We start from the raw sequence: 70,278 nt of genomic DNA, 5'->3' as shown, positions 1-70,278 counted from the left end.
GGAAAAATAAGGTTGTGAATAATGGGTAGGGCATGAAGAAACAGGTTATCGCCACCATTAACCTCTGGACCTCAATGAATATGACTGAACAAGAGTAGGCTATGTCCACCCGACCAAAACATGGACGCTCACAACCACATACTTACCAACAGTTCCAAGTTCGAAGTATTCAAGTCCAACAGGAGTGAAGTAAAAGTTGCAATGTACTTTTAACATCTCGATAAATGGATAGAAAAGTTGTCCACGATATAATTTGAGATTCAAAGGGGTCGTTGGAGCATTTCAAAATTTTACAACTTGAATTTACAGTACAAGAGGTGGAGGAGGGTAAAGTAGAAACTTTGTTGAGCTTTGTCATCGCTTGGGGCAGTACTTTGTATGCAGGTTATCAAGCTTCTCGGCATACTCAAACGGAGTTGCTTCATTGTCAAACACTTCATCCCATATCTTAACAAGATCTGTTTGCAAGGTTATTGGGTTAGTATAGGATATGAAACTAATGGAAAATATGAATCATAAACCCTATAAAAATGGGCAGGATGACAAACAAATCAGAAAATGTGGAACGATTCAATCAAGACACAGTACAAGCATTACCAGTCGCTGAGACTGATATACCACATTGATATAGGTATACTCTACTTAAAAAAACATTTGAAATCCAGGAATTCAACTGTAAGCTTTTGAAAATCTCAAGGAATTTAAAACAGAAGCATGCATACCAGCGTTGTCTGAGGATGAAAGAAACATGATGAGTGTGTCAAATCTTGGAACCCTGGTTAAGTTCTCCAAATAATTGACGGCCAAATCCATTTCTTCACTGCCAAAGAAATAAATCAAAGGTGGGGCCATAAGCATTTTATCAAGCTCAACAAGAAAACGTACATATCAGACATAAACATTACTTACACGAAAAAGGTTGCCGTACACTTGATAATGTCAAGAAGTATGGGAACAGTCAAAGCATTTTTGAATATCTGCGGCAATGCACTTGGAGATATATATAGCCTGTATAGAAATAACACAAAAAATAACATGAAACAAAGTAACAGCATAAATGGAAAGTCAGAATGAGTGATGATTTCCTAAACAAATACCAACTGGATTGTTCAAAAGGGACACAACAAATGGGGAACTTCTTGGATGGCCCCTAGCATGCAGAAGCCAGATAGGCAGACTGACAATGCAATTAAGGGTATACTTCTGGCAACCATCCAAAGAGGACAATAGACGAGACTAATAGAATCTTTGCAGTGGTCAACCGCACGGATGATCACCATGCAAAAAGAACACATTCATGGTCACCTACTTTGGGATGACAACGAACATATGAATCTTGCATTTTGGCAGACTATATTTTTTACAGTAAACCAAGAAACCTCAAATTGATATGCCGAATTTGGTGGTGTGATCTTTTCCGCAGCTACAGCCTTGACTCGGGAAGCAGCTCGAGAAGCAAGCTTTTGTACAGATGCCTTCACCTCTTGCTTCCTAGTTGTGTTATTTCTCTACAAAATTATCAGAATATAGACTAGTTCAAGAGACTAAAAGACACAGATGCAAAAGAAATAAATAAAAGTTTAAAGCAAATAAGAAGATAATGTTAAAATTCACAGACTATGATCTGTTGTCTTTAGGTTTTGGATTATTGATAGATAGAGCTCATGTAGGAAGAGAAAACACAGAGAGAAAACTTGGAGAAGAAGAAGATGAAAATTGAGTCTGTTATCTCACTTAGTCATGCACAAGCTGTGCAGTACAAATATAACCGTTAGGAATTGAATATTCCCTTTTACATCATCCAATCTAACCATTGATTAAACTATCCTATGAGATAGCTACACCTGGCACAATTCTACTACAACTAAGAATACATCTCAGCTGTCCATTGGACTGTGATCCAATGGTTCACAATTAAACAACAAACACACTCAGCTAAAACACTTATACTTTAACACTCCCTTCTAGGTGTTTTGCTGAAATGACTCCAAGCTTGCTCCTTAGATATTCAAACGATCCCTTGCCAATGCTTTAGTAAAGATATCTGCATTCTGCTCTCCAGTTCTGCAGTATAACAGATCAATCTCACCATTTTGCAAAGCATCACGAATGAAATGAACTCTTCTGCTTATATGTCTTGTCCTGTGATGATGCACAGGATTCTTTGTTATTGCAATTGCTGAAGTGTTGTCACATAGAATTGGAGTAGCCTCAACTTGTTCCTCGCCAAAATCAGATAGAACAAATCTTAACCAGACTGCTTGAGTTGTCGCTTCAGCTGCACTAACATATTCTGCCTCTGCAGTAGATAGTGCTACACTGCTCTGCTTAACTGATGCCCAAGAGAAAACACCTGATCCAAGATGGAAAGCATAGCCAGAAGTACTCCTCATATCATCTTCACAACCTGACCAATCACTGTCACAATATCCAACCAGCATTGCCTCTTTTCCTTTCTCATATGCTTTGCCATAGTCTAGAGTACCTTGAATGTATCTAAGTACTCTCTTGGTAGTTCCCATGTGCTTCTTTGTAGGTCCATGCATATATCTAGCCAAGAGACTTGCAGCAAACATGATATCTGGCCTTGTTGCTGTCAGATATAGCAAGCTTCCAACTATCTGTCTGTACACCTTTTCATCAGCCTGTTCACTTCCATCCTCCTTGGATAACTTCTCATTCATAGCTAGTGGAGTTGACACTGCTTTACAGTCTTTGAAACCAAACTTGTCCAACAATGTTCTTGCATATTTTTTCTGATGCAAGAAGATGTAGGACTCAGCTTGTATCACACCCAATCCCAGAAAATGGTGCAACAATCCCAGATCAGTCATTTCATATCTTTTCATCATTTCAGTTTTAAAGCTCATCACCAATTCTTCAGAACTTCCAGTGTAGATGATATCATCTACATATAGTGAAACAATTAGGATTCCACTTTCTGCAGCTTTCACATATAATGTAGCCTCACTAGACTCCTCTGAAATCCTGCAGCTGTAAAATATGAATTAATTTCTTCATACCAAGCTCTTGGAGCTTGTTTGAGACCATAAAGAGCCTTCTTGAGTCTATAAACTCTTTCTTCCTTGTCTTTAACCACAAATCCTGGAGGTTGATCCACATACACCTCCTCATGTAACACTCCATTTAAGAAAGCTGACTTTACATCAAGCTGAAACAACTTCCATCTTTTCTAAGCAGCCAAAGCTATTAGTGTTCTCACTGTATCAATCCGAGCAACTGGTGCAAATGTCTCATTGAAATCAATTCCTGGCTTTTGAGTGTAGCCTTTAGCTACTAGCCTTGCTTTGTTTTTCTGAACAGATCCATCTAGATTTAGCTTGACTTTAAAGATCCATTTGACTCCAACTATAGGTTTATCAGATGGCCTTTTTACCAATTCCCAAGTTTCATTCTTCTCAATCATCTCAAGTTCAGCTTCCATTGCCTTTTGCCATGCTGCATCCTTGATAGCTTCTTCAAAGGTTTCTGGTTCAATGATACAGATGTTGCATCTTTCATAGATCTCTGTAAGACTTTTGTATTTCAATGGGGTGTGGTCAATATCTTGAGTACCTGTGTCAACCACTGATCTTTCTTCATTGTCTTCTAATAACAACTCATTCTCAACTGAATGTTCTGCTTGCTTCACAACTGTGTCATTGCTCCCTTCCTCCTTTTCAGACACAATTTCAGTAAGTGGCACTGAAACACTGCATTATTGCTGTGCATTCCAATCCCAACTAGCTTCTTCATTAAATACCACATCCCTTGAGATAATCACCTTTTTAGTGGTAATGTTATACAGTCTATACCCCTTCTCACAGCTGCCATATCCTAGAAACACACACCTTTTGCTTGCTAAATTCAGTTTCTGCCTCTGTGGGTTTGGAACATGTGCATAGCACAAAGATCCAAACACTCTTAAGTGTTTAAGTCCTGGCTTTCTCCCACTATAGGCTTCAAATGGTGTTTTCTTGTCCAAAGCTTTAGTTGGACTTCGGTTTAGAACATACACTGCAGTATTAACAGTTTCTGCCCAAAACTCAAGTGGCATGCCCTTCTCAAACATCATACACTTGGCCATCTCCACTATGGTTCTGTTTTTCCTCTCAGCCACACCATTCTGCTGTGGTGAGTATGCCACTGTAAGCTGCCTCTCCATTCCCATTTCATCACAGAATTTATTGAACTCATTAGAGGTGTACTCTCCTCCCCTATCACTTCTTAGTTTCTTCACCTTATATCCACTTTGCAATTCAACAGTGGCTCTAAACCTCTTAAACACTGTGAATACCTCAGATTTGCATCTCAAGAAATAGATCCAGCACATTCTTGTACAGTCATCTATAAAAGTAAGGAAATACCTGTTTCCTGTTTTGTAACAGTTTGCATTGGACCACACACATCAGTGTGTACCAATTCCAGTGGAGTTGTAACTCTGCTGGTTGCTTCTTTTGGAAAAGCCTTCCTGCAATGTTTTCCAAAAGTACAGCCTTCACACACTGCATTCGCATTTTTAATTTCTGGCAGACCAAGCACCATATCTTCATTCTGCAGCAGTTTCAAACTCTGGAAGTTTAAGTGTCCCATTCTCCTATGCCAAAGCAATGTTGATTGACTTATGCTTGCTTTTAGTGCAACATGTAAGTCTGTTTGAAGTTTCAAAGGAAAACTTCTATTTCCTTTCATATGCACTCTAGCCACCAGATTTGAGAGAGAGCTATCATCATAAACCTCTGCCTTGTTATCTCCAAAAATTAGAAAATATCCATGCTCCATCATTTGTCCAACACTGAGTAGGTTCTCTTTGAGACCAGATACCAGCAGCACCTCCTTGATATATTTCCTTCCCATTTTAGTTTCAACCATCAAGCTTCCTTTTCCAATAACATCAACCAACTGTCCTGTCCCCATTGCAACTTTTGCTATCACATTCCTATCAATATCAATCAAGACATCTTCTCTGCCAGTCATGTGGTTACTACACCCACTGTCCAAGTACCATACCTCTTCCATGGACCTTTTCTCAGTTGCATTGTTGACATAGAACATGGTTGGTGTAGAGGTAACCTGAGTAGCATACTGAAGCTGCTGCTGCTGCACAGGTTTCTTACTATAGCAGTCTTTGGCAATGTGACCAAGCTTGTCACAGTTATAGCACTTCGGTTTGCCCTTGAATCTACATTCTCCATAATGCAATTTCCCACAATGTTTGCAAGGATTTTTAGTTCCATCAGCAGGTTTATTATCCCACTTCTTCCCCTTATCCTTCCAATTCTTCTGCTGCTTGTTATTCTGATTTCCAGTGGCCTTAGCTGATTTGGAATCCACACTCAGACTAGCAAAGGCCTTCTCAGTCTTGTTCTCATGATGTCTTTCCAATCTTTGAGCAAAGCTCTTCAATGAGGCTACCACCTCTTGAACCTCAATTACATCTAGATCCCTTGAATGTTCAATTACAAACAAATTGGATCATACACAGGCAGCAGGCTAATTAACATTTTCTGCACAATTCTTTCTCTAGATAACTCTTCTCCATAACCTCTCATTTGATTTATCAGATCAAACAACTTTGTAAGATAAGCAGATAATGATTCATCCTCTCTCATTCTAGTATATTCAAATTCTCTACGAAGACTCTGCAATTTTACACTCCTTACCTGCTTATCACCATGAAATTCCTGCTTCAGAATATTCCAAGCTCCATGAGATGATTCTTCATGAGAAATCCTAGGGAAGATCTCTTCAGATACAGCTCCTTGAATCAACCCCAAGGCCTTAGCATCTTTCATCAGGATCTCAGCTAGAGCCATCTTCCCAGCACCACTCGATTCCTCTTTTTCCTTCTGCTTTGCATCAGATTCATCAGCTCCCTTCGAATCTGAGCTTCCTATTCCTTTCTCAACCAATTCCCAAATCCCATGAGATTTGAAAATGGTTTTCATCCTTATGCTCCAGAACTCATAGTTCTCACCATTGAAGATCGGAGCTCGCAGCTCACCACCTCCAGATCCTGCCATGTTAGACACAGATCTCCAAGAAAGCAAGTTCGTCAGAAATCGCAGCTCACTTCCTTCACTGATTCAAACACCCAGCTAAACAATCAAACCTGGCTCTCTGATACCATGTTAGAATTCACAGACTATGATCTGTTTCAGGTTTTGGATTATTGATAGATGGAGCTCATGTAGGAAGAGAAAACACAGAGAGAAAACTTGGAGAAGAAGAAGATGAAAATTGAGTCTGTTATCTCACATAGTCATGCACAAGCTGTGCAGTACAATATAACCGTTAGGAATTGAATATTCCCTTTTACATCATCCAATCTAACCATTGATTAAACTATCCTATGAGATAGCTACACCTAGCACAATTCTACTACAATTAAGAATACATCTCAGGTGTCCATTGGACTGTGATCCAATGGTTCACAATTAAACAACAAACACACTCAGCTAAAAACACTTATACTTTAACAGAACTTACACATCCTGGCTTGAATCGAGCCACCTATACCAACATAAATCACCTGTATATTTGAGATATAGAATTAGGGTCTTTGAAATATTCAAGGGTGACGACTCCAAACCATGTATTATATATAGTTTAGGTTTTTAACTGTAGAGGTCCCTGAGCTTTACTTCGAGTTGCAATTGGGTCTCTGAACTTTTTTTTTTAGGCAATTAGGTCATCCAACTCTCTCATCTGTTTTAATTGAGTCATTCCGTCAATTTGGCTGTTAATTTAAAGGCTAAAACCGTCCATTTCAATTAAAATATTTTAAATTTTAAAAATTGAAATAATAAGTGAAATAAGTGAAATAAATAATTAAATAAATAAAGAAACTTAAAAATAAAAAATCCAAATCCAAACCACAATCACTTCATTCTACATCACAACTCAGTTCCTAAAGACACACGAGTACACCCACTTGCTTTTTGTTGTAGGCTTTCATATGCTTTCCACACTCAGAATTCCTTTTTGCAACCTTGGCTTCATATAGAGCTTTTTCCTTTCCAACAACGGTGAGAAATGCAGGTAAGCGATACAGGGTACAAACTTCACAAGAATCAAGTAGATATTAAAACTAGATTTTAACTGACATAAACCGTGTATGTCTTTTTAAAAAGAAAGCAAAAATACATAAGTTGTATCCACAAACTAATGAACTTGTTAAAAATAAAAAATCCAAATCCAAATTCTCTTCTCTCTCTCTCTCTCTCTCTCTCTCTCTCTCTCTCTCTCTCTCTCTCTCTCTCTCTCTCAGCTCTCCCTCTCTGTCTCTCCCTCTCTCCCGCAACCCATTCCCCACTTCTCCTTATCTCACCCCCTCAAAACCAAAATCCCAACCCAACCTGCAACCCACCCCACATCCCAACCTGCAGATCCCAGAACTTACCCTCAACTCCAGCTGTAGACCCATGAATTTTTTAGCGGAGGTGCAATTTTTAAAAGTTAAGAGCTCAATTTTTAGTCCAGGGTCTACAGGAAGATTAGCCAATATTTCAACCAACTCAGTGACCTCCGATCTTTTTGGACTACATGAATTATTCAAGGGAGGATGTGAAGTAGGTGGATTATTTGAAGGATGATTTGAACTAGCCGGATTATTTGAAGGAGGGTTGGAACTAGACGGATTATTTGAAGGAGGGTTGAAACTCTCTCTCTTAAAGTACTGTTCCATAACTGTACAATTAAAACAAAATAAGGGTTTTATATCTATTACTATGACTAATTGACTATAATTTATCAAATAAATAAATAAATATCAAATTATCAATTAAATAAACAAATAAAAATTAATTATACCTCGAATAACTTGTCACGTAGCCTCTTCCTCCTCGAGTTTCCTACTGATCTTACTTATACAAAGAGAGCTAAAGATGAAAAAAAAAAAATTTAAAGGATAAACAAAATTGGCGTTTGCACAAGAAAAAAAAAATGCATTCAACTTACTTTGGATTGGCGTACTCAAGAAGGAAAAAAAACCGCAGGATTCTTATGATGCACACACACTTTGATGAAATTGGGTGATGTTAAATTGGTCTTTTATAAAGAGAATTCTCAATCCTACTAAATTAAGGAATTCTCAAAACCCAATTGAATAAAGAGAACTCCCAATTAAGTAAGGAATTATAGAAGTCCTTTGAAAAGCCCACAAAAAGCCCACGAATTACAGCAGCAATTTCTCTTTTTTTTAAAAAAAATTTAAAAACCTTGGACCAAAACGAAGTCGTTTTCGCCAAGTTTAAAATTTTTAAAAAAAAGCAGCGCCTTTTAAAAAGCCTGGTCCAAAACGATGTCGTTTTGGCCAGGCTTCGTTTAAAAAATAAATAAATAAAAAGCGCGCGCGCACCTGCAGCAACGCAACACAGAGTGGTTTGCGCATTTCATCAAACATGTGGTGTGCGTTGCTGGTTTGAAGCAGAGGTGCAACTCCAACACCTCTAATGGAGTTTTCCGGCGACTGGAGGTGCAGGTGCACCTCTTTGCGACTGCACCCGCCACTGCTCAACCCCACCCCTCACCCCCTTCCTTCTTTCAAGATGCAAAGTGTTCGAATTTTTTTTTATTTTAAAATTTTTGAATTTTTAAAAAGAAAGAGAGAGAGAAGAGAGAGTTGTAAAAAGAAAGAGAGAGAGAGAGAGAGAGAGAGAGAGAGAGAGAGAGAGAGAGGGAGAGAGAGAGAGCAGCAGCAGCAGGGTAGAGGAAGATGAGTTGCTTTTGTGAGTCCCCCTAGCTCTATTTTAGTTTCATATGGGAGTGTTGGATGAAGGTGGAGTTGGGGTTGATGATGGATGAAGAACTTGAAAAGACGTTTTTACTCCCTTATTTTGACGAACAAATTGACAGAGTTGGACGATAAGACCTAATTAGAACTATTTGTAAAGTTAACAGATGTAATTGCCTCATTGGGTCTGACCAAAATAGACACATACAACTAAAATACTCTAAACAATAACCCACCTATTTTATTACATTTAAATAAAACCCAATCTTAAATTGGATGCCAAAATGTTCATATATTATGACATATTTACAAATCATGCCATCAACCCCTCTTTGTTGCTGAAACATTTTTCTCCTTAAAAAAATCCCTTAAATTTGGAATTTCAATAATGTTTTTAACTAGACATTCAACGCGGTTTCTTTTTTTTTTTTTTTTTAATCCATCAATTTCCTCCAGAAGTCACAATTTGAATCCTTGCATTAATTAGGATTGACTATTTCTCTTTTTTCTATTGGGGAGTTTCTTAGCATAAATGATATCTTGGTCTCTTTGATAGTGGTGACAGCATATGTGTAACAATTTTTGTATACTTAATATATCCAACATATCTAGGTACATTATAATTTTCCAATATGCGTAGATAGGTACATTTTTTAATATACAAAAATATAGGTATATTATTTATAAGAAAAAATAAGTTCATTATTGAATATGGTCCATTATAAGCAAATATACATAAATAGGTAAGGCTCGTCAATGGGTCGAGCCGGGCTTTAAGGAGGAGAGAGAAAATATCTGGCAGGATCGGACATGATTTTTTTAGAAAATTCAAAGTCCAAGTCCGACCCATGGGCCGGGCTTGGCTAGGCTAAGCCCAACAAGCCGGGCTTAAACGGGCCTACTTCATTAAAAAAAAATCATAAACTTAATCATAAGGGCATTTTAGTTCAAATTTGAGATTAAACTCACTTAATTCCAATATTTTCACATCAAACCAAATTCATAAAACACCCAATAAAGTCACACAACTTAATAAGATTTTCCACAAAAATAATAAAACCAAGTATTATTTTTGAGGTTATTACATAATTAGACCGTAATACGTTTTAAAAAATAATAAGTATCAAAAAAATATTTTTTTTAAAGGATGGTATGAATAAATATGCAAATATATGGTGATGTGTTCAAGAAAAAGCATGATTATATTTGGTGATGTGATATGTTGTTCATCTTATATATATATATATAATTATTGAATTAATAATTGACACAAATAAATGTGCTAATCATCCAATTATAAACTAGGAATTAGTAAAGAAAAGTAAATGAAATGAAACAAATTATATATGTGATTTAAGTGATATAATCCTAAACCTAAACTCTTATTTATACATAATTATATATGTATGAGGGCCTAACGGGCCGGACTTTTGTGGGCAGGCCGGGCCGGGCTTTCTTGGGCTTAATCGGCCTGGCCTATGGGCCGGCTTGGGCTTCAGACACCCAAGTCCAAGCCTAGCCCAGCCCAAAGCGGGCCGGGCCATCTCAAAGCCAATAACGAGCCAAGCCGAGCATTTTTTTGATGGGCCAGGCGGGCCCTCATTGAACCATGAGCCCACGGGCCAAATGATGAGGCCTATAAATAGGTACATTATTTAGTATATAATAGGTACATTATTTATAAGAAAAAATAGGTATACAAAATATTTGTAGGTAAATTAATGTTCCTAAAACAAATTAATTTCAAATCCATAACAATTATTAAATTTGAAATTTTGATATGAATAAAAGGAAATAACTAACCAATTAATATGAAATTGAAACAAAATATGATCAGGTTGTCGGATTTGGAAAAACAGACCAAATTTTAATTATATATTTCGTTTACAAAATATAACCAATCATAGTATAAAAAAAAAAATTTTAAAAAACATAATAGGTATATTAGAACCAATCAATTTCAAAAATATATGACACAATTACACACCAAGTTTGAATTATATATAAAATAAATAAATAAAACTGACCCACAAAACTTATGCACAATTGAAACACCATTATGACATTGAATATCAAACAATTTGTTGGAATAAAAACGTTAAAATGAAATTAGTGTATTTTAGGACTTTAAAAATATAACATTTAATATGTTAAGCTTGATTAGGTAATTTGCTTAAGTGGATCCTAGTCATCGGGTTTTACTTATAAAAATTGAGTTTAATTGACACAAATAAATGTGCTAATCATCCAATTATAAACTAGGAATTAGTAAAGAAAAGTAAATGAAATGAAACAAATTATATATGTGATTTAAGTGATATAATCCTAAACCTAAACTCTTATTTATACATAATTATATATGTATGAGGGCCTAACGGGCCGGACTTTTGTGGGCGGGCCGGGCCGGGCTTTCTTGGGCTTAATCGGCCTGGCCTATGGGCCGGGTCGGGCTTCAGACACCCAAGTCCAAGCCTAGCCCAGCCCAAAGCAGGCCGGGCCATCTCAAAGCCAATAACGGGCCGAGCCGAGCATTTTTTTGATGGGCCGGGCGGGCCCTCATTGAACCATGAGCCTGCGGGCCAAATGATGAGGCCTATAAATAGGTACATTATTTAGTATATAATAGGTACATTATTTATAAGAAAAAATAGGTATACAAAATATTTGTAGGTAAATTAATGTTCCTAAAACAAATTAATTTCAAATCCATAACAATTATTAAATTTGAAATTTTGATATGAATAAAAGGAAATAACTAACCAATTAATATGAAATTGAAACAAAATATGATCAGGTTGTCGGATTTGGAAAAACAGACCAAATTTTAATTATATATTTCGTTTACAAAATATAACCAATCATAGTATAAAAAAAAAAATTAAAAAAAAACATAATAGGTATATTAGAACCAATCAATTTCAAAAATATATGACACAATTACACACCAAGTTTGAATTATATATAAAATAAATAAATAAAACTGACCCACAAAACTTATGCACAATTGAAACACCATTATGACATTGAATATCAAACAATTTGTTGGAATAAAAACGTTTAAATGAAATTAGTGTATTTTAGGACTTTAAAAAATATAACATTTAATATGTTAAGCTTGATTAGGTAATTTGCTTAAGTGGATCCTAGTCATCGGGTTTTACTTATAAAAATTGAGTTTAATTTATAGAAAAATAAAAGGATGGACTGTAGGTAAGAAAAAATGAATTTAAAGGGAAAAACCCAAATTTACTAAAAAAAAAAATTCAAGGACTCAATTATAAATCAAGGAAAAATTTAGAGACGTCTACATTTAAAAACCCATATAGTTTTTGAGTTTTTTTATTGTGGAATTTGAGATTTTGAAGCTTGTGTTGTGCCTACTTTCCTCATGCCATTTACGTTTGATATGTTTGCGGGCAAAACACTGGAATATGTGTCCTCACACGCAAAGGGATGACGTGGGTTTTGTAGAGATTCTTTCAACAAAAGAAGAAGGTAGCTTATATAGATATATATAAACGTGTAGCTTGTTGCTTGCAAGTATCTCCTACTACTTTTGCTTATTTAACCACCTAAATTAGGTCTTATATAAGTGTTTGGAGGTTAGTTGAGTTTTTTTGTATCCCAAAGTGGGATTTTGTTGACTTATATATTGAGATAATGATTCAAGAATGGCGGCTTTTATTTTTTATTTTTTTGTCAACAGACTGGGCACTAGGTGGTGACCGACGGATCGGATAGGATGGAGAGGAAGGTTTAAACTTTATATTAAGCGTGGGCATTTCATCCAAAAAATTCGCGTACTGACCGAACCGACAGTTGATTTGATTTGACTAAATTTTTAATTTTTTTAATTCTTTTGATTCAATCTGTATTGAATTATTTGGTTAACAGACTGGGTAACGATATCCTTAACCCGATGAAAATGCCTACTAAACCAATATTTATAATTATTTTACTATTTAAAGTCAACTTATTAGTTGATGGATATGCAGGTGATATGATGTGTTTGCAATACATATATGGGTTTCCCCTTGTTTATATGTTTTGTCTATACTTTATTTAGAGAATTCATACTTACATGGTTTCTGTGATATGGAAATGATATTGAACATAATTACACCAAAATATTTTAATAGAGATTATTAATGGGACTATTACCAAAATCGACGTAATTGCCCTTTACCGTAAAATGTAATAAAACATCTGAAAAAAAACATACATCTAATGCTTAGGAAATAAACTTTACCCACAACCTATATAACAAAAACATTCTAAATGACGGATTCATTTTGTTTATACTAGTTGAGGTAAACCTTTTTCATTTTAAACCAAGTATATTAGCCCAGTCTCTTTGAACACAAATAGAAAAAGGAAAACGAGAATAGATCTTTACCCTTGATGACCGTTTTTTGATTTCTCAAGAATGAACACCTTTGTTGGAAAGGCCTTTGTTTTTCTTGATTTTGACTCCTTCACCTTAAGGCTCCACGATTGGAGTCCTCTACCTCACCACACCAAATGCTCCTAGAGATGAAAAGAAGGCAATCAAGAAGTATGGATCCTAGTCTACTTCTTGATTGGACCAATTTTTGGTTTATGGAAGATGAGATACAAAGATGATCACTCATCAACCAAAGTAGGAAACCAAAAATCATAGCTAGGTTTTCTCCAACACTTAGCTTATATAGGACAACACAAAAGGCAATTGGGTGGGTATTTGGGGCTCCATTTGGTCCATGGGTTATGTCATCTTATGCCACTTATCCCGTGGGCCCAATAGCCTTTTGTACTATTTTGTCCCTTTCCTTTTAAATCATATTTAAAAGTTCAATCCAATATTTCTATATGTCAATATTAATTCCATAATTAATCTTTTAATTATAATTATAGTCTTACTTAATTGACCCGGTCGAATTATTTGACTTTAGTCAATTGCTCCGGTCAACATGTTGACTTTTGACCGTTGACTTTGACATTTGATTATCAACCATTGACTTGTGTCTCCTCATTTCATTTCTCCTCATTTGTACCTCTAATCACATTCTTTGGGTGTGCAGATCCGTAGGTTCCCTTTAGCAAGGTAATGAGTTGACTCAACTCCTCAGAGATGATATACGAATTAAATTCCACAATTTAATTCTTCCTATTAATAAAGGTTAATTGAAACCTTTTAGGATATCCACAAACCATGGTTGTCGCCTAGTAGCAAGTCATGTTTATCCTAGCTAAATGAGACGTTGTGAAAGAACCTATTCAAATTGGAATGATCGTGCAATTGAATCCTTCTCTTATGTCAATACTCCTTATTCACATTATTAGATCATGAAATCCGACTGTCAATATCCTAATGTGAATCATTCCTTTTATATGATTATCCTGGTAAGATTTGAAGACTTATTCTTTCAAGTCTCATCCACTACTTTGCGCAGAGATTATCTTGGAGTATTCTCTCTCCTTTACTGAGAGTAGAGATTCCTTGTTGTACATTCATTTGCTTCCATGACTCTATTGAAAATCCTGATGAGCACTTTTAAGCTATGCCTAATTCAGCATGACCGTATAGTGCCCTCAAAGATTAACAACATAGCCACAAAACATCTATGATGACTCAGGTCTAAGGATTAGTTTGCACCATTGCAATTTATGAGCTCCAGCTTGACATGTGAGTAAAAACTTCCATGTTGTAACTCATGTGTTGGATCGCGTTCAATGTACTTGTTCTTCTACATGTACCTACACACATATCGATGTGTCTTCACACTTAATGACTTGAGACCTTGCCATTCCTTACATATAGAGACGATATTGTTTGTACTGGTCTTTGCGGAATATTGACGCCTAATCAATATTCCTATGACCAGGGACATATTCAGCATTTAGGGATGATGAGAAGCCTCCATATATGCAATCTCATTACATAGCTCTCATATCCACTTGTGTATTAACAACTTTTCTTGCCCATTAATAACATAATATGTCTTTTATCAAAGATGTTCTTAACTCTAAATATTACATAATTAGTTGGCTTTAAGGGCTTATTTCTAACAACATCCTTCAAATTACATCATATGCTTAGCTTTATGGCATATTTTCAACACCTTTAGCTCACACCACACCGGTGTGCTTCAAGGCTAACCATGATGCAGGAGAAGGAAGAGGAACAAAAAGGTTGCATGAGGAGAAACGAGAGGGGAAGAAGAAGTTGCATAAATGAGCAGCAGAGTGCCGGTGACCGGTCGTTTTTACAGAGAGCTTGGGTCGTGTCTTCAACTCTAGGCGACTAGTCACCTAATCCTGACGACCGGCCGCCACGTGATTTAAGTCCACACACTGTTTACAGTTTTGCTATGTTTGACTTGGTTTTCCTATTATTTTTGGGGTTTCCTAGCCTAATTTAATAGGGTTTTAGTTTCCTATTCCTAGTTAACTTGTAGGCAAAGTCCTATGCATTATAAATTGGACTTTTAGGATTAGGTTTTAAAAAGACAAAAGAAAAAAAAACAAAAAAAGAGGAGAATTTAAGAGTGAATTTTCCAGGGAAAAACAAAAGGGCGTCAAAGGGTTTGAGCAAGGGTGAGAGAAAAGAGAGGTAGGATTCTTGTGAGAGCTAAGGGGGTTCAAGATTGTAACCAAAGTTGTTCTTACATACTAGTGAATTTCTTGGGTGGATCACTAAGAGGACGTAGGCATGAGGCCGAACCTCTATAAATCTTTCTGTTATTGTGTATTTTCTTTCTCTCTTTGGTGTATGTGTGTTTTATTCTCAAAGGAGTTTATGTGTGTGTCATCGCATAGTCCATCAAAGACAAGGTCTTGAAGTGTTTGCACACAACAAGTGATATCAAAGCCTAGGTCGGCAGAGGATATTGGTTTATGCCCAAGTGCTCTTACAATTTTAAGAGCGACAGTGTGTTGACGATGGCACCACAAGTGGCGAGTGTGAAAATCAAGTTGAAGCCGTTCACCAATAAGGAAAATTTCATGCTTTGGCAAAGAATGATGAAGTACATCTTGAATCAAGAAGGCCTCAGCGTAGTTTTGGTAGGCAAGAAAAAGAAGTTGGTAACCATGATGGATGCAGAGTGGGAAGACTTAGACGAGCTTGCTAAAAGATCCATCAAATAGTATCTCACAGATGATGTGCTGTGTAATGTAATGGAAGACACCACGAAGCAGACATGGGAGAAGCTTGAAGAGTTGTTTGCATCAAGATCATTGTCCAACAAGCTCTTCTTGAAGAAGGAGCTCCACTTTCTAAAGATGGAGGAGGACGCAAACATGATGTAGCATGTCAATGCCTTTAATAGGTGTATTGCGTACTTGCAAAGAACGGATGAGGTTTATAAGTCGGAAGACAAGGCCGTGATGTTGTTGACATCCTTGCCTCTGTCTTATAAGCACTTGCGTATGACGCTTGTATTTGGCAAGTGAACTTGGAAGTATGAAGCGGTCATGCAAGACATCCTAACGCATGACAAGATGCTTCAACTTTCCAAAAATGGCTCTCAAAGTAAAGGTTCTCGTCGCAAGGATTGAAGGGCGGGGTCCTTCAAGCACGCACGCCCAAAGGAGGGGTGGGGAGGGAGGAAGTTTAGCAATGGAGGGAGAGGAACAATATGATGGATGCCGAAAGTTTAGGCGCAGAAAATGTGTCAACTAGTTGTGACACCAATAATGAACTTTAGACGGTAACGGATGAGGAGTGTAATGGGGAAGTGGTGGAAAATTCTTCGGGTAACAGTTCTACTACAGTTTGAATTCTAGATTCCGGTTGTTTGTTTCATGTGTGTTCAAATAGGAAGGAGTTGTAAAGTTTTGGGCGTGAACAGTGAAGATCAAGATACATGATGGTGATGTTAGGTCTTACACTCCAAACGATCGCCCAATCCCAAAAACCAGTAGCCAAGTGGTTTAAGTTTGCATGCTGTATACAATTTTAGCGTGTTTGACTTGGTTTTCCTAGCCTAATTTAAGAGGGTTTTAGTTTCGTAGTCCTAGTTAACTTATAGCAAAAGTCCTATGCTTTATAAATAGGACTTTTAAGGCTATGTTAATTTTTTTTTTTTTTAAAAATTTTTTAAGGAGAATTCAAAAGTGGATTTTCAAGGGAGAAACACAAGTAGAATTCAAGGGTGAATTCTTGAGTGTTTACAAGGGCATTAAAGGGTTTGAGCAATGGTGAGAGAAAAGAGAGCTAGGTTCTTGTGAGAGCTAAGGAGGTTCAAGATTGTAACCCAAGTTGTTCTTACATACTAGTGAATTTCTAGGGTCGATTACCAAGAGGACGTAGGCACGATGCCGAACTTCTATAAATCTTTGTGTTCTTCTGTGTTTGCTTTTTCTATTCAGTGTGAGTGTGTTTTATTCTCAAAGAAGTTTGTGTGTGTGTCGTTGCATAGTCCATCAAGGACAAGATCTTGGAGTGTTTGTGCACAACACAAATGACATTTTCCAAGGCCGACGAATCCATTCCCCACAACTTCTGTAAATGCATAGATTTGTAATTCGATCACACTACGATTCTATGAAGATAAAGACCTCATGTCATTTACACGAGGAAATGTACTGCAGGGAAAACATTAGAAATGTGTGCTAAAAATTAATTAATTAATTGATTAAGAATGTCCAAGCACGCTAATGAATGACGTCGGTTTTGCTTTATTTGGGCAACATTCAAGCTAAGGTACCTCACATAAATAAGTGCATGTTTAAACTGTGTTGCTTTGCTTTTGCAAGGCTTAGAAAGCCTTATTTGCTTCCTTAAAATGTTATTATGAATTAATATTTAACTATTAAACTATTAAGAGAAAAGGACACTTTTGCCCTTAGAATATTCTAGTAAAGGAAAAGTTGACTTTTTGACCGAGAAAGAATTTGACTATTCTACTTGCATCGTTGCGTAGAGCGCGACGAAACGAGTCCGTAGACACGGAGTGGACTCGAATCGGAGTTGTAACGAAGAAAATACGATTAAAATACTTAGAATGGCAAAATGCTAATTTTCAAAATCAGGATTTTTAAAAAAAAATATATGACTCTCTCTCTCTCTCTCTCTCTCTCTCTCTCTCTTCCCTCACTCTTCTTCCTCAGACCACAACACCCCCCCCTGTTTTTTTTTCTCTAACCCGTCACCTTCTCTCCTCCATAACCACCGCCACACTGCACTTTGACCGACGGGATCGGACCCAATCCAACCACAGCCGCTTCCTCTTCCTTTCCCGACTGGTCTCTGCCCTTGGAACCACTGTTTTTCTCCGAAAAAAGCTCAGAATTGCGCCGGAGTTGACAGAACTTCCAAGCTTTCGTTCTCCTTCATCTGGCCACCAAATCAGACGAGTGAGGTATGGTTTTCTAGCTGTTTTCCATGCTCTAGCTGCTGGTTGGGTAGGATTCCAGAAATTCCAAGCGTAGATTGTTCAATTTTTCAATCTAGGTTTCAGCCGGTTTTGAGAGTGTGATTCCGGCCACTTCGGGCCACTTTTTGAGGTAGGTCCAAGAACAAAAGTGGTTCCAAAATGGGTGTTTTACCTAAGTTAGGAGTTTTGGCCGGCGGTTTGGAGTTTTTCCGGCCGCCAGGAATTTCTCAAGCCACCCACGCGTTGCCGGCGAGTGTGGAGGCGCGTGGGCAGTTTGGTGGGGACCACACTCAGTTCTAAAATGATCCTCGCATTGTCATAAGCGCGTAGAAATTCGCGGATCTTAATTTGGTTAACGTATGAACCCTGAACGGATTTCGCATCTTCTGTGATTTCTGGGTTCAATGGGTTCGTACCTTTGTTCGTGCGTTTGTGACCAAACCAACCGTCTGTTTGAGACCAGACTCTTGGGACTTGTGTCCTAGGTTTAACGGAACGTTAATGTGGGCATAGGAGTAACTTTAATTGGATACACGCACTTCTAGGAGTCGGGGGTCAGGGTTTTATTTAAATATTTATATCGAGCAGTTTTATTAATATATATTATTATGATAATTGAATCAGGCACCCGGGCACCAGTTGACCCGTAGGAGGGACCTTCAAAAGGTCCAGCGAGCTCGGACCAACTGTGAGTGGACTTTTCTTTTATAAATAATTTTATGCAAATGAATTTCATTATTTGATCTTGAATAAGTTTTATTGATTATGGTTTTCCTAGCATGTTTTGTTGAAGTTAAGGGTAAATTACTCAAATGGTACTCAAACTTGTACGCGATTTACATTTTGGTTCCTCAATTAAATTATTAGTCTAAATGGTACATAAACTCTATATTATTTGTTCCATTAGTCCTACCGTTACATTATGTCAATATTTCTGTTAAATATGAGGGCAAATTGATCATTTCATCCACCAACTCTCTCTTTCTCTCTTCTTCTTCTGGGTTTCTTCTTCTTTTGCTTCTGGGTTTCTTCTTCTTTTGCTTCTGGGATTCTTCTTCTTCTTCTTCTTGGTTTCTTCTTCTTTTGCTTCTTTTTTTCCCCTCAATCCAGGTTCTTATCAAAGAAGACTCACCGATACATCTCTCTCTCTCTCTCTCTCTCTCTCTCTTCATCGACTCAAAGGAAAGGAAGAAGCTGCGTGAGAGATGGACTCGAACGAAGAACAAGAGTGGGTCCCATTGAAGAATAGACCGGAGTGGTCGAACGTCCTTCCGGTTGAGCAAGACGACGGCCTGAACCCGGTCGTCCCCATAGCCTACAAGGAAGAGTTCACAGAGACCATGAACTATTTTCGAGCCTTCTACAGAGCCGATGAGCGATCCCCTCGTGCCCTTCAGCTCACCACGGAAGCCATCAAATTGAACTCAAGAAACTACACTGTGAGCTTCGTCTTTGAATCCCAATCTCTGCATCTTTTTCCACTTTCCAGTTTTTTGAGATTTGTTTGGGTGGGGTAGGGAAGGGTTACTCTGTTTGGTTGCTCATAAAATCTAGGAAAGTGAGATTTTGTGTTTTCTGACATTAATAGTGTTAGTGTCTCGACTTGAAAGTCTATCTTGAAGCACCCAAAAACTTTTACTGAGGATTTTTCTTTTCTATTTTAAATCGTTGGAGGTTTTCTTTTTCTTTTTCTTTTTCCTTCTTTGGTTGGTTGCTGATAAAAGAGACAAAAATGAAAAAACCCATAAGAAGAAGAGAGAGAGAGTTGGTGGATGAAGTGACCAATTTGCCCTCGTATTTAACGGAAATATTGACAGAATGTAACGGTAGGACTAATGGAGCAAATAATATAGAGTTTATGTACTATTTGGACTAATAATTTAATTGAGGGACCAAAATGTAAATCGCATACAAGTTTGAGTACCATTTGAGTAATTTACCCTTGAAGTTAAATATCTTTATTTATATGCTGCCTAGTTAAAATGCTAAAAAGATATGGAAAGTAAAGATTGAGATTTATATCAGATAAAATGGCGGCAGAGTTCTGGATTTAATAAAAAAATTCAGTTATTCATCAGACCTTTCAGAAATTTTAGATTTTCTTAAGCCACTTCAGGTACCCAGTTATAGAAACAGGTTGCCTTCAGATATGATGATGTCCATGGACATCCAGTTTGCCTTTATTTTTGTCAGCGCGCTTGACATCTGCCTCACGAGTTTCGGGGACGCCACCGTGGGAGCCAGGAAGGCGGATCAGGCTGACTATGGTCCCCTGAATCCTGCCAGTTTGTGGCTCGGGTTGACTTTGTGTCACCGAGACCTGCCAGGGGAATTGACGGATTATCAGGAATTGACGGATTATGATAAAAAATTCAGTTATTCATCAGACCTTTCAGAAATTTTAGATTTTCTTAAGCCACCTCAGGTACCCAGTTATAGAAACAGGTTGCCTTCAGATATGATGATGTCCACAGACATCTAGTTTGCCTTCAGTTTTGTCAGTGTGCTTGACATCTGCCTCATGAGTTTCGGGGACACCGGGACCGTGGGAGCCAGGAATGCGGATCAGGCTGACTACGGTCCCCTGAATCCTGCCAGTTTGCGGCTTGGGTTGACTTTGTGTCACCAAGACCACTTTGTGTCACCGAGACCTGCCAAGGGAATTGACGGATTATCAGGAATTGACGGATATCAGGAATTGACAGAATTCAAGGGGTACACCTAGGTGGTAGTTTTAAACTGATTTCAGTGCTTTTAAGAGTTTAAAAATGATATGAGTATGCTTGACATATATATATATATATATATATAAATTGACTTCAGTATGTATATGATTAAAAGAATGAATTAGTTTTGTATAACTGTTTTTACAGTGGATTAGTATGTTCTTATGCTATTTTTCTTAAAACTTTGTTTTTGGGTCCACTCACCTTTTAAATGTTTTGAGCCCCCAGGCCATAGACATGCATCCGAAAGCTACCACAGGGCAGTTTCCGCTTCCTGCATCTCTTCAGCTTAGTGTAGGGTCCTTGACCCTCCAAATGTTCTTCTTGCAAATTAACCTGTATAGATGCTCTGATATTGCCCATGGGCTCGAACTTTACTGTTGATTGTATACATATACGCATCCTGGAAGTTGGGTTGTATATATATGCTTGTTTTGACAGGTGAAATTTTTGGGATTAAACAAATTACAGGGGAGACTCTGCCGAATTTTTGGTAGAAGTCAAGGCTAAAATGAAATTAAGTTTGTAACCAGAAGGGCAACCAGGTCGTTTGTGCTTGCCACTTACCAGGTGTCGATCACGAACAGGGTTCGGCTCGGATTCCAAAAGGGAATTTAGGTCGGGTCCTATCATAGTCATTTTGAGTAATGGAGTTCAATAAGTAATATACATTGGTCTGCTTGTCCACATGGATCATTGCACGTCAAGCGTTAAATTTAAAATATATTGTTCGTTCATTCCTTAATAGCTTAAGCGCTTAGTTTTTAGGGGGGTTTTTGTCGCAAGCAAAGATTGTTTATGTCATAATTCAAATGTACACAAGAAGTTCAAATTCCTAAAGATCTCTAGATGTTGTTCAGAATCAGTTCTTGTTTCTAAGGTGCATCATCCCCTTTTAGGTGATCATCACCTGCCAGTTTTACCTCCTCTTGAGCATTCATCTTCGGGTACTTCCTCATCTGCTTCTTTACCTATTAGTCCTATTAGTACTCATCCCATGCATACTAGACTTAGGGATGGCATAGTACAGAAGAAACAGTTTCCTGACTATGTGGAGTATATACATGTTTAAATGCTCATATTGAATTAGATGAACCTGCAAGCTATAAGGTAGCCTCGTTTTCTCCACAATGGAAACAGGCCATGCGAGAAGAGATTTGATGCCTTGCATATGCAAGGTACTTGGAGTTTGGTTCCTATTGTTGGAAATAAAAACATTGTTGGTAGTAAGTGGATTTACAAGATAAAAAGGAATTCTGATGGTTCTATAGCTAGGCATAAAGCTCGGTTGGTAGCTTAGTGATTCAGTCAAGAGCAAGGCTTGGATTTTAGTGAAACTTTCAGTCCTGTAGTGCGCCACACCACTATTAGGTTAATACTAAGTCTAGCTGCAATGAATAAATGGCATTTAAGACAACTTGATGTTAAGAACGCTTTTTTACATGGCGAATTGGAAGAAGAAGTGTTTATGAGACAGCCACAAGGGTTTGCAGATCCAGGTTATCCTGATTTTGTATGTGAGCATAAGAAAACATTGTATGGTTTGAAGCAAGCTCCAAGGGCTTGGAATGCAAATTCACCGGATACTTACCAGCTATAGGTTTTCAAGCTTCATAGTCAGATCCTAGTCATTTTGTCAGACATTCAGACTCAGAGGTTGTGATTCTCTTACTCTACAGTGATGATATTATTCTCATAGGTTCTAATGAGAAGATGGTTCATCTTGTGATTGATGAGTTAAGTTCTGTATTTGAAATGAAGGACTTGGGTAAGCTTAAATTTTTTCTCGGCTTGCAAGTATCCTATGTCTTCAATGGTGATATTTTTGTTAATCAGTCCAAATATGCTAAAGAGTTGCTCCACAAAGCTGGGATGACCTCTTGTCGATCCTGTTCAACTCCATGTAAACCACATACACATGTGTTAAAAGATTATGGTGAAGTGTTAACTGATCCAACATTGGTTTAGGAGCATTGTAGGGGCTCTCCAATATTTGACTTTTACAAGACCAGACCTTGCTTACTCTGTCAACTCTGTGTGCCAATAGATGAATCAACCTACTAATCTTCATTGGCATTTGGTGAAAAGGATTCTCAGATATGTGCAAGGTACTCTAGAATATGGCCTGAGTTTTACAGCTAGTGATATGCATCTCTCTACATATAGTGATGCCGACTGGGTAGGAGACATCAACACTCGCAGGTCTACAACAGGTTTTGTGATATTTTTGGGCAGCAATCCTATATCTTGGCAATCAAAGAAACAAGGCTCTGTTTCAAGAAGTTCTACAGAGGCAGAGTACATGACTCTAGCCAATACTACTGCTGATTTGGCTTGGATTTGACAGGTTTTAAAAGATTTGATGCAGCATCTACCAGATCCTCTAGTTGCATATTGTGATAATATGTTTGCTTTGGCTCTTAGCTCAAATCCAGTATACAATTCCAGAATTAAACACTTGGACATTGATTTCCATTTTGTAAGGGAGCGAGTGCAGAAGAAGGATTTGCTAGTTTAGTATGTTTCAACAGATGAACAACTCGCTGATGTTTTTACAAAGGGTTTACATGGTCCTATCTTCTCATAGCATTGTGCTCATATTAGGTTAAGACAGTTACCTAAGTAGGGACAATGTTAACTATGGTTAGTATGTTAACTATGATTAGCAAGTCAGTAAGTTTGTTACAAGTCTGGTACTTAGCACGTGTATTAGTTAGACAGCTAAGCTGTGTGGTTAGTCTGTTAAGCCCCTCTATGATCTATTTACATAAGAGTGGGCTATGCTTTGTAAGAGTTAGTTGATTGAAATCAAAACACAAAAATTCGCAAGTCTTCTCCATTTCTCTTTCTCTGATATCTCTGAAATTATCCTCCTATTTTCCTTCTGTTATGAAAGCTAAACTGCATTACACGAACATGTTTGAACTCTTCTGTTTTCAAGTAATTGACGTATAATTGAGATATGTACAAGCATTTGACATTTCCATTTTTGTTCCAACGTCTATTTCCACTTCTTTATTTTCTTTTGAGTAATGCTAGGAAGACCACCTTTATGTACATGTTAGATAGATAATATACAATGTAGTCACCCTAGCATTTCCCTTTCCTTTTCAACAAACGGAAACGATTTTATTCATCAACAAATGTTTATATCACTCGCTTCGCAATCTTCTCAAGAACGGGCTCCGCTAGCGTCTCCAAGTCTCCCAGGTCTTGCTTCAGTGTTTCCACCTATGTTTGAACGGATATAAATACATCAGCCAAGGGTTCAAAGTTTTTATAATTAAAAAAAAAAGTATATAAACTTAATATGGTCGTGGAAATGGCCATAAGAAGACCTTGTGAATTAAATCTTGTGTTAGTTGAGCATCTTGAGCAGCCACTTTTGATGCCCGTTCTACAAGCAAAACTGTTTCCTTTAGTTTGCTATTATCAGGGAGCTCATCTGCGACGTCCGCCGACACCTTCTCAGCCACATTTGCCACTTTTTCTACTACCTCTGCCACATCCTCAACCTCTTCCATTACAATTTCTGCCTTTCCTATAGAAAACATAAAGAATTTCCCAATTCTTTTATCAGGAATCCTGTATTCTAATAAATTTTATATGACCAATGAAATAAAGGAGATTTTGCCTACCTTCAATCCTCTTCAGTTTTCCCCAATTCTGAGCCCAAAAAGGCAGCATTAGTGATAATATGGATCCCAACATCCATTTTAACCTGCATGCAGGCCAAGCCATTTTTTTGCTCCAAAAACTTCCAACAAATTCCCAATATACTTTCTGTAAATAAAAAATACACTCAAAGGAAAGTCATGTGACTGAGTTCATACCAGTGGGCGAAATTGAGCCTAGTGGAAATAGCTTGGTGTGATTGTTGAACCTTGTCCTCTCCACCATTTAACCTAAAATATATGGAGCAAAATATTATCAAGTACCAGAACATATTTTCTCTTCTTTTTTCAGATCAGAAAGCATATTTTCTTTTCTTTCAATCCGAAGAGAAAACCAATTAATCCAGGAGATCATAGTATAACTGGAGACTATTCAAAACACAGTTGATTTTCTTACACTTTGGTATCAAGTTTTGTCCATGGTCTGCTGTTGATGCTGAAAAGTCGAAGACTTTGCGGTATCGAATAGCCATGGCCAACCTTAGATACTCCCATAGCTGGGAACTGTCCCTGCGATGCATTTGTAGAGCTAGATCGATTGCCAGAGAGTAGTTGAAGAAAGCTTCTCAATCTGAAAGAACCCCACAAATCTTTCTTAGGCATATTCATCAATTTCCACCCCCAATAATAATCACCTGTATATTTGAGATGTAGACTTAAGGTCTCTGAATATTCAGCGACGACGGCTCCAAATCATGTATATATAATAGTTTTGTGATTATATTTTTAATATGGAATTTGAGACATTGAAGCTATTTGTGTGCCTACTTTCCATGCCATTTACGTTTTTAATGATGTTTGCGGGCAAAACACTGGAATATGTCCTCACACGCCAAGGGATGACGTGGGTTTTGAAGAGATCCTTTCAACAAAATAAAAAGAAAAAGAAGAAGAAAGAAGGTAGCTTGTGTAGTTTATAAACGTGTAGCTTGTTGCTTGCAAGTACAAACCTCAATCTCGTTTAAGGCTTAACATCTTGTAAGTGTATTAGAGGTTAGTGTTAGAGTTTGAAAGCAAATGCCTTGGTTTCTTGTCCACATCAAAAACGTGAAATTTAATTTTCAAAAATCACCCTTATTTTTTAAATAATAACTTCAAACAATTTCTAATTTTTGTTTTCATTTTATTTTTGTGCTCCTTTTTCATTCACTAATTTTACATTCACACACAAGAAATGCACTCTAGTTAACAAAATTCAGTATTTGGGACCTCCCAACTTGGACCCGGCTGCTTGATTCTTGTGTTTGGCCACGGAATCAATCTAAGTCTCTAAACCTCCAAATCCAAAACTCACCACAAATTCCTAATTCCAAAAAAATTCATCAAAAAATACTATAAAGTCTTTGTAACCTGCACTTTCATTCTATGATCTCAAATTCACAATTTGAACTCAAAAAAATTCATTTTCAAATTCCACAAAAAACTGAAATTAGTGACCAAACAACTTTTCTTCAGTTTTCAGTTTTTTTTAAAACTAAAATTGGTTACAAGCAAGTTTTGTGTTTTCAATTTCTTAAAAATGAAAACAGAAATGAAAACGGGCCCTCAGTTTTTCAAAAGCCTTTGCAAACAAAGCTTTTTGATAGTTTGACTTTGGAGTGTTAGGCTTCTTGTGCTTGGCTACCGGCTTAGCTTTGGATTTGGGCATAAATAAATAAATAATAAATATTATTATTATTATTATTATTATTATTATCAAAGAACTGCACCTTGGACTCTGGGGAACTTTACTTAAGACACCCACCAATAAAATAATTAAATTAATTTTCATTTTTTGCATAGCTAAATTTTTTTTGGAGGACCTTTCCTATTGAAAGGGGCGATAATATAGCTGAATTTAAATTAAAAGGATCAGACATATCCTTTCTGTTTAAATTTGAATTAGTTTTGGTTTCTAACTGTTGTGGTTTGAGAGCGTGCAATCATTATTATATATACTGAAAAACCATAATAGCTAGAAAACTCACTTATTAACAACCAACGTACAAAAACAAAACTACATATTTAATTATAGGGAGATTCACTATTATACCCAATATGGGGGCCCAAATTATAAAAATACCCTATATAAAATAGACTTTAGAAACACACCCAAAGCCCATTTACAACATAACAAAAAAGCTTTTAACTTCTTATAAATTACAAAACTGCCATCAATTTCTTAAAACAAGCCCAACCCCAAAATTTCATAAAAATACCCAAAACACTCAATAGGGCATCAAAGTAATTTAATAATCAATATTAAATTCAATAAGGCTAGCTATCATTTTTTGGGTTTTTTTTGGGTTTGTTTATAGGAATTCAATTGTGTAGGGTTTATTTATAATATTAGTGCTAGAAATGGGTATATCACTAAATATCTCTTAATTATATACTGTTTGAAGGAGAAGCACATTCAAGTTCGCCAGAGATCAAAGATCCGGTGCTGAATCCTTGGATAGAGAGGAAGGTTTATACTTTATATAATGAGAATCTCATAGATACATGGGGATCTAGCTTATTGTTATTGTTATTGAGTCAACCAAATTAACAATTTGTGTGTCATTGCGTAATTTGTTTATATATGTGTGTTATTCAATCACATTGTTTCACACATGTTCTTCCTCGCGCCTTTAACAATCTTACAAAATTAAGTTAATCAAAGGATTACAAATCCTATATTGCAGTTCTTTACTTTCTTCAGGTCCTAGAAATTCAACAAAGCACCATATTTTCATCATTGTGGTTTCTTTCTTCAAGTCCTAGAAATTCAAATTTTCTATATTTAAATGGAACTGGTTTGTGTTTGTGCATATTCTTTCACTTCTTTTATAATTAATCTCTGGCCATCATTATTATTATTACTATTCTGGGTTAATCATTTTATTAGTCATTGAACTTAAACTCGATTTGCATTTAAGTACCTTAATTTCCAAAATAGTTTCCGTGGTCCTTCAACTTCAATTTCGTTAGGACAAATGGTCATGCCGTTAATTTTGTTAACTTTTCTATTAAATATAGGGGAAAAATGGTATTTTTGTATCAAAATATGAATAAAAAATTTAAAAACTAAAAAATTAAATTTAAACTCTCTCTCTCCCCCTCTATCCCGATTTCTACTCCACCCAAACTTTTTTTTTTTGTTGGTTTTTTATTTTATGTGATTTTATTGTTATTTTAATGATATAATTTTTTATTCATTTTTTTGGTTTTAATATAAAAATACTATTTTGCCACTGCATTTAACATAAAAAGTAAACAAAATTGACGGTAGAACCATTTGTTCTAACGAAAGTGAAGTTGAAGGACCACGGGAACCATTTTGGAAATTGAGGCACTCAAATGCAAATCGGGTCTAAATTCAAAGACTAATAAAATGATTAACCATACTATTTTCAAACTTGACAGGGAGCCCCCCCTAGTGGGCTGATGAATTCTGGATGGGTTTGTGTTTATTTTAAATTCTGATTTGTAAAATAACTTTTGAAGTTATTAATATTATTCCATATCCTTTGGGGTTGGTTTGGGGTTGGTTTATCTTTCAAATTTTGTATAATGATTTATTGACTTTTCCGTTGCCAATAAAACTCTAATCCAATTCTTTTAATTAAATAAAAGGGCTTAACATATTTTGGGAATTCTGAGAATATAACCTTCGAGATTTAGGTGTTATATTTTCAGCATCCTCAAGGTACACGCCACTGTCACGTGTCCTGATTTTGGGGCGTGACATAACTCACTTTGGGTCTTCTTGCAAATTTTGAAAATTAAGGGTTGTTTTTGCAATTGCTGAAACTTACAATTTTGTCCAAAACTTTCATTAATTGCGATTTTTTCCCAATTCACTAAATGACAAAATATTTTTGTCTTCTTGTGAATACTTGTTTGTTTGAACCAGGTGTTTTCAATAAACCCCAAATGCATACACACTATGAGATTGGCCGTTATTCATTAGATGAATGGAATGGATTGATTTATTGGTTTGTGAATAAAATAGGGGCTTGCATGTCTCTCTCCTTTCTCAATTTCGAACTGTAATTTCTACCCTTTAAGAATGTAACTCCCTTTAAGTTTATTGGGCTTTAAATTTTCTATTCTCAATTAGTTTTGTAAATAGGAAGATGGAAGCCCATTGAACAACAAGAGAAGGATATAATGAAGTCCATAATCATCCATAAACCTATAGATAACTATTTATCTAAACTTCAAGAATGCAAAAATCTTACCTATAGATAACTATTTATCTAAACTTCAAGAATGCAAAAACCTTCCCTTAGTAGTAGTGCATATTCCCAATTTCAAATAAAAAAAGTTTTATGAAATTCATTTGATTTTCAAGATTTGGGAAAGGATGGATTCATGATTCATGTAGTCTTCTCGTAATACTAATGAACATGGACTGTTCTGTCGAAGGTGAATGATATAAGGAGCCTTCTTTTGCAGTTTGTGGTCTATGATGCAGTTACTTAATTATAGAAATGGTCTCTAAATTATACTGTTTTGCATTTTCGTCCTTCATTTTTGAAAACATTTACAACTGTCATCCAATTAGATCCTGCGTTGCACCACATTTACAACTCTGTTTTTTTGTGAAATCATTTATCTGTTTTTTTTATTTTAAAAAACTTGAGTGAAGAAGTGTACCGTCAATTTTGTATTTCGCAGTAAAAGAACAGAAAAATAAAATCAGAATTGAAAGGATAATAAATTTAATAGTACTAACAACATTAATACAAGCAATAATATAATTCATAATTTATCCAAACCAACTAACAACACACAATTAAGTTTTAAGTTTTAACAACGCAACTGAAACCAGAACCAAAATAATTAAATAAAAATTAAAACGAAAGATCACGACTCACAAGAGACACGCTCAGAACAAAAGCGAAATATCCAATTCCCCCTTCTACTACATAACCAAAACGACGGCGCAGAGGCCAATCACCACGGACGAGGAGGCAGAAATTCTGTTCAAAACGGCGCCGTTCTCCGACGGCGCAGGCGCTTCAGATGGAGTAGCAGAGATCAAGGAAGGAGAACTCGCCGGAGACTGAGCGGTCGACGGAGTAGGGCTGGGGGGAGATTTCACCTTAGGCGTCGATGGAGCGGCGGACGACGGAGAAGGAGCTGAAGCCGGTGGCGATCTGGTCGGAGACAATGCCGGCGATTTAGCCGGAGACTGCGCCATGGTGTGGCCCACAAGCAGTGCAACAAGCATCAGAGCGACGAGGGTTGAGCTTGAGGAAGCCATTGTGGAGAGAGAGAGAGAGAGAGAGAGAGAGATGGAAGGTACTGGAAGGTCCTGTAAAGAGAGTAAAGAGAAAGAAAGAGTATATATAGTGGAGGAGTGTAAAGCAGTCAATGCGTCTTTATTTTGCATCCGTTGGATCCTCTTAAAGAAGATCCGACGGTGTTGGGTGTATTGACGAGAAAGACACGGTTCCTGGCTGGTTCAAAGTTTAAAACGTTCGTTTGTTTCTTTTTTGGCTTTGGTGGTCCTCCACTAAGGTACAGTTGTCTGTTAATCTGGATCGTACACGGGCGTTGAGGTTGCGAGAGGTGGGCCGTTGGATGTGACGTTGGGGTTGGTGTGGATTTGTAACAGTCGAGAAATGGAAGGTTGGTCTCCTGAGTAAGGAGAAAAGAAAGGGGATTGCGGGGATCCACTCTGGAGAGGATGGAAATCTGGGGGCGGGACCAATGACTTGGAAACATCATTAACATGCTAATGCTTTTTGCAACACAACCTAGTAATTTACTGACCGAAAAAAAAACCTAGTAATTTATTTCGGAAGTCAAAAGGAAGGAACATGAGGATAGGGCTTTTTTGCACAGGAAAAGAATGGTTTGAATTTATTTCCTAAAACACATGGATAGGGCCTCTTTTGGTTACAGAATGAATGCATTGCACACCCGTAACAGAATAAAAGGAGATTGTGCAAGCACACAAGCTAGAATGAATTCTACAAAAAAAGGTAAAAAGAAAATGATGGAGAGGAAAAAACTTACTTGTAACGAGGATAAAATTATTTTGCTATCATCCTCTAAAAACACAATGATATGTGTAAAAATTATCTTACGTGTCATTGGCTGAAGATAACAAAAAAAATTATATTCATGAACTACGGAGTGATCCAGGGCAGTATAATACATGGATAGGGCTTTAATGTTGTTTTTTCCTTTCTTTTCTTTTTTGTCAAAAGAAAGAACTTTTGTTCAACTAGGAACCAAACAACAAGGTAAAACGAGAAGTTCAACTAGGAACCAAACAACAAGGTAAAGGAACCAACTCCTTATAAGCCCTTGTTAAGTTTCTCAACTTTTCAATATGGGACCAAACAACCTTCACATTCTCACATGCCCCCGTACGTGTGGCGAATTTTCAAGCCTAACACGTGGACAACACATTTTAGGTGACGTGGAGCACGTGTGGCCGTTGGGCTTTCACACATGGGCAACCCGCTCTGATACCATGAAGGAAGTTGAGGTTCCACCCCAAAACCAATTGACAATGGGGGGAGTAACCCAACTCCTTATAAACTCTTGCTAGGTTTCTCAACTTTCCAATGTGGGACTCTTTACCTTCATATTTGTAATCACTTAATTGTAAGGCACAAACCACTTCGAACCTGGCATGATATTATACTTCTTTTTTTGGTGCCGCATGATCACTTAATTGTAAGGCACAAACAAGCTCTTCGAACTACAAATGTAATCCAGCTCTCCCCTATTAAGGCCACAAACAGGTCCGATCGGCACAATTCAATTACTTGTCCAACTATACCCACCACAAACTAGCTTGACTATAACTTCTTCAACAGGATCTTGACCTTCAATAGCACGCAACATCAAGCTCCTTTTCAAGTGCCAGATCTCATTTTCCATCTCTAGCGAGGCAAACTTGTGCAAGATTTCTCCCATATTAATGGTTGAATCTTATATTAAAATTCAATCCTCTATCCTTAAACATTTTCTACAATTTTACCAACTTGTAATGAGGATTTATTTAGTTGGTTTGAGGTATATCTGATATTATTCAGGTTCTTTTATTTTATGATTTTATAAACCGAAAGTCAGGCTTTATGTCTCCGATTGTAATTTTCAAGTTCATCAATAAAGTTTTCCTCATACAGGATGAACTTTCTCTGTTCGTTTAATACATTAAATCTAAAGTTTCAAGATTTTTCAGACGGATGAAGATTGATCTTCAATTCTTGAAAATTCATAACCATACCCAATGACAAGGAAATATATTTGCAAACACAAAATTATATAATTTTTAATGTAAACAGAAAACAATTAGATTGAGATTCTCGTGACAATAACCAATGAAACGATAAAAAATGTGTCTCTGTATATCCCCATAAATATATATATCAACAAATACAAAAGGAATGAATTAATCAAATGGTAAATGAAAACAAATGATTAAAAATTCATAAAACACCCGCTATTCTTCCCCTCTTTACATAAGCATGGCGACAGCGAAAACCCCAACGGCCACAGATCCGGCGAGGGAGAACCTGTTCAAAACGGCACTGTTGGGTGTAGGAGCTTGGACGGGCGATCCCGAAGAAGTGGGAGAGGTGGCCGGAGATTCAGGGGAAGACGATGGGGGAGAAGGTGGAGAGTCTGCGACGGGAGATTTAGAAGGAGCAGACGAGGGTGGAGTGCCCGAAGGAGAAGGTGAGGTACTCAAAGGAGAAGGTGAAGCAGCGGGTGGAGTGCTCAAAGGAGAAGGAGCGGCGGCGGGTGGAGTGCTCAATGGAGAAGGGGCAGAGGCAGGGGACTTCGCTGGGGAAGATGCAGTGGATTGTGCCCTTGTTGAGGCCAACAAGAGAGTAGCCATTAGCACAAAAACGACAGCGTTGGATCGAGCCATTGTAGAGAGAATTGACGAGAAAATGAAGACAAAGAGAAAGTGAGGGAGTTTAAAAAGCAGATTGAGAAGCGCGGGATGGGTTTAAGGGGAGAAGGGAGAGGGCGTTTTATAGGAAATGGCTGAGGAGAGTTTGGTGAATAGATCACCGTTGGATTTTGAGAAATTTTTTTGACGCGGATTTGAAGGGGCTTGGACGGTGCAGATTTCGTGCACGTAGTTGGACTTGGTTAGAAACCGTGTCACCGACTTTGCCAGAACGCGCTTGTTGTATTGGCTATTGGATGTACAGGTAAGTTTCAATCCAAGAAGTTTCCTTTTCGCACGTAAACTTTGAAGCCAAGTCAAAAAAACCAGTTTGAGTAAGGTTGACCAATTTTCCAGCCAGATTAATTTTACGTTTAATTATCAATGTGTCTGTTTGCTTCACCGAAAATCTCATTTTGCCCTTTACACTTCAAACTGAGTCAATATGCCCTCTGTTTTATTTCTGCATCCCCCATTACCCATTTCCATCAGTTTGGTCAATAAAACTGTTAACTTGCTTACATGGCATGAGTATTTTAGATATTTTAGCTATTAAAAATTTTCAAAAAAAAAACTGTTTAAAACATTTTAATAATTAGAAAGTTCTTTAAAAAAAACAAATTAAAGCCCCTAGCACCCGAATAGCCCCACCACCTGTTTGGGCCTAAAAACTGCGAGTCCAGCTTATTTATGTAGCCCACAAACATGAGCACAGCTTGGGCTTGATGTTTAAAAGAAGCTGAGGAGCAGCCCAAAATAGAGAAAGCCCAGATTAATTTCTCAAAATTCTGCGAGCCCAGCCCAGAATTTGTCAAGCCCATAATAAATGAACAGTCTTGGGTTTTTGAAGAAAAGGAAAGCAGCCCAAAACAACATTAGAGGCCCATGTCCTTTGCAAAAGTGGCAGAGGTTTAAAAACACAAAATTAATAAGTAAATAAACCAATAAAAGTGCCAGTTAAATGGTAATTCAATACCAAGCAGGTCGAAAACCTCTAAGAAATTGGATTAAGCTCCTTTTGAAGAATTCTCGCCACTTGATCTCAAAAGCAAGTCAGCATATCTTTTCTTACTAAAAAATGCTTTCCCAAAAGAGCCGCACGTGACTACCTAACTTTGAAAAGTCAAAAATTTCAACTACTACAGGGGAGTTGACAAAGAGTTAATGAATGCAGGTATAAAAGGAAAACTTCTCCAAATTTCTGCAGCCAAAAAGATCAAAATCTCTTTATATATATATACAGAAAAACTTTGCACCAAAACAGGTGGCCTTTCCAAGAGATAAGCATAGTACATTCTCAAGAGATAAATAGGGAGCAAAGGAGTTGTTCAACAGGAAAAGCAAAATGACCATTATGACAGATTGTGTTCTTTCTCTTTACAAGGAACAAACAGAGAACAAAGAGAGTTGGTCTTTCTTTCAGAAAAGCAAGGAAAAGACCACCACGGGAATTGACTGTTGATGGTTCTTTCCTGCCAGAATAGATAACCTCCCCTTTTTGTGGCATTTAAAAAGAAAGATTTTTTGAAAATATTTGCCGCCCATTATTCAAAGATTAAAAAACCCACTCCAACATTTCCTATAAAATAAGAGAGAGGGTGAATAGATGAAAGACAACCAAAAAATCAATCAAAACAAAAAGTCTCAAGGGCGCAATTGACAAACTCAAAATGATCACTTAATCTCAAAAGCCTTCAAACACTGAAACAACCAAAGCTCATTGAGTCACAAAGAACAAATCAGCTATGATTCAAAATCTTTTATTTCAGTTCAGTTACAAGAAACAGTTTTACAAAGCGAGATTTCTCTCTTTACAAATTTGGTTCAGCATAAAGCCAAGTCAAGCAGAGTCAGGGTTTTTTTTCTTCACAAATATGAAAACCTCAACAAATTTACAGAAAGCCTTGGTCAAGCAGAACAGGCACCATAGCGCAGTTCCAACTCAGTGACCATCAATTTAGCCACTTCTGTCCCCATTCAGATTGGAGAGGCCTCAGTTCTTCCCGTTCAGCAAGCTTTCCATAGCTCGAAATAAAATTGAAGCTCTGCCAAACTCAAACGTTGGTATCGACTTCCAATTGAAACTCATCAGTTGAAGGTGTTAACAATCCAATCCAGCACAAACACAGCCAATCCAGCCCAGTCCAAATGCAGCTACCCAGACAGAAATCGAAGTCCAACATCCTGTTGTCATCTCTGGAGTCGCCATTTTGCTTTTTGAGTCCTGTAATAGGCAGTTCTGCTTAAAGTAGTCTGTCTTCTTTTCATTTATTCTGCCAAGAACCACCAATTTTGTACTGTGAAAAATTGTGAAGTCTTCACTAGTTTGAGGCAAGAAAAGAACTTACTTGGGACATATTCCTCACCCAAATTCACAAGTAATCTATTTTTTAGAAGTCGGCTAGGGTTTTGAACTGCTAGCAGTGGCACGCTCATGCACAAAAGAAAGTTGACTTGTTGACCATCAATGGTTGTCAAGCCAATGAGGAACTTTGCCCTACCATCACAGGATTAAAATCAAAATGGATGAACACCACCACAACAACCCAACCCTTCCCCACCACCACCCGCCACCCGCCACCCGCCTCCACCCGCCCCCAACTTGTGGCCACCACTCCGCCATTATTCAAATATGATATCCCCACCCAACTGATGCATCCACCCCAAACTATTAATAACAATCAATCCTAACCCATCTAGCCACTTTCAACCCCCAGCCATACTCACCCCGAGCTGACACCCCAAATCCACACCCAACCTCACAAATCCAATTTGCCCCAAGCCGTAGCCATCCCAACAAATTACCTAAATGCCAAAACCCCAAGGCGCAAGTTCTCTTATCTTCTCTAGTTGGGTTTGATTTCATTTCATGCTTGTCATTTTCACATATTCTCTATGCAACCATGAGGATTATGCGATTGGAGTTTATAAACAGTAAACTCATATTGAAGAACTTTATTTTGTTATTGATTTTTTAACATGGCGGAGGAGAAATCAGGGAGGCAAGATGGGGAGGGAATGTTAAGCATGGGTTGGGGGTGGTTGTTGGTGATGGGGAAGGGTTGGGTTGTGGTGGTGGGGGATTTATTTTTTGCCTCTTTTCTAATTTATTTTATTATTAAAATGTTTTTAAATTATGAGAATTTTTAATTGTAACACACTGACCTCAATTTTACTTATTTGTTAAATTGTTAAATTAAATTAAATTATCGAATCACAATTTTGCCTTTGGGATAGGCCATTTTTTCCATTTTTAATCTGGTAGGATTTTTGATAATTGAATAGCACCATTGCGTAGAGCGCGTTGATAAGAGTTGGCAGACACGTAGTGGGCTCAAATCGGAGTTGTAACGAAGAAGTTACTATCAACTGAAGTGCAGTGGCACAACCATAAATAACTTGATGTTGAAATTTTATAAACAGATTTTTCTTCTCTCTCTCTCTCTCTCTCTCTCTCTCTCTCTCATCTCCTCTTGCGCGACATGTTCCAGCCGACCATTCTTTGGCCTGCAATTCTCTCATTTGGCCACCAAATTTGACGAGGCCAGTACCAAAATGACCGAGCTGCCTTCCTATTCCCGACCTACCGTACCTCCGACGAAGCTAGCCACTCTAGTCGTCGAAAACTGCTTAAAATTGCCAGATTTTACGTAAATTTTTCCCCGTTGATTCAGACGATTCGGGCTACCAAATTTGTCATCCTTTCAACGTGCTCTAGCTGATGGTTGGGTTGATTAGGATTGATTTTGAAGTTTTGAAACTCGTTTTTCGAATCAAAGTTTTGGCCACTTTTTGGCTCGAGTTTCAAGCAAGTTCCGATCACTTTTTGACCATGGCCCAAGACCAAAAATTGCTCCACTCGTTGTCCTGATCATGTAGGTATAGGTATTGATGGGTGTTATGAGAATTTTCCGATCACCGAAATTTTCTCAAGAGACAGTGCGTGGGGCCATGTTTGGGTAACCCATTTGGTCCTAGAATGCTCCCCATGTCGTCCCAAGCATGACGGTATGCTCGGATTTGAATTTGGTTATCTTTTGACAGTTGAACGGATTTACTCATATTAGGCGTTATCCGGGTTCGATATATTCGGATCGTTGGATCAATTCCATTTTCAAATATGTTGATCTACCTCTAGGATTGTGTAGGAATTCGCGGATCGAGAATCGAGTTCTAGATGCTCCAATTATATGACTCAAAATTTGTGTAAAACGGTGACCATTTGATCGCGCGATCGTGAGCAATTCGACTGCTTGATCGAGACCAAATTTTTAGGACATGTTCAATAGACTTTTGAGACCGTCACGTGTTTCGGAATAGATTACAAGTTTGAATCCCCAAATCTTCATTACTGAATTAGAAAGAAAGAATTTAAAATTCCGTGATGCAAGATGTATTTGTGCCTTTTGATATGTTAGGAAAAGTCAAATTATATATCAACAAGCAATATGTTTAAGCAAAATGTGAATAAGATGGAACGGAAAGTAAGTGGCGAGAGGCTCACTAAAATTCTATGATAAACTAGAAAGAAAAAGATTTCTATGCATTAGCTTGAACGCATGAGGGACTTATTACGTAGCTCCTAATTTAGGGGTACGTGTTTGGAAGATATGATTATGGGATTTCCAAGGATTACTTTTGTTAGTAGTAGTAGTAGTAGTATTAGTATTATTATTATTATTATTATTATTATTATTATTATTATTATTATTATTATTATTATTATCATTAATATGATTATTATCGCTTTATTTTGATGATTGTTATTACAATTCACTAAAGGCTTGATAGAGGGGTTTAGTGACAATAAGGATATAATTAAATGTCGATTACATGTTTACACTCAAATATATGTCTATGTGTTTGAGTTGTGGGTACATGGGATATCGATGCGAGTTTTTAAAAGGGTGTCTTGGAAAGTGAATAATAAGGGTTATGCTGGCTTTGGGTATGTTATGGATTTTGGTTTTGGTGCATTAGTTTATGTGGTTATTGGACTTTGATTTGCAATATCTTTGAGAATGTCGAAATTAGTAGGAATATATTGATGGGCTACGATTTTGGGAAATTTAAATATGGTGTTTTGGATTTTATTATCTTGTCTTGTGGAATTTTCAGAGGTTGTATATTTCCTAAGTATATGAATAGTGATTTGAATATTAATTAAATCGAATGGGCTTAATTAGTCTCGATGTTTTTCTTAATTATGGTTTTAATATGGTTTTCAAAAAGGAAGTATGGATATGATTTTATTATATATATTTTTGTTATATGGAAACGATTTGTTTTGGAAATTTAATTTTGAGAGTATTATCTTTATTATATAGTAGTTTATGAAATTGGATTTTGGATCTTGGCGATGGCACGCCATCTCATGTACCCCATTCGGATACTGATTCTGGAATTGATGGATACTTGAAAACTGTGGTTATGGTTTGGATATGTCGAAACCTGGGCACCCTTGACGGGGTGTTATCGTATTCTCTTAGCGGGGTAGTCTGCGCATGTAGGACTTATCACAGGCGCACAAGTATTGAGGATTCTGCTGTGTGTGTTGGTGAGCCCAATCTCCCGATTGGATGGCTCATCCCTAGCCACATGATTGTTGAGGATTCCTCCATGTGGTTCAACCAAACGATTCCCGTGTTGTATTGTTTTTACTGGTACCTCCCCTTGGATACTAATATTTGGAAACAGTGGACATGGATACTTGGATACATGGAAATAGATACTTGGATATGATCAGAACCCGAGTACCCTTGATGGGGTGTTCCGTAGACCTTTAGCAGGGTAGTTTACGCACGTAGGACTTGTCACATGCTCACGAGTATTGAGGATTCTATTGTGCATACTGGTCAGCCTAATCCCCAGTTTGGAGGGCTCCTCCCTGGCCACATGGTTATTGAGGATTGTTCTTCTCCTGGTATATATATATATATGCAGATTCGTTTTCGGGTTGTGATTCTTGAACTGGTGCTTCGTGAGTATCTGCATAGGTATGAAAGTCTGATTTATAGTTTGGAAAGTGTTGTTCGGCAACGTACACCTTGGAGAGGGTATAGTTGCGGGAAAGAATTGATAAAAGGAAAGGAACTCATAAAGTGTTCAGTGGTTGTCATGTCAAATTTGATGTTGTAATGAATCTAAATTAAATCATTGGCTTTACTTTAAATAATCGAATATTATCTGAATCATGGTTGTTGATATAAAAACTACGTGTGGCTTGATCCCTCACAAAGGGGTACTTAGATAGTCTGGAGTTTCACCTATGTGCAACTGCGACTTAAACTATTATTTTGGTTGGGCATTTCTATTTGTTTAATTTTCCGTTGAACTTCATTTAGGTTGTAAACTGAAGTCTTCCTTTAGATATGCTCTGTTATTGCCCATGTTAGAGCAACTCCAGCAACTAAGGCTGGACTCGGGCTGGGGGGGGTTTGGGAGAAAAACGGGTTTCCAGCAACAAAAGGTAGCCCGGGCAAGAGGTGGGGGCCACGAGACTGGGCTGGCCCGAAGTGGAGTTTGGCCCGAGCAAGAGCCCGAGGGCTGTGACGTCATGGCTGACGCTAGCGTGGCGTCAGCCCTTCAGGTTTCAAATTTTTTTTACAGAATGCGTGCGCCAACGTTAAAAAAAATTTCAAATGTTGCGCTACAGTAGCCGTTAACTGCTATGCTACACGTGTTGGCGTATTGGCTCTCCGATTCGATTTTTTCCTTCAATCCAACGCCAGCCAATTTTTCTGCAATAAAAAAATGAAAAAAAAAGGAAATTTTTTAAATACCAACCAATACTCTTCACTTTTAACACCAAATCCTCTTACATTTTCTCCTCCTTCTACTATTATTCACTTTCTACTCAATATTTTTTTCACTTTCAAGTTGTATTTTTCTCTATCATATTATGGGTTCTTCTAGTGAAAATGGAGGGGCATGGAGCATGATGGAAGATGTTAGCTTGTGTGAGGCTTGGGTCCAAGTTAGTCATTGTCCCGTAATGGGCAATGAGATTAAATTTTCTCATATGTGGAAAAAAATTCATCAGGCATTTTGTGAAAGGGCAATTGGTTCGACACGTACAGAAATGACATTATCTAGTAGGTGGAAAATTCTTAATAAAGAGTTGGCGAAATGGAGAAATGCCTTGGCAAAAGCGATGGACAACCATAGAAGCGGAGAAAACCTTAGCAGTGAGGTAAATTATTTGTCATTTTCGTTCTATTAATTTCTATGTCATATTAATTTTTATTTAAATGTTTCTTGCAATTTATATATTTTGTTAATATGTCTTTAGTTTTTTTTTTTTTTTATACATGTTGCATTTTTTTAAAATTTATTGAATTTGCATTAGTTTTTTTTTTACATGTTGCATTGCCAATATTTTTTAAAGTTTCTTGCATTTCCATTTAATTTTTTTTATATAGATTATGCAAGCACAAATGTGGTTTGGTGCTACTGGGCAAGGAAAAAAAGTTTCAACCATACCCATTGTTGGGAGGTGGTGAAGACTTGTAAGAGATTCCAAATTATTCCAACCGGGTCCGACGGTAGTCTTGAACGAGACTCCACTTCATGAGACACCGGCATCGGATTCACCTATGGATTCCCCGATGAGTCAAGACTCACCCATCGAAAAGGAGCCAAGGCCTATTGGGAGGAAGGCGGCGAAGGCGAAGAGAGGGAGTAATTCTAGCAAGAATGCATCTAAATTTTTGGAGGAACTTTCAAAGCACCAAGCCATGAGAATTGAAATGGACTTGAAACAACAAGAGCACGATATGGCAATTCAACTAGAATATGCAAAAGAAAGAGAGTATGTACGCAAACAAAGGGAGTATGTACGCGAACAAAACATTGAAAAAAAAGATCGGGAAACCATGGCCATGGATACAAGCCATATTTTCCTAAAACAAAACAATTTTGGAAGCTAGAATGAATGGATGTTATGAGACGAAGACTTTTTCGTGACGATGGACCTAGCAACACGGATTGGTTAAATGATGAAAACCATTAAAATAGTTTGCTTGCCTTTCATGTCTTAGTTTACTTGCCTTTCATTTCATTGTATTTTTTGTTTTGTTTAATTCATGTATTTTATTTTATTAGTTGTATTGATTTTCTTTTAGTGAATAAAGAAAATATTCAACAAAATTCCTTTTTATTCAAAACATTCCATACATAAAAAGCAAACCACAAAAAGCAAACCAAAGCATAAAAAATAAACAACCCACAACCAAAGCATAAAAAATAAACAACCCACAACTAAAGCATAAAAAAAACAAAGCATAACTAAAAATACAACATAAACATAATAAATTAAAAAAAAAAAACATCTTCACTTCACTTCATTCATCTTCATTGCCTTTCACCACCCATAAATGCTCCATCAAGTCAACTTAACGGCGTTCATGAATATACGACCATTGCATCTCCGTGTAGTGATCAATCATACGGGGCATGAAACTACCATCTCTAACCAACGGTTCATGCTGCACTGGTTCTCCATTTGGCCCCACTGGTTTTTCATAAATTCGTGTTAGGGCCGTGTCCATGGGATTTGGTTCATACACTTCATAAGCATCGTAATCATATTCATCTTCCACAATCATGTTGTGGAGGATGATATAAGTCATCATTATACTCCTAAGCACAAGATAATCATCATTATACTCCTAAGCACCTCCTCGTCAAATAGACGTGCCGCGCCCCTGATAATAGCCCACCGGGCTTGAAGGATACCAAAGCACCTCTCAACATCTTTTCTGTACCCCTCTTGATAGCGAGCAAAAATTTTTTGCTTATGGGATCTGGGATGTGGAATTGTTTTCACAAATGTTGTCCACCTCGGGTAGATGCCATCAGCTAGATAATACCCGTGGTAGATGGTATTGTTAATTTCATATGTGATATTTGGGGCTTCACCTCTCAAAACATCATTGAACACCGGGGATTGACCTAGGACATTCAAATCGTTTTGAGATCCGGCAACTCCGAAGAAGGCGTGCCAAACCCATGTATCAAAACCAGCAACTGCTTCCAGGATGATACTTTTCTGCCATTTTCTATTTCCGTAATCCCCTTGCCAAGCAGTTGGACAATTTTTTCACTGCCAGTGCATGCAGTCAATGCTACCAATCATGCCAGGAAATCCTCGAGACTCAGCTTTTTGGAGAAGCCGTTGCAGGTCCTGGGCGTAGGTCTGCGGAGGTAGTCTCTGGTGTACAGAGTTTCCACTGCATCACAAAATCGCACCAAGCTCTCCAAAATAGTGGACTTCCCCATCCGGGCAATCTCATCCACCTGATCAGCAGATGACCCATACGCCAACATTCGTATCACAGCTGTGAACTTTTGCTCGGGAAGAAGTCCCAAATTTCCAGCACAATTTTCTTTTGAACAAAGTATTCATCATAATTGCAAATATCATGCATGACTTTATTGAACAAATGGGGTTGCATTCTATATCTCCCTCGAAAATGAACATCAGAGTACAGAGATTGTGGGATAAAATAATCTTCCATAAGATTCTTACCCCGAGAATGTCTATGTCTGTCCACATTTGGGCCACGGCCTTCTCGTGAACCACGGCGACCTGGTTTTCTTCCTCCAGCAAAGCAACTGCTATGCCAAGTTGCTCATCTAGTTCTCTCTGCGCCCTTTTGCTTGCAGCTCGTCTACGCATTCTTTCTCTAGTTTCTCGCTCTTGCCTCTCCAAAACCTCTTGCATGTCTGCCATTGAGAATGGAGAATGAAATCTAAAATATGAGAAATGGAAATGTAGAGAAGATCTGGTGTGGGAGGTATGACCTGAGCCTCTGGTTTTATAGAAAAATTTAGGCAGATAGATACGACATGTGGTGCAATCTTAAATGGTGAAAATCTTATCTGAAATTTATCTAAAATTTGAATTTCGAAATGTATATGAAATTTGACATTTTAAATTTATCTGAAATTTGAATTTTGAAATGTATCTGAAATTTGAAATTTATCTGAAATTTGAAACAAAAAATCTTATCTGATATGAATAGTATTGACACGTAGGAACCCAAAAATCTTATCCGAAAATATTATCCAAATTAATTGTTTAAGTAAACAAAGTTGTGAAAAAAATAATAAAAAATGAATAGTATTTGCCATGGCAAGCCTAAACTGCTAGAAACACACTTTGCTGGGAGGGAGGCTAAGGCAGCCACTATTCACGAGGGGAGGTTAAGGCAGCCACTATTCACGTGAATAGTAGCTGCCCTAGGGCTCCCCTTGCCATGGCAAGGGGCTAATTGCTGGAAATGCTCTTAGGGTTGGATGTAAGGCTGTAAGCCTATTATGTAAATTGTGTATTATTACATAGTACATGCTGTTGAATGAGATTTATTAATGTATTTGACAGGTTAAATTTTTAGGAAATGTCCACTTTTCAAGGGAGGAGACTATGCCGAAAGTTCGGCAGAAAGTCTCGTTCATCTTTTCCTTAATTTGGAAAAAGAGGCTTGATGTTAGTAAATGGGCCCGGCATCAGTTTGATGTTGGATACCACATGATTTGTCCCTAATTTTGAGGAATTCAAGGTGGGTCCTGTCATTAATAGCTAAAATTACTTAAATACCTATGTCACGTCAGCAAGTTAACGGTTTTACTGACCAAACTAATGGAATGAGGTAATGGGGAACTCAAAAAGAAAGCACATGGGGCATATTGACTCAGTTTGAAATGTAGGGAGCAAAGTGAGATTTTCAATGAAGCACAAAGGGCATATCGATAATTAAGCCTTAATTTTATGAATTCTCAAGGGCATTTGGTTTATGGAAAATGGGATTTGGGATTGATTTCCCATGTTTGGTAAGAGCACTTTCACCTATTCAAGGGGGCTTCAGCTCCAAAAACCATATCCATAAAGGAAAAATTGTCATGGCAAGAAGTGGGCCCCATGAAACTGGGCAAGCCCAAAGACAAGATTTGCATGGGCAAGCTGACGTTAGTGGCAAAAAAAAAAACCAAAAAATTGAGAATTTTTTTTTCTATAAATACTTAACCATGTTCTTCAGTTCCCACACCAAAATTCATACAATCTCTCGTCATATCTCATGTGAATAGTAACTGCTATGTCAAATGGGTAGAAGTGCTCTAAGTCTAGGCATGGGAAAGAATGTTGCTATTTCCACCCTTGTCCTATTTCTCCGTCCACCTTATCTTCCCACTCGCTATGTAAGGGTTAATAATTTTATGAGTTCCTGAACTTAAACCCAATTTGCATTTTAAGTCCCTCAATTTCCAAAATCGTTTCCATGGTCATTTAACTTCACTTTTGTTAGGACAAATGGTCCTGCCGTGAATTTTGTTAACATATTCTGTTAAATGCAAGGAAAAAATGATATTTTTTTTGTTAAATAACCTTGTTATTGTTCCCATACTGGTGGATCCCTCCCTCAGGTACTTCTTAATAAACACTCTAAGTTGGATACTAAACATTTAATGAACCCATCATTTGTACATCAATATCTTTTGATCAATACTTGGGAGAGACAAAACGACCGACCCACATGCATCATCTGGGAATTGTGTCGCCATCTCAATCTCTATAGCTTGAAGAAGCTGGAGAGAAAATATTGAGGGTTTCCTTCAACAGTCTTGTGAAAAAGGTTGAAGAAGCTCTGTTTAAAGTTGACTCTTGAGTGTTATGGAGTTACAATAGTTAATCCTACTAATGATAGGAAATGGACAGTTGTCAGTTACGTTGTTATTAGACCATAACTATAGATAATGACTTGTTGTAACTGTAGATTATTCTCTACAGACTTTATATATATTGTATAATGATCATATGAATAATATAAGGGAAAATCAGTTTCTACATGGTATCAGAGCTAATGGCTAACACCAATTAGCGATCCTTCATTTGCCAACATTGAGAGTCGTTGGCTCTCCTTGCCCGAAAGGGTGTTTGCTTCTGTACAGTTCTCCATCTTCTCCTCCCCTCTATAATCAGTAAATCTTTTTTTTCTTTCTCTCTGCCGCTGCCATTTCCTTTTATTTTTCAACACTCCCCGTCAAGCTCTCTGCTCATTGATGAGCCTTTATCTTTCACTCTCTCCGTGTTCAGCTCTCTATCAAAACTCCCTCTTGAACTCTCTCTCTTTCTCTGGTTATATCAAGACTCCCTCTCTTTCTCCATTATCTATCTACACGCATGCTTCCCTTTCATTCCCTTAAGCTTCATCTCTCTCTCTCTCTCTCTCTCTCTCTCTCTCTCTCTCTCCTACCCAAACACTCGTGCTCCTCACCTTAATGCTTCCGTTCTTTTATTTTGTTTTTATTTATTTTTATTAGAAGCCCATATCTATAGATAAAATAATTTATAAAAAAAAAAGACTTTCTTTCCTTTCACTTTTCCTAGTCTACAATTGTGGTTTCTCTCTCTCCTGTATTTCTGATGGTTTCTCTCTCTTATGTATTTATGATGGTTTCTCTATCGTGGTGTCTATCCTTTCCCCTTGTTTGTTGATATTGCCTGTCATCGCTCACCGAGCCGTCTCTCTTTCCTCCGTGAGCCTCGTCAATGCTTGCCAAGCCTTCTCTGCCGTGCTACACTGCTGGTGTTCCCTTTGCACAGCCCCTGTTTCTTCCTCTGTGCTTCTGCCTTGGTATCGGCCTCTCACGCTCTATCCATGCTCAACATGTGTTCTCCTCCCCTCTTAAGCCCAATCTCTTTCTTTGATTTTACTGTTGGTCTCTGTCTTCTTCAATGCTCTCTTGCCTTGCCTTTCTTCTTCTCTGTTACAAGGGTATTGTTTTCTTTTCTTTATAATTCTTTTATGTTACTGGGGTATTCTCTTCTCTTCTTTTCAATTGTGTTGTCTCTCTCCCTGTTATGGGTTGTCTCTGCCATCTTGAGTTTCCTTTCCTTTTCATGGGTTGTCTCTTGCCTCTTGTTCTCTCTCCCTCTCTTGCCTACTTTCTCCTTTTGATGGGTGTTACCTTTTCTCCTCTATTTCTTTCTTCCCTTTTTCCATCTTTATTTTGAAAAGATTTTAACTCTGTGTGTTTTGCCCACCCTCTCTTTTCCTTTCTCTGTCTCACTTGGTTTCCTCCTTTATTTCTTACTATTGTTTTTTTGGGTCAATCATCTTTCTTTTTTGTGGTTTTTTTTTTTCTTCCCCATCCCTTTACGTTTAAAATTGTGTTTCTTTCTCTTTGTGCACGAATTTCTGGCCTTTCTCACTTGATGATGGGTTTCACTTCCCCATCCCTCTATTTTCCTGCTTATCGCATGCTCTTTATCCTACCTAGAGGTGATTCCTAGTTAGAGTTATGTTTCTCAGGTGCCTAGAGTTGTTCCCTAGGTACATTTGACTTGTATGCCAACCCTTCATTTTATTCCTTCCTTCCATGAGCCCATGCGCTCCTTCACTTGCTGCCTCTCAATGGGCATTATTTTTATTTTTCTATTACTTTGTTTCTCTCAAGCCGTTGTTGCACCTATGGAGTTCTTCTTTTTTGTTTCCCTTACTAGACTACTACAGACGACTGCTACTGCCATCTCCATCACCATGTGGTTTCTTCATTCAAATCTTGCTATGCTGTGTGCGCTCGATTTGCGGGGGAGTGTTATGGAGTTACAATAGTTAATCCTACTAATGATAGGAAATGGACAGTTGTCAGTTACGTTGTTATTAGACCATAACTGTAGATAATGACTTGTTGTAACTGTAGATTATTCTCTACAAACTTTATATATATATATATATTGTATAATGATCATATGAATAATATAAGGGAAAATCAATTTCTACATTGAGCATGAGATTTCCTTCTCTCTCTTTTTTTTGGTTGTTAAAAACTTGAGGGTGAAGATTGATCTTTCAATGCCCAATGACAAACCTATCTACAACTGGTTTTGCTAATTCAAAACGACAAAATTAGAATTAAATTTTAAAAACAAGAGGGTGGACTTATTCTCATTCTCATGAGAGGATTTCTCTTTCCAACTACTTTATCACTAGAAGAACAAAAAAAAAATTACTTCATAATAAAATTTTCTAAAAAGAAAATTCTAATTCATGATTGCAGCTTTTTCATTTGTAATCTCAAATCTCAGCTTCTTGTCAATTGTGAATTTGGCAACAATTACAAAATTATATAATTTTTAATATAAAATAAAGAAAAATTAGATTGCAATTCTGATGACAAAAAAATGTGTCTCTTTTTATTCCTATATATATCAACAACTACAAAATGAATTAATTAATCATATAGTAAATTAAATACAATAAAACAAATTATTAAAATTCAGAAAACTGCCGCTGTACTTTCCCTCTTTACATATGCATGGCGGCAGCGAAAACCCAAGCAGCCACGGATCCCGCGAAGGAGAACCTGTTTAAAACGGCACCGTTGGGTGCAGGAGCTTCTGTGGGGGATCCCGAGACCGAAGAAGGGGGAGAGGTGGCCGGAGATTCAGGAGAAGACGATGGGGGAGAAGGTGGAGCGTCTGCGACCGGAGATGTAGAAGGAGCAGCCGAGGGTGGAGTGCCAGAAGGAGCAGCCGAGGGTGGAGTGCCCGAAGGAGAAGGTGAGGTACTCAAAGGAGAAGGTGAAGCAGCGGGTGGAGTGCTTAAAGGAGAAGGAGCGGAGGCGGGTGGAGTGCTCAAAGGAGAAGGGGCAGAGGCTGGGGACTTGGCTGGGGAAGATGCAGGGGATTGTGCCCTTGTTGAGGCCACCAAGAGGGCAGCCATTAGCACCAAAACGACGGCGTTGGATTGAGCCATTGTAGAAGAGCGAATGAAGACAGAGAAAGTGATGGGGTTTAAGAGGCAGGCAGATGAAGATTAAGAAGCGAAGGATGGGTTTAAGGAGAGAAGGGAGAGGGCTTTTTATAGGGGAGGGCTGAGGAGAGTTTGGTAAATAGATCCCCGTTGATTTTGAGAAATTTCTAAGGGGTTTGGACGGTGCAGATTTTGTGGTTGGGATGAAAGGAAATATTACGTAGCAAGCAAGCTGGACTTGGTTAGAAAAGTCTGACCAGAACGCGGTTGTCGTATTGGCTGGGTTTTAGTGGCTGTTAGATAGGGGTGGGCATATGAACCGAAAAATCGGAAAACCGAACCGGACCGGATGAAAAAAAAAATCGGAAAAAACCGAGTTGATTAAAAAGTCAACAAAACCGGACCGAACCGGACTTGACCGGTTCAAACCGGTTTCGATTCTGGTTTTACACAAGACAGCACCGGACCGGACCGAACCGGACCGGTCCAATATTAAATATATATTTTAATATATTATATATAATATACAATATAAAAAATATTATTTTATTAGGCCAGTTCTATTTTGTTAGAATAGAACTGGCCATATCTGGTTACAAAGAAACAGGCCCACTTTAGTTTACACAAATTAGGTTTTCTTTTCCCTCAGTCTCGACCAAGCTGCCGCTCCTCTTCTCCGTCTCTCTCTGTGTCTGCTTCTCTTCTCTCAGACCAAGTTGCCGCTCATCTTCTCCGTCTCTCTCTGGATTGTCCGTTGCTAGCCTTAGCAGGTATGTATTTTCTCTATACAATTGTTAAGCTGCGTCACCTATTGATGCTTAGGAATTATTCATCAGCGTTGATCAGTTGGCTTGTATCCGATCTGAATGCTTCTTATATCATAAGGGAATAATAATTCTGTAGCTGCCTATTTACTAAGAGGAAAATACTACACTTCCATCTCCATATATTTGATTATTCTGTTTGATTGAATATCATCCTATTTGATTATTCTTGTTTTCCTTCTCAGGTCTGGTAGGTCATCATTACATGATCCATGGGCCAACAATGTGACCTGGCATAAAGGTTTGCTTTCTTGTGTAGTCTTTTCTTGATGACCTCACTTTTTTTTGGGTAGCAGTTTCTTAAATAAAAAAAAATTCATTTTCCAGGAAACCTTCTATCACCTGAGTCATTGAAGGATGCTCTCGATGGTGTCACGTCTGTTGTATGCATTCTCTTCATGCTCTGTTTTATTTGACTGTCATTAGCCAATACGTAGCAAAGACACATGCACACACTGACACTTTCTCTATCCATGTAATGTATTGTTCCCCCCTTCCATTTGTAGTTCAAAATGTGCTTATTGTATGGATTATAGAATGAAACTCTCTCTTACTTATCCTGCCACTTAGCTTTCTTTCCTGGGTGATATGTTTGATTTGTCTTCCTAATGAGTTTTCTTGTCCTAGATATCCTGTGTTGGTGGGTTTGGCTCCAATTCTTACATGTATAAGATTAATAGGACTGCTAATATAAATGCAATTAGAGCTGCTTCTGAACAAGGTATATATTCATATATGTTTCAAATTTCATTTTTCTATTGGCAACTTCCTTAGTACCTCTATTAAACTATTGCCGTTGATCCTGCAGGTGTGAAACGATTTGTGTATGTCTCTACCGCTGATTTTGGTGTGGTAAATTACTTACTGCGAGGATATTATAAGGGGAAGGTACCATACTGAATGATAGCACCTATTTGCTTTGTTTAAGTTTTACTTGTACGAGACATTTTAATGCTGGGACTCTTTTCTTAATAAACGTTTGTCTTTTACTCGTACCCATTTCACCATGCTCTAGTATTTTTGCTAGGAACAATTTTTAATGTTTTTAATGTTATCTGACACAAATTCCTTTGCTGCATCTTGTTCAATCTAGAGAGCTGCAGAAACAGAGCTACTAACCAAATTCCCTTATGGAGGTGAGCTTTCTTACTATGTCAGATGAACATCTTATACCTAGCTGTTCATTTATCAGATAAATGGCTAAGATCTGAGAGATTAATAAACTTTCCTGGAAATTTAACAAGTTGTTACATATCCTGTCCCTCTAATTTCAATCAATATCTTCTTAAAAACATTAATTTACTATGTTTCTTGAAACCAATAACGAGTGACTAGAGTATTAGTTATAAGGACCGTTTTTGTTTTGTATAATAATGGAATCTTCTATTACATGAAATTTTACTTGCGCTTTTCAGGAGTGATTTTGAGGCCTGGATTTATTTATGGGACTAGAAGCGTCTGGATTTATAACTGGAGTGAATCAATTATTATATGAAGACTGACGTGTGAGCTGCCATTGTAAGGATGTGCTTGCTATTCCCGTATCAACCGTGGCTTCGGAATCATGCTTTAGCACGAGTGGTGGAGTGATTAATTCATTCCGTGCTTCTTTAACTCCTAAGATTGTGGAGGCCTTAATTTGTTCTCAAAATTGGTTAAGGTCCGATGACATCTCCGTTATACAATATGAGCCAACCATTCAAGAAATGGAGTTTTATGAATCCATTGAGTCAGGTATTTGTTTTTAGTTTTATGTAATTTAATTATGTATACTATTACTATATATGTAGTTTGCATGTTTGCCTAATGTTTTAATGTGTTTATATTTTTATTTGTAGATCTTACAAATTTGCCGGCACCAACCAACTCAAGTCCTTCTACGTTCCAATGATCATTTAATATGTGAAGCCTTCATTGGTGTTATGTTTTAATTTTTGGCTTATGTTTCGAACTTCTAATTTGGTTTGTAATTTAATTATCAATTTTTACATTGGGTTGTATAATTCTTAACATTGTATGTTTGGATTGGATAACCATGTTTTGTATGTTTGGATTGGATGACCATATTTTGTATTTGGAAGTTAAAATGCACATGCTTGGGATGTAGAAATTATTTAAGTTTATGCCAAATTTGTACAGGAATCTGAAACAGGGGCTTATATCTACTAAAGCCCAACACAAACAGACATTTAAAAAAAAAAAAAAAAACAATCGGCCAAAACCGGAAAACCAGACCGGACCGGACGGTTTGATTTTGGTCCGGTTTTCCCCTTGTTTTTTCTAAGAACCGGACCAGACCGGACCGGATAAACAGTGCCGATTTTAGTTCCAGTTCGAGCTCTAAACCGGACCGAACTGGACCGTACCCAGCCCTACTGTTAGATGTAAAGGTGTTGCTGCATGAAAAAGGACCAAAGTAAAATCCAAGAAGGTTTCGCACGAAAACTTAGAAGCCAAGTCAAGAAAACCAGTTCCAGGCTTCCAGCAAAGAATATGATTTGTGACTAGTCTGGTGACAACACCACACCTTTGTGACTAAGTCACTTTTGCATCGTTAGCTTAACACCTATAACTCAATTTTCTTATTCAAAACAATATTATTTCCATGAATTGCTCTAAAATAATCAAGTAAGTTAATGAAGAGTGACTATTTGACGACGAACTTAGTTATTTCCAGGTATCCTCTAGTTTTCATTTTATAGTAAATTTGACTCATGTGGGAGTAAATATTTTCGTCTCCAATCACAGAACGCCACGTGGAAAAGAAGATTATCTCTTTAATTAATTAATTGAACCAGTTTATCTAGCTAATTAATTAATTGTGATAAATATCTTAATTAATATGATATTATCTTTATTTAATAAGATAATATCATTAATTCGGATATTATCCTAATAAAGAGAAGATAATATCATTAATTCAGATATTATCTTCATAAAAGGAGATAATATCATTTAATTCAGATATTATCTAAGTCCGACTCGATCCCTACGAATTTGGGTAGAGAATAAACTCAGCATATTCTTTACAAAACCCTAGCTCCAAGGCTCCAATAAATAGACGACCTCATTCATCATTCAAGGTATTTCAAAAAACCTACTCCTAATACCCGAAGCTCTTTCTCCTTCTCCACTCTCTATATTTTCTCCATACGGCTTCGCCCACCACACACGGCTCCAGCCACCCGGTTCACACCATACATACAACTCCGTACCATTTGCTTAGCTATTGTTTTCCTACAAACACTCGAACTAACTTAGGCATCGGAGGGCCTTTGGCCAACACCCCCCGGGTGTGGTCTATTTACTCCAATCTTTTTTACAGGAAACGAGGAAGAGAGAGAAGGAAGGTCGAAGGTTGAGGGATCTAGAAGCGAATATTCTCCCGTGAGATTATTTGCACAAACATTTGGTGCTTTCATTGAGAGCATGAGTTATACTCAAAGCATGCTCAAGAAATCCGTTCCTCCTATTTTCCAATCCATCGAAGCCTTCCAAACAACCATGGTTGGAAGCAAGCGCACGAGGAGCAAAACCGCCGCGATGGCTCAATCCGTGACGGCCCAAAGCTACTCCTCCCACGATCTAGCGATCGACATGGTGGCTCAACCATCTCTCGCCGCCATGAACCCACAACAAACCCTTGTTGTTGCACAACAGCAGCCGCCCCGTGTGATTGGAACCACCGTGCCACCCGCCGGACTCGCAGTTAGGACCACCGCACCGGCGTCAAGGCCCCGTGGCCGAATCTAGCCACCTTCGTAGCACCACCGCCGAGCATGGTGGAACCTCACATCAAGGTGGGCTCACTACCACCGCCGACTTTGGCCCAATCTTAGAGCAACTTCAAGCATTCCCTCCATTACCTCCACGCTCGACTCATGCTCCCGCCTACACATCCAATGGAACCCTAGCACGTGTGCAATTGGGCTCCACACATTTCTTTCCTCCCGATCCACGAAGTCAAGTAGACCTTAATCTGAGAGTTGACCAGCTAACTCAGAGAATGGACGACCAAAACAATTTGATGAGGCAATTCCTCAACCAAATAAACTTGGCTCAAAACCTTGACCTTGGACAACAGGGTGAAGAGAGAAGGATGAACAAACACGCCGATAGGCAGTTCGGTGGGAACCAAGCAGGTTGAGCAAGAGAAAGTAGACAAGGAAATGCACAACAATGCAATAAGCTCACTGACATGTCGCAAGCATCCGCAAGCCACACTCTGAGCAGACGAAGTCTCCCATCCAGATTGAACTTAAGGACCAATGTGCACGATAGGTTAAGCACACAACTTGGCATCCGCGCCCGCTAGCAGAGAAATATTTATGAAAGGCTAGGCCCCCGGAGAGGTCAACTTGATAACCCGCACAATGAGGACAGTGAAGAAAGGCGCTCTACTACTTTCTCTCGAAGAACCAATTCTCGTAGCCAAGTTACAGAAAATTCCTCGCAAACGCAATCCACCAACACGCTGCCTAGGCAGCGCAACAGAGAAAGTCGACCCTTGCAAACCAATGAGGAAGTTAATCAGCCTCGCCCAAATCGTAAAGGTCATCAACGTGGCCGACCAGCCATGTGTGCCGAAGACGGTGAGAAACTTGTGAATAACCGACTTCGAGACTTAAAGATTGGAGGAAATTTTGAAGATGCACTACGCATGGAGGTAGACCAAGCAAACTCCTCACCTTTCACCACCGAAATCGAGCAAGCTCCCCCGAAACGATTCTCAACGCCCTTTTTCACATGCTTCAAAGGGGATTCCGATCCTGAAAGCCTCTGAAGCTTTTCAAGAGCCTTATGATCCTACACAAAATTGAAGACGCGCTAATGTGCAAGGTCTTTGCAATGACTTTGTGAGGAGCAGCTTAGGACTGGTTCCACACCCTGCCATCCGGGTCGATCAGCAGCTTCAAAGAGCTTGCTTATGTCTTCACCAAAGAGTACACTTCTTATCGGACGATCAAGAAGAACCCTGACCATCTGTTCAACGTGCAAAAGAAGTCCGATGAATCCCTCCGAGACTACATCAAGAGGTTCAAAGCAGAGAGGGCAAACATTGTAGGATGTGATGACCAAATTGCATCCTCCGCCTTCAAGAGAGGGTTGCCAATTGAATGTGAGCTGTATCGCGAGCTGACCATCTCTCCCTGCCAAACATTGATAGAAGTCTTTGCTACAGCAGAGCGCTACGCACTATGGGACGACGACCAGATTACCGCGAATAAGGCTGATCAAGCAGCTAAGCAGGCAAGCAAAGAGAACGGCAAGCGCAGATCACAGCCTCAGGAAAGTGCTCCAGCAGCAGAGAGCTACACCAAGTTCACAATCCCGATACACCAGATCCTAGCCCAAGTAAATGACATGCCTTGGTTGAAGAAACCATCACCTTTAAAGGGAAACCTAACCAAGAAGGATACCAGTAGATACTTCACATTCCATGAAGGGTATGGTCATTATACAAACGACTGCTTCGCCTGAAAAAGGTACCTTGAAGATCTAGTCAGAGACGGCCATTGCACGAAATTCATCTCAATGGGGGCTATTCAACAAATCAAGGATTGTGACGCAACTAACAATGAGCCTCCACGAAAAAAGCCATATGGATCAACACGATCCTAGTTTGCTCTAAGAGCCCGGGGTGACCACCAGGGGGCAGAAGAGAAAGATCAAGCACACGACTTTCGTCTTCCAAGCCGTCACTAGCTACCAAGTTATGGAAGACAAACCTTTCATCATCTTTCAATGGAAGGAAGTTCCAAGGCAATGGAATGCCCATCACCTCCAGGAGGACTATCCATGAAACTCTTCACCTATTAGTTGGGCTCTAAGCAGGCACCCAAGCCTCCCTCACCTTCATTGAAGACAAGTTACTTTTGATGTTACTCATGCAAGCTTATCTTTTTGTTCAATAAAGCAATGTAGTCACACAGACATCAATACAAGTTCAAGCTTTTCTTTCCAATGGAGTGTTCACAAAAGCAATCGACACGTCTCCTGACGTAGGCCAAGCGAGCCACACTTATCGACACGTCTCTGGATGTAGGCCAAACGGGCCACTCTCATCGACACTTCTCCTGACGTAGGCTAAACGGGCCACCCTCATCGACATGTCTCCGGATGTAGGCCAAACAGGCCACTATCATCGACACGTCTCTGGACGTAGGCTGAAAGGGTCATACACATCGACACGTCTCCGGACGTAGGCCAAAAGGCCACTATCATCGACACGTCTCCTGACGTAGGCCAAACGGGCCACACTGATTGACACGTCTCCTGACATAGGCCAAACGGGCCACACTGATTGACACGTCTCCTGACGTAGGCCAAACGAGCCACTATCATCGACACGTCTCCAGACGTAGGCCAAACAGGTCATACACATCGACACGTCTCCGGACGTAGGTCAAATAGGCCACTATCATCGACACGTCTCCGGACGTAGGTCAAATAGGCCACTATCATCGACACGTCTCCGGACGTATGCCAAACGGGATACTATCATCGACACGTCCCCGGACGTAGGCCAAACGGGTCACACTCATTGACACGTTTCCGGACATAGGCCAAACAGGCCACTCTCATCGACACGTCTCCAGACGTAAGCTAAACATGCCACAACTCAGAAACACTCAAGCAATTCACAAGACACTATGTGAATTGAAGTTATATAAAATAAAATAAAATAAAAAACTGAAATTTCCATAGCAAAGTGATCAACCGGCCAAGTTCAACAAAAAGAAGATGGTCAAACAAGACCAATTATTCTAAACAGAGAGCAGACTACAAAAGCTGAAAAAAAATAAATGAGTCTTCATCTACTCCGAGACGCCAACAGGAGATCCTTAATCTGCAGTCTCTTCCGCATTCACCTGATCAGCCATGCTCTCAGCAACTCCACCTGCCTGATTCGCGATATCTTCCACCACCTCTTTTTTAAAGCAGGTGAAATGTTGCTTCCCTTTGTTTTTCCAAGGAAAGACTTGAGAAAAGACCAAGATTGCCAGCCTGATGGATTTGATCAATGAGCTCAGCACAAGTGGATGGACTTGACAGAAAGTTCGTCTTAAGCAGATCAGGCATGCCTGCATCCCCTGCAGGGGTGGACTTATTCACCTTGGGATTAGCCGTTGACGTTGCAGAAGAGCCCTCGGCTCGAGCATATGACTCTCTCGTCTTCTTGGTCGCCGCCATCCTCACCTCCAAATGAGTCAACGACGCTGAATCTACTTCACGCTTGACATCTCATGACTTAACTGCTGGATCATGATGATTGGGTAGATGAGAAGACCTCCCAATTCGACCTCCATCCTTTGACTGGTGCAGACGACCGAATTCGAAGAATAATATCTGCATCTCATTGCCTCATAGTAGGTGAACTAGATCACACACGGACTACTTTACAGAGCAGATCACGATCTCCAAGCTTGTCTGCAGGAGGCTTGAGTGGAACGTCCCAAATATTGTGCATATCGCCAATCTGCTTGCTATCTGCACCAACGAGATGTTTAACCCTAGCTGACGACGGGGGAACATCTCCTACTTGACTCTTCTCAACAGAAAGGATCCTTGGCTTCTTCCTTAACGGTGACACATCCTTCGCCCGCGAAGTCACAGCTTCATTTATTGAAGACTTGACATCAGCCTTCCTTCTTTAGGGGGTCGGACAGAACACTCCTCCTACCCAGCTGGCAGATCATCAGAGACTAGACCATTCTACTTCCATCTCTCAACACCTTGGGCAAGGGGCAGACCACCAACTTTTTTTCTATACTCGCTCAGCAGCAACCAGCGGCCACCACCTCTCCAACCGTCTTTGGCTACCAGTCACAACGTCAACCAGCCAAGTCCCACCCAGCTGGTCCTCGCCGCGAAAAAGAGAATACGAAGAAAATATATACGTGCTTGACTTATCTTGGGATGCACGGCAACTCCTCTCTTCAACAAGCAGTACAAATTCTCCAAGATCTTTCTCAAACTAGAAAGTAGAGAAGTTAAGTTTGCGATGTGACACAAAGTAAAGAGAAGCCCTATATTTATACAAGTTGGACAACTCGGGTCAAGAAGGAATCGCAAGCTCATTCCTACTGGGAATCCAACTCCAACAACAGTAAGAGGCCTACACCAATTGGGAATCCGATCTGCAAAAGGAGTCCAACTTGCAGAAGAAAGCCCAAACACAGTTGGAGAGTCAGAAAAAAATAATTTCATCTCCTACCTGCCACACAAGCGCCACGCAGAAGCTGGGGGGCATTTGTGGGAGCATATATTTTCGTCTCCAATCAGGGCACGCCACGTGAAAAAGAAGATTATCTCTTAAATTAATTAATTAAACCAGTTTATCTGGCTAATTAATTAATTGGGATAAATATCTTAATTAATATGATATTATCTTTATTTAATAAGATAATATCATTAATTCGGATATTATCCTAATAAAGAGAAGATAATATCATTAATTCAGATATTATCTTCATAAAATGAGATAATATCATTTAATTCAGATATTATCTAAGCCCGATTCGATCCCTACGAATTTCGTTAGAGAATAAACTCAGCATATTCTCTACGAAATCCTAGCCCTGAGGCTCCTATAAATAGATAACCTCATTCATCATTCAAGGTACATCTAAACCTACATCTAAACCTACTCCTAATACCCGAGAAAAATACCTGAAGCTCTCTCTCCCTCTCCACTCTCCATATTTTCTCCATAGGGCTCCGGCTACCACATACGGCTCCGGCCTCCCGGTTTACACCATACATATAACTCCATACCCTTTGCTTAGCTATTGTTTTCTTACAAATACTCGAACTAACTTTGGCATCGGAGGGCCTTTGGCCAACACCGGGGGTATGGTCTGTTTACTCCAATCTTTTTTACAGGAAACGAGGAAGCGAGAGAAGGAAGGTCGAAGATTGAGGGATCTAGAAGCGAATATTCTCCCGTGAGATTATTTATACCATGGAACCAGTTCGACATGCCTCATCCCATACACTTCAAAGGGGATTCCGATCCCGAGAGCCACTTAAAACACTTCAAAAGTGTTATGATCCTCCACTAGGCTGACGACGCGCTGATGTGCAAGGTATTTGCGATAACCTTGCGAGGAGTAGCCCAAGACTGGTTCCACACCCTACCATCCAGGTCGATCAGCAGCTTCAAGGAGCTAGCTTACGTCTTCACCAAAGAATACACCTCTTACCAGACAATCAAGAAGAACCCTGACCACTTGTACAACCTACGCAAGAAGTCTGACGAATCCCTTCGAGATTACATCAAGAGATTCAAGGCGGAGAAGGCGAACATTGCAGGATGTGACGACCGAATCTCATCCACTGCTTTCAAGAAAGGCCTTCCAGCTGAGCACGACTTGTACCGCGAGTTGACTATCACTCCCAGCCAGACTCTAGCAGAGGTCTACGTCACTGCGGAATGCTACACGGTCTGAGATGACGATCGAATCGCCGTAAAGAGGTCTACAAAGCAGGAAGCTCAGCCAACTAAACGGGCAAGCCAAAGAGGTAACGGATTTAACAACAGGAACAAGGACAAGCGCAGGTCGCACCCACAAGGGGAGGCTACGGTAGGAGAGAACTACCCCAAATTCACCATCCCCATACATCAAATCTTAGCCCAAGTGAATAACAAACCTTGGGTAAGAAAACCACCACCCTTGAAAGGAGATCCGGACAAGAGGGATACTAGCAAATACTGTGTCTTCCATGGAACGCATGGACACACTACGAACAACTGCTTCGCTTTGAAAGCGCATCTTGAAGAACTCGCGAGAGAAGGTCACTGCACAGAATTCATTGCGAAGCAGGCCATCCAACGAATTAAAGATCGAGACACCGCCAAGGAGCCGCCTCAAAAGGTCATAAGGATTAACACAATCTTAGCCGACTCCGAGGAGTCTGGGCTGACCAGTAAGGAAAAGAAGAGAAAGATCAAACAGGCCACTGTGATCTCCCAAGTGTTGACCGACCTTCCACCAGCAGAAAACGATCCTGTGATCGGCTTCCAGAAGAAAGATCTGATCGGCCTCGACATGCCACATAATGACGCCCTTGTCATCAGCATTCAAATCGCTCAGGCCATGGTCGACCGAATCCATGCAGACGAGGGCAGCGCAGCCAATATCCTACAATTGGCGGTCATTTAACAGATGGGCTTGGAGACAAAGATCAACAAATTAGCCAGATCGTTGACTGGCTTTATTGGTGCAACAACGGTTACCGTGGGCATGATAGACCTCGACGTCTACTCCCCACATGTAATTAGCTCGCAAACATTCATGGTCATTAATGAGGTCTCACCCTACAACGGCATCCTGGGCAGACCATGGATTGGCAAGATCAACGCCATCACCTCCTCCACACATCAGAAAATTCAGTACCTAATCCCTGGGGGCGGTGTCGGCCATATCAACAGAGATCAAGCAATGGCGAGGAAATGCTCCACCCAAGGGCTGAAGAAAGGCAAACAAGCGCTGTTTCTCCCTGTGAGCCAGGCAGATCTGGAGGAGGTTGAGCAACCGAATCTTGCTATCTTATAGCAATCAAAGCGTCAGGACCAAGCCGAGGAAGATCCGTCCAGAGGTCTTTCCTGAAGAAGGATGGAAACCCGAGGAGGACGTCGAGTTAATACCCTTGGATCCTGACCAGCCAGACAGGAAAGCGCGGATCGGCTCGCGCTTAAGCCCAGAAGAGAAGGTGGAGCTTACCACATTCCTCCAGAGCAACAAAGACATGTTCGCATGGTCGCCATCAGACATGCCTGGCATCGACCCGAACATCATCTGTCACCGACTCCACGTCAACCCCGCATGCAAGCCAGTGGCGCAGAAGAGACGCAACTTCGCACCCGAGCGAGTCGCTATCATCGAAGCCGAGATTGACAAACTCCTAGCTGCCGGCTTCATCGAAGAGGTCTCCTACTCAGAATGGCTTGCCAACGTTGTTTTGGTGGCAAAACAAGAAAATGGCAAATGGAGAGTTTGCGTCGATTACACAGACCTCAACAAGGCATGCCCTAAAGACAACTTCCCATTGCCGAGAATCGACCAACTCGTGGATTCCACTTCTGGCAATCAGCTGCTCAGCTTCATGGATGCCTACTCCGGCTATAACCAAATCATGATGCACTGGGATGACAAGGCGAAAACTTCTTTCATCATCGAAAGAGGGACCTACTGCTACAAGGTCATGCCCTTTGGGCTGAAGAACGCCGGAGCAACCTATCAAAGGCTCGTAAATAAAATCTTCAAGGAGCAGATCGGCAAAACTATGGAGGTCTACGTGGATGACATGCTGGTCAAAGCCCCAAAACGTGCAGATCACATTGGAAATCTTGCCGAGTCATTCAGCTTGCTCCGCCAATATCGCATGAAGTTGAATCCAAGTAAATGCACGTTTGGTGTATCCTCCGGCCGATTCTTGGGATACCTAGTCACGCAACGAGGTATCGAGGCACACCCACGTCAAATCAAAGCCATTCTCGAGATGAAATCGCCTTCCACGGTGAAAGAAATACAAAGTCTGACGAGCAGAGCAGCGGCCCTCAACCGATTCCTCTCGAGATCAACCGACAAGTGCAGACCATTCTTCAAAGCTTTGAAGAAAGGACAAAGAGACAAATGGGATGAGGAGTGCGAAGTGGCTTTCCAAAATCTGAAGACTTACCTCACCTCACCTCCCATGCTCTCAAAGCCAGTCCCTGGTGAGGACTTGTTCGTATACTTGGCAGTGTCCAACTCAGCTATCAGTTCAGCTCTCATCCGAGAAGAGCTGGGGGCCCAACATCCAGTATTCTACACGTCAAAAGCTCTCCTCGATGCAGAGACTCGCTACCCAAAATTGGAGAAACTTATTTTGGCTCTTGTAGTTTCTGCCAGAAAGCTGCGACCCTACTACCAAGCTCATCGAGTCATCGTCATGACCGACTTTCCTTTGAGATCAATCCTCCACAGCCCTGATGCTTCTCAGCGACTCATGAAGTGGGCTATAGAGCTAAGCCAATATGACCTCCTCTACCGGCCAAAAACTGCAATAAAAGCCCAGGCTTTAGCAGACTTCGTAGCAGAATTCACCCCATCGGCCGAAAAAGAGAAGTTGGTCAACCAAAAGAAGGAAAGTTCAAAAGCAGACGGGACCTCCGCAGAACCTAGCCAACCCAGAGACATGTGGCAGTTGCGCGTAGATGGAGCATCGAACCAAAAAGGAGCTGGAGCAGGAGTCGTCATCACCACCCCGGATGGAACCCTGTTGGAGCAAGCTATTACGCTTGGCTTCCCGACCTCGAACAACGAGGCAGAATATGAGGCATTGCTTGCCGGCCTACGTTTAGCAAAAGAGCTCGCAATCAAAAAGCTAGCCATCTACTCTGACTCACAATTGATCACGAATCAAGCCTCAGGTGAATATATGGCGAAGCACCCAAGGATGATCCTATACCTTGACAAAGTCCAAGAGCTGTTGAAGGCATTTCCCACCTTCACCATCCAACAAGTGCCCCGGGCAGAGAACGCTCATGCAGACGCACTGGCAAGCCTAGGATCAGCGCTGGATACCCAGTTCAGACGCTCCATCCCGGTCGAACACCTTGACCGACCAAGCATAGAAGAAATAGAGCTAATCGATACCATGCAGATTGACGAGGACCCTAGTTGGCAAGACCCCATCATCGACTATTTGACAAATGGAAACCTGCCAACGGACAAGTCCGAAGCTAGAAAGGTCCAGCAAAAGGCCGCGATATACTACATGCTCGGCAACAAGCTCATCCGCAGATCATACTCCGGTCCTCATTTCACCTGCATAAAGTACCCTCAAACACTTGAGGTTCTCTGCAAAATTCACGACGGCGAGTGTGGCAACCACTCTGGGGGCAGATCGCTCGCCCAGAAAGCTCTAAACATAGGCTACTTCTGGCCTACCATGCGTCACGACTCCGCTGAATATGTCAAGAAGTGTGATCGTTGTCAGCGATACAAGCCAATCCCTAACTTGCCTGCCGAAGTCTATCATCCGCAAAACAGTCCATGGCCGTTTATGCAATGGGCCATCGACCTAGTGGGTCCCCTGCCACCAGCGCCCGCCAAGAAAGAAATGATGATCGTCGCCACCGACTACTTTACTAAATGGATCGAGGCCGAAGCTCTATCCTCTACTAAAGAAGCCGATGTGGAGCGATTCATCTGGAGAAACATCATATGCCGGTTTGGCTGCCCACAGTCGCTGGTTACCGACAATGGCTCACAGTTCATTGGCAAGCAGATCACCGCCTTTTTTGCGAAATACAAGATCAAGCAACACTTGTCTACCCCGAGGTATCCACAAGGAAATGGACAAGCCGAGGCATCTAACAAAGTCATATTGGACTGCTTGAAGAAAAGGCTGGAAGGCGCCGAAGGAAAATGGGTGGATGAACTCCCCGGAGTACTATGGGCTTATCGCACCACCAAACGAAGATCGACTGGTGAAACCCCATTCTCCCTCGCCTTTGGAACAGAGGCGATCATACCACCTCACATCATTGCCCCCCTCCATAAGTCTGGAAGTGGGCAGTGTTGATCAAAACTCCGAGCAGATGAGGCTCAATCTCGACTTACTTGAGGGCGAGCGTGAGAAAACCATTATCCGAGTCGCCTCCTATCAGCAGCAGTTGAAGTCTTACCACGACAAAAGAGCTAAGATCAGACGATTTCAACCAGACGACCTCTTACTAAGAAAGGCTTTCATTACTGCACCAAGACAAGGGTAAAAAAAGATGAATCCTAACTGGGAAGGCCCTTATGTGATCAGCCGACTCGGGGGCAGAGGAAGCTACACACTCGACACTATGGAGGGGAAGGAAATACCGCGACAATGGAATGCTCACCATCTTCGAAAGTATTATCCGTAGTGCTTCCTCCTGACTGCTAGAAGTTCTAAGTTTTGTACCAAGTTGTTTCCATTTTCGAATAAAGGACTGTAATCTTATGAATATCAATATAAGTTCAGTTTCTCATTCCAAAATGTCTCATCTGCCCACGAAACACAACATTTGCCCATAAGCAGTGTCCTAAGGGAGACGCAGGTTATGCCAAGAATTTCCTATGGGAGATGTCCAGGTTCCTATCCATTTCTTAAGGGAGGCAGGATAGTCACGCAGTTGCTCATAAGGAGTGTCCTAAGGGAGACGCAGGGCGATGACTAAAAGCGTCAGTTTGGAGACGCAGCCCTCTAAAAAAGCATCCTTCGGGAGGCGCAGGGTGCGCCAGGAATTTCCTAAGAGGGATATCTAGGTTCCTATCCATTTCCTAAGAAACGCAGGATAGTCACAAAGTTGCCTATAAGAAGCATCCTAAGGGAGACGCAGGGCGACGACTAAAAGCGTCCGTTTGGAGACGCAGCCCACTAAAAAACCGTCCTAAGGGAGACGCAGGGTGAGCCAGAAGTTTCTTAAAAGGGGGTCGCCACGCTTCCTGTGGGAAATATCCAGGTTCCTATCCGGTTCCTAAGGGAGGCAGGATAGTCACACAGTTGCCCATAAGGAGCGTCCTAAGGGAGACGCAGGGTGACGACTAAAAGCGTCTGTTTGGAGGCGCAGCCCGCTAAAAAAGCGTCTGAAAGACACGCAGGGTGACGACTAAAAGCGTCTGTTTGGAGGCGCAGCCAGCTAAAAAAGCGTCCTAAGGGAGACGCAGGGTGCGCCAGGAATTTCTTAAAATGAGTTCTCCATGCTTCCTGAGGGAAATATCCAAGTTCCTATCCGTTTCCTAAGGGAGGCAGGATAATACCCATAAGTAGCGTCTACGGGAGACGCAGGGTGACGACCAAGGCATCCTACGGGAGATGCAGGGTGACGACCAAGGCATCCTACGGGATGTGCAGAACACACCCGGAGTCCCTTAAGGGGGATCCTGGGGCTCGCCAACTTCCTAAGGGGAATCATCCTACGGGATATACAGAACACACCTGGAGTCCCTCAAGGGGGACCCCACTTGAGTCTTCTCAGCAGTAGGGAGCCTTGGTCTCTTCCTCGATGGAGGCCCATCCTTTGCGTGCGAAGAAGTGGCTTCACCTCTTGAAGATTTGGCAGCAGCCTTTCTCTTTGAGAAAGATTCAGCAGAACATTCTTCCTGTCCTCCAAGCAGATCATCAAGGTCAGGACCGTTCTTCTTCCACCTTTCGACATCCTCGGTAGGGGGCAAACCACCGTCTTCCTCCCGGTACTCACTCAATAGCCAGCGCCACTCGCAAAACCTTAGAGGGATGTTCAAAGCACGACGGACCTTAGCCATGTCCGGTCCAAGCTCCAATTGCTTGTTGATGTCACTCAATACAAGCAGAAGATAGAAGTTAGTCAGCCACACTCCAAGAAATTCAAATAAAAGGAGCATATCAAAAATCGCAAAGAGACATACCATCGCAATAGGTTATGGGACACAGACTAAGACTGTTGAACAGCTTGGCCTCCCATCGTCCGCTGACCTCCAACACGTCGTCATGCCAAGCGTGATCCCCTTGACTAAGACTGTTGATCAGCTTGGCCTTGTAGACGCGGACTTGGGCATGAAGAAACGACTCTGCTTTAACATGAAGAAACGACTCAGATTCTCAAAGCACGTGATCGCTCGGTAAACGTTTGGAGTATACTAGCTTGGAGCACACCCCATGGCGTAGAACACCTCCTTGAAAAGCTTTGACAGCGGGAACTTGAAGCCCAAGGAGAAGTAAAAGGGACGGAAGGTAATGATCCTAGCATCAGGATGTACTATGGAGCCTCCCTATAAATACAAAGGGACCTGAGAGCTTGGAGCCTTGCTACCATCTCCGGAAGACATGGTTGATCAATGAGTAGCTGCAAAAAGGAAAAAATTCTACAAGTTAGAATGCAAGAAAAATTTGCAAAACAAAAAAAAGAAAGCAGCAAACAAAAAAAGAAGAAGGGAATTTGAGCTGTTTGGATCAGCCCAAGTAGAAGGGAGTCAGCCCAGTAGTTGCTCCAGCACGCAGCCCAGCAGCAGTCGCGGCCCAGCTCGCGCCTCCAGCCTAGCACGCGTCAGCCAGGCCCATTGACTCCATCCAGTGCTCCTAAGCCTGTGCAGCGCTGCCCTACTCGCTCCAAACACAGGCACGCCCAGCCCGTACCCAATTTGAAGGCCCAGCTCGAGTCCACGTCGGGCCAATGCCCCAGATCCGCGTCTCCTAGCGCGAGCCCACTTCGCGCACTAGGTCTGGAGCATCTAGACCTCCATGCTCGAGCCCAAAGTGTGCACCCTCAAGCCTGCTAGCCTCCTAACGTCTCCAGCTATGCTTCAAGGCATAGTCACGCACCCCTTTCAGCTCCCCTCATCGACTAAAGGGCATGGTCCAAGCTGCCAAAAGTCAGAGACACAAAAAAAAAAATATATACAACCCAAGTCTAATTACCTTAGGTGTGCGGTGAAGACAAGAACTCAAGAAGAACGGAAAAATTCTCCACAGTTTACTCTCTCTCACTAATGAAATCGGAATGGATTTTGGATATGAAGAATAAATTGGAGGAGCCCTACATTTATAAGGATAAAAATTCCTTGACCTACAAGGAATCGCAAACTCTTTCCAACTTGGGAGTTACTCAATTTAATTGGGAATTACCCAATTAAATTGAACGTTACCTAATTAGGTGTTTAACCTTAGCTGACGACGAGGGAACATTCCGCATATCGCCAATCTGCACCAACAAGATGTTTAACCTTAGCTGACGACGGGGGAACAGCTCCTACTTGACTCTTCTCAACAGAAGGGATCCTTGGCTTCTTTCTTAACGGTGACTCATTCTTAGCCCGCGAAGTCGCAGCTTCATTTATTGAAGACTTGACATCAGCCTTCCTTCTTTAGGGGGTCCGGCAGAACACTCCTCCTACCCAATCGGCAGTTCATCAGAGACTGGACCATTCTGCTTCCATCACTCAACACCTTGGGCAGGGGGCAGACCACCAACTTTTTTCGATACTCGCTCAGCAGCAACCAGCGGCCACTGCCGCTCCAATAGTGTTCGGCCGCCAGTCACAACGCCAACCAGCCTAGTCCCACCTAGCTGGTCCTCACCGCAAAAAAGAGAAGACGAAGAAAATATATGCGTGCTCGACTTATCTTGGGATGCACGGCAACTCCTCCATTCGACAAGCAGTACAAATTCTCCAAGATCTTTCTCAAGCTAGAAAGCTGAGAAGTTAAGTTTGCAATGTGACACAAAGTGAAGAGAAGCCCTATATTTATACAAGTTGGACAGCCCGGGTCAAGAAGGAATCGCAAGCTCATTCCTACTGGGAATCCAACCCCAACAACAGTCAGAAGCTTACACCAATTGGAAATCCGATCTACAAAAGGAGTCCAACTCACAGAAGAAAGCCCAAACACAGTGAGAGAGTTCGAAAAAATAATTTCATCTTCTACCTACCACACAGAAGCCACGCAGAAGCTAGGGGGCATTTGTGGGAGCAAATATTTTCGTCTCCAATCACAGCACGCCACGTGGAAAAGAAGATTATCTCTTAAATTAATTAATTGAACTAGTTTATCTGATTAATTAATTAATTAGGATAAATATATGAATTAATAAGATATTATATTTATTTAATAAGATAATATCATTAATTCAAATATTATCCTAATAAAGAGAAGATAATATCATTAATTCAAATATTATCTTCATAAAAGGAGATAATATCATTTAATTCAGATATTATCTAAGTCCGACTCGATCCCTACGAATTTGGGTAGAGAATAAACTCAGCATATTCTTTACAAAACCCTAGCCCCGAGGCTCCTATAAATAGACGACATCATTCATCATTCAAGGTACATCTAAACCTACTCCTAGTACCCGAGAAAAATACCTGAAGCTCTCTCTCCCTCTCCACTCTCCATATTTTCTCCACATGGCTCCGTTCGCCCGATTCACACCATACACACAACTCCGTACCCTTTGCTTAGCTATTGTTTTCCTACAAACACTTGAACTAACTTAGGCATCAGAGGGCCTTAGGCCAACACCCCCTGGGTGTGGTCTATTTACTCTAATCTTTTTTACAGGAAACGAGGAAGAGATAGAAGGAAGGTCGAAGGTTGAGGGATGTAAAAGTGAATATTCTCCCGTGAGATTATTTGCACAATGGGCTACACACATCGACACGTCTCTAGACGTAGGCCAAACGGGCCCCTCTCATCGACACTTCTCCGGACGTAGGCCAAACGGGCCGCTCTTATCAACACGTCTCCAGACGTAGGCCAAACAGTTCACACTCATCGACACGTCTCCGGACGTAGGCCAAACGGGCCACACTCATCGACATATCTCCGGACGTATGCCAAACAGGCCACACTTATCGACACGTCTCCTGACGTAGGCCAAACAGGCCATACTCATCCACACGTCTCCGAAAGTAGCCCAAATGGGTCACACTGATCGACACGTCTCTGGACGTAGGCCAGGCCAAACAGGCCACTCTCATTGACACATCTCCTGACGTAGGCCAAACGGGCCACTCTCAATGACACGTCTCCAGACGTAGGCCAAACGGGCCACTCTTATCGACAAGTCTTTAGACGTAGGCCAAACGGGCCACACCCATGACACGTCTGCGGACGTAGGCCAAACGGGCCACACACGCATCGACACGTCTCCGGACGTAGGCTAAACGAGCCACACTCATCGACATATCTCCGAACGTAGGCCGAACGGGCCACACTCATCGACACGTCTCTTGACATAGGCCAAACGGGCCACTCTCACCGACACGTCTCAGGAAGTAGGCCAAACAGGTCACACTCATTGACAAGTCTCCGAACGTAGGCCAGGCCAAACAGGCCACGCTCATCGACACATCTCCTGACGTAGGCCAAATGGGCCACTCTCATCGACACGTCTTCTGATGTAGGCCAAACGGGCCACTATCATCAACACGTCTTCGGACGTAGGCCAAACGGGTCATACACATCTTCGGACGTAGGCCAAATGGGTCATACACATCGACACGTCTCCGGGCGTAGGCCAAACATGCCACTATTATCAATACGTCTCCGGTTGTAGGTCAAACAGGCCACTATCATTGACATGTCTCAAGACGTAGGGTAAATATGCCACAACTTAGAAACACTCAAGCAATTCACAAGACACTATGTGAATTGAAGTTATTAAAAATAAAAAAATAAAAACTGAAATTCCCATAGCAAAGTGATCAACTGGCCAAGTTCAACAAGAATAAGATGGTCAAACAAGACCAATTATTCTAAATAGATAGCATACTACAAAAGTTGAAAAGAAATAAAGGAGTCTTGTGACTCAACAGCTGGATCGCGATAGTTGAGCGAATGAGCACACCTCCCAGTTTGATCTCCATCCTTTAACTGGTGCAGACGATCGAATTTCGAAGAAGAATATCTGCATATCATTGCCTCACAGTAGGTGAACTGGATCGCGCACGGACTACTTTACAGAGCAGATCACAGTCTCCAAGCTTTTCTGCATAAGGCTTGAGTGGAACATCCCGAATATTGCGCATATCACAATCTGCTTGCTATCTGCACCAACGAGATGTTTAACCCAAGCTGACGACGGGGGAACAGCTCCTACTTGACTCTTCTCAACAGAAGGGATCCTTGGCTTTTTCCTCAACTGAGTCACATCTTTCGCCAGCAAAGTTGTAGCTTCATTTCTTGAAGACTTGACATGTCAGCCATCCTTTTTTAAACGAGTCAGGTAGAACACTCCTCCTGCCCAGCCGGCAGATCATCAGAGTCTAGACTATTCTGCTTCCTTCTCTCAACATACTGGGCAGGGGCAGACCACCAACAGTCACAGCTACTCCAACCGTCTTCAGCCACCAGCGAAGACAACAAGTTTGGTCCCATCTAGCTGGTCCTCGTAGCAAAAAAGAGAAGATGAAGAAAAAAATATACTTGCTCGACTTACCTTGGGATGCACGACAACTCCTCTCTTCGACAAGCAGTACAAATTCTCCAAGATCTTTCTCAAGCTCGAAAGAAAAGAAGTCAAGTTTCGATGTGAAGAAGAGTGAAGAGAAGCCCTGCATTTATAAAGGTTGGTCATCCTAGGTCAAGAAAGAATCGCAAGCCCATTCTTACTGGGAACCCAACTCCAAGAACAGTCAAAAGCGGACTCCAATTGGGACCCCAAATCCAAGAAGGAAGCCCAGTTACAGCTGGACAGCCCAACAGTTAATTCACACATCCTCCATGCCACCACGCGCCATGCAGAAGCTGGGGGGCATTTGTGGGAACCTAATTTTAAGCAAACCCTAGGTCAAATATTTCCTTCCATTTGGGGATTATTTGATTTGGAGATTCTTGCCTTGATTAGGGATTTGATTCGCATTAAATCCCTAATTTATTTAAATCTCCTAAAATCAGAAAAATAATTCCTAAGGCTTTTGCTTCCAACCATGGTTGTTTGTTAGACGTAGGTTTAGATGTACCTTGAATGATGAATGAGGTCGTCTATTTATAAGAGCCTCGGGGCTAGGGTTTCGTAGAGAATATGCTGAGTTTATTCTCTACCCAAATTCGTAGGGATCGAGTCGGACTTAGATAATATCTGAATTAAATGATATTATCTCCTTTTATGCAAATAATATCTGAATTAATGATATTATCTTCTCTTCATTAGGATAATATCCGAATTAATGATATTGTCTTATTGAATAAAGATAATATCATATTAATTAAGATATTTATCCCAATTAATTAATTAGCCAGATAAACTGGTTCAATTAATTAATTTAAGAGATAATCTTCTTTTCCACGTGGCGTGCTGTGATTGGAGACGAAAATATTTGCTCCCACAAATGCCCCCCAAGCTTCTGCGTGGCACTTGTGTGGCAGGTAGGAGATGAAATTATTTTTTTCAGACTCTCCAACTTTGTTTGGGCTTTCTTCTGTGAGTTGGACTCCTTTTGCAGATCAGATTCCCAATTGGTTTAGGCTTCTGACTGTTGTTGGAGTTGGATTCGCAGTAGGAATGAGCTTGCGATTCCTTCTTGAGCCGGGTTGTCGAACTTGTATAAATATAGGGCTTCTCTTCACTTTGTGTCACATCGCAAGCTTAACTTCTCTACTTTCTAACTTGAGAAAAATCTTGGAGAATTTGTATTGCTTGTCGAAAAGAGGAGTTGTCATGCATCCCAAGATAAGTCGAGCATGTATATATTTTCTTCGTCTTCTCTTTTTCGCGGCGAGGGCCAGCTGGGTGGGACTAGGCTGGTTGACTTTGTGACTAGCGGTCGAAGACGGTTGGAGCAGCGGTGGCCGCTGGTTGCTGTTGAGCGAGTATCGAAAAAAGTTAGTGGTCTGCCCCCTGCCCACGGTGTTGCAAGATGGAAGCAGAATGGTCTAGTCTCTGATGATCTGTCGGTTGGGTAGGAGGAGTGTTCTGCCGGACCCCCCTAAAGAAGGAAGGCTGATGTCAAGTCTTCAATAAATGAAGCTACGACTTCACGGGCGAAGGATGTGTCACCGTTAAGGAAGAAGCCAAGGATCCCTTCTGTTGAGAATAGTCAAGTAGGAGCTGTTCCCTCGTCATCAACTAGGGTTAAACATCTTGTTGGTGCAGATTGGATATGCGCAATATTCGGGATGTTCCACTCAAGCCTCCTGCATACAAGATTGGAGAAAGTGATCTACTCCGTAAAGTAGTCCGTGCGCGATCTAGTTCACCTGCTGTGAGGCAATGAGATGCAGATATTTTTCTTTGAAGTTTGGTCGTCTGCACCAGTTAAAGGATGGAGGTCGAACTGGGAGGTCTTCTCATCTACCTAACCATCATGATCCAGTGGTTGAGTCACGAGTAGTCAAGCATATAGTAGATTCAACATTGTTGGCTCATTTGGAGGTGAGGATGGCAGCGACCAAGAAGATGAGAGAGTCATCTGCTCAAGCCGAGGGCTCTTCTGCTACGTCAGCAGCTAATCCTAAGGTGGACAAGTGCAGGGGATGCAGGAGGCTAATGATAGGTCTCCCATACCCTTCATGGAATGTGCAGTATCTACTGATATCCTTCTTGGTTAGGTTTCCCTTTAAAGGTGATGGTTTCTTCAACCAAGGCATGTCATTTACTTGGGCTAGGATCCGGTGCATCGGGATAGTGAACTTCGTGTAGCTCTCTGCTGCTGGAGCACCTTCCTGAGGCTGTGATCTGCGCTTGCGGTTCTCTTCACTTGCCTGCTCAGTTGCTTGATCAGCCTTCTTCGCGACAATCTGGTTGTCGTCCTATAGTGCATAGCGCTCTGCTGTAGCAAAGACTTCTTTCAATGTTTCGCAGGGAGAGAT

At 40.2% G+C, this 70,278-nt stretch overlaps 9 protein-coding genes across 9 annotated transcripts; 4 read left to right on the top strand and 5 right to left on the bottom strand.

Annotated features, from left to right (window-relative positions):
• Positions 1-354: 354 nt before the first annotated feature.
• Positions 355-1,526, bottom strand: LOC117638372. The gene is made up of 3 exons (XM_034373504.1): positions 910-1,526; positions 723-820; positions 355-458 (listed from the first exon to the last, which is right to left on the bottom strand). The coding sequence occupies exons 1-3, from the start codon at positions 1,053-1,055 to the stop codon at positions 355-357; spliced, it is 348 nt and encodes a 115-aa protein (XP_034229395.1). The 5' UTR covers positions 1,056-1,526.
• A 17,772-nt stretch (positions 1,527-19,298) lies between these two features.
• Positions 19,299-23,337, top strand: LOC117638371 (protein farnesyltransferase/geranylgeranyltransferase type-1 subunit alpha-like). Its single transcript, XM_034373503.1, has 2 exons — positions 19,299-19,532; positions 23,167-23,337. The coding sequence occupies exons 1-2, from the start codon at positions 19,299-19,301 to the stop codon at positions 23,335-23,337; spliced, it is 405 nt and encodes a 134-aa protein (XP_034229394.1).
• Positions 23,338-23,644: 307 nt separating this feature from the next.
• On the bottom strand, positions 23,645-25,228 carry LOC117637700. The gene is made up of 5 exons (XM_034372676.1): positions 24,891-25,228; positions 24,653-24,724; positions 24,458-24,540; positions 24,158-24,360; positions 23,645-24,050 (listed from the first exon to the last, which is right to left on the bottom strand). The coding sequence occupies exons 1-5, from the start codon at positions 25,100-25,102 to the stop codon at positions 23,967-23,969; spliced, it is 654 nt and encodes a 217-aa protein (XP_034228567.1). The 5' UTR covers positions 25,103-25,228; the 3' UTR covers positions 23,645-23,966.
• Positions 25,229-29,161: 3,933 nt separating this feature from the next.
• On the bottom strand, positions 29,162-29,775 carry LOC117612118 (classical arabinogalactan protein 1-like). The gene has a single exon (XM_034340861.1). It carries the CDS (start codon positions 29,724-29,726, stop codon positions 29,385-29,387), a length of 342 nt encoding a protein of 113 aa, XP_034196752.1. The 5' UTR covers positions 29,727-29,775; the 3' UTR covers positions 29,162-29,384.
• Positions 29,776-31,748: 1,973 nt separating this feature from the next.
• LOC117612117 (classical arabinogalactan protein 9-like) lies at positions 31,749-32,450 on the bottom strand. Its single transcript, XM_034340860.1, has one exon. The coding sequence runs from the start codon at positions 32,355-32,357 to the stop codon at positions 31,941-31,943; it is 417 nt and encodes a 138-aa protein (XP_034196751.1). The 5' UTR covers positions 32,358-32,450; the 3' UTR covers positions 31,749-31,940.
• Positions 32,451-46,553: 14,103 nt separating this feature from the next.
• LOC117637728 (vegetative cell wall protein gp1-like) lies at positions 46,554-47,235 on the bottom strand. The gene has a single exon (XM_034372712.1). The coding sequence runs from the start codon at positions 47,138-47,140 to the stop codon at positions 46,691-46,693; it is 450 nt and encodes a 149-aa protein (XP_034228603.1). The 5' UTR covers positions 47,141-47,235; the 3' UTR covers positions 46,554-46,690.
• LOC117638370 (uncharacterized protein At1g32220, chloroplastic-like) lies at positions 47,215-49,951 on the top strand. The gene is made up of 9 exons (XM_034373502.1): positions 47,215-47,218; positions 47,787-47,907; positions 48,147-48,202; positions 48,289-48,344; positions 48,589-48,682; positions 48,770-48,849; positions 49,055-49,097; positions 49,377-49,695; positions 49,800-49,951. Exons 1-8 carry the CDS (start codon positions 47,215-47,217, stop codon positions 49,454-49,456), a joined length of 534 nt encoding a protein of 177 aa, XP_034229393.1. The 3' UTR covers positions 49,457-49,695; positions 49,800-49,951.
• A 1,553-nt stretch (positions 49,952-51,504) lies between these two features.
• Positions 51,505-53,442, top strand: LOC117638369. The gene is made up of 2 exons (XM_034373501.1): positions 51,505-51,669; positions 52,834-53,442. The coding sequence occupies exons 1-2, from the start codon at positions 51,505-51,507 to the stop codon at positions 53,440-53,442; spliced, it is 774 nt and encodes a 257-aa protein (XP_034229392.1).
• Positions 53,443-57,041: 3,599 nt separating this feature from the next.
• On the top strand, positions 57,042-58,127 carry LOC117638368. Its single transcript, XM_034373499.1, has 2 exons — positions 57,042-57,407; positions 57,453-58,127. The coding sequence occupies exons 1-2, from the start codon at positions 57,042-57,044 to the stop codon at positions 58,125-58,127; spliced, it is 1,041 nt and encodes a 346-aa protein (XP_034229390.1).
• Positions 58,128-70,278: the final 12,151 nt, after the last annotated feature.

Source organism: Prunus dulcis, chromosome 8 (assembly GCF_902201215.1).
Source record: "Prunus dulcis chromosome 8, ALMONDv2, whole genome shotgun sequence".
NCBI lineage: Eukaryota > Viridiplantae > Streptophyta > Magnoliopsida > Rosales > Rosaceae > Prunus > Prunus dulcis.
This window is presented reverse-complemented; position numbering and strand designations above follow the sequence as displayed.

Excerpts from the sequence above, each read along its gene's own strand:
- LOC117612117 (XM_034340860.1), bottom strand. The coding sequence starts at position 32,357 with ATGGCTCGATCCAACGCTGTCGTTTTTGTGCTAATGGCTACTCTCTTG.
- LOC117638371 (XM_034373503.1), top strand. The coding sequence starts at position 19,299 with ATGGACTCGAACGAAGAACAAGAGTGGGTCCCATTGAAGAATAGACCG. Across the intron at positions 19,533-23,166 it reads TGAACTCAAGAAACTACACT|GTTTTAAAAGATTTGATGCA; the intron begins GTGAGCTTCGTC and ends TGGATTTGACAG.
- LOC117637728 (XM_034372712.1), bottom strand. The coding sequence starts at position 47,140 with ATGGCTCAATCCAACGCCGTCGTTTTGGTGCTAATGGCTGCCCTCTTG.
- LOC117612118 (XM_034340861.1), bottom strand. The coding sequence starts at position 29,726 with ATGGCTTCCTCAAGCTCAACCCTCGTCGCTCTGATGCTTGTTGCACTG.
- LOC117638369 (XM_034373501.1), top strand. The coding sequence starts at position 51,505 with ATGGCTCAATCCGTGACGGCCCAAAGCTACTCCTCCCACGATCTAGCG. Across the intron at positions 51,670-52,833 it reads TGCCACCCGCCGGACTCGCA|GACTGGTTCCACACCCTGCC; the intron begins GTTAGGACCACC and ends GGAGCAGCTTAG.
- LOC117637700 (XM_034372676.1), bottom strand. The coding sequence starts at position 25,102 with ATGAATATGCCTAAGAAAGATTTGTGGGGTTCTTTCAGATTGAGAAGC. Across the intron at positions 24,725-24,890 it reads ACAAAACTTGATACCAAAGT|GTTAAATGGTGGAGAGGACA; the intron begins GTAAGAAAATCA and ends CATATATTTTAG. Across the intron at positions 24,051-24,157 it reads CACAAGATTTAATTCACAAG|GTGGAAACACTGAAGCAAGA; the intron begins GTCTTCTTATGG and ends GTTCAAACATAG.
- LOC117638370 (XM_034373502.1), top strand. Across the intron at positions 47,908-48,146 it reads TCCGTTGCTAGCCTTAGCAG|GTCTGGTAGGTCATCATTAC; the intron begins GTATGTATTTTC and ends TTTCCTTCTCAG. Across the intron at positions 48,345-48,588 it reads TCGATGGTGTCACGTCTGTT|ATATCCTGTGTTGGTGGGTT; the intron begins GTATGCATTCTC and ends TTCTTGTCCTAG.
- LOC117638372 (XM_034373504.1), bottom strand. The coding sequence starts at position 1,055 with ATGCTGTTACTTTGTTTCATGTTATTTTTTGTGTTATTTCTATACAGG. Across the intron at positions 821-909 it reads TGTACGGCAACCTTTTTCGT|TGAAGAAATGGATTTGGCCG; the intron begins GTAAGTAATGTT and ends TTTCTTTGGCAG. Across the intron at positions 459-722 it reads TTCATCCTCAGACAACGCTG|ATCTTGTTAAGATATGGGAT; the intron begins GTATGCATGCTT and ends CCTTGCAAACAG.
- LOC117638368 (XM_034373499.1), top strand. The coding sequence starts at position 57,042 with ATGTGCAAGGTATTTGCGATAACCTTGCGAGGAGTAGCCCAAGACTGG. Across the intron at positions 57,408-57,452 it reads TCACTGCGGAATGCTACACG|GAAGCTCAGCCAACTAAACG; the intron begins GTCTGAGATGAC and ends TCTACAAAGCAG.